We start from the raw sequence: 70888 nt of genomic DNA on the forward strand, positions 1-70888 counted from the left end.
TAAAGGAGGCATAGTCAAGTATTGTCAGGAACTTATGAGGTGTGTACAGTCTTATCATTCACAGGTTAAGGACGCCTTCCAAGAGGCCCCGACCGAGCCGTGCCTTAAACTACAACCAGGAGACTGGATTTGCGTGAAAGTTCACAAGCGAAAGACTGCCCTGGAACCCAGGTGGAAGGGTCCCTACCAAGTCCTTCTGACCACCCATTCTGCTGTAAAGTGTGAAGGATTGCCCACCTGGATTCACGCATCCCACTGCAAACCCATTCTGGCCCCTACAGAAGTTGGCCCCAACAAGGAGCACCGCAGACCTGGTTCCGGAGACCCAGGTCCAGAAGCAGACGGGGATCACCACAGACCTGGTACCAGAAACCCAGGTCCAGAAGTAGACGAGGATCAGCGCAGGCTTGGTACCGGCAATCCAGGCCCAGAAGCAGACGATCCTAAGAGGCTGAGGCCAAGGTACCAGTTGCGGCCCAGAAGAACCTGCCAGCGATAGGTGAAGCAAACTACGAAGTCCTGAAGAACAGCCAGCATGAGGCTGGACAAACAATTCATGTTGAGCTTATGATTAGTCTTGTTTTTAATACCTAGTAGTTATAACCTATATGGTTCAAATGTGTTTATGCTTTTAATGAACCAAGTTTCCCAAGAATTTAATTCCACAGGTTGCTGGATATGTGCTCACAGTCCTGTACATTCAGAAGGAAGCATCCCAATGATTCCAGTCCCACTAAACAACACTCAAATGAATGGCACACTGTTTAGTGAACTAAGCCAAATGATACTTGGCAAGATAAAGGGTTTACTAACCCAGGGTATATCCGCCTAGCCTTGACCCCAGTTGAAAAGTACTGCTGGACATGTAATGGTTCAGGATCCAGGGTGAGAAAAAGCCAAAACTGAATGGCCTTAGACTATGTCCTAGCTAGCAAGGGCGGGGTTTGTGCCTTAGTAAGAAGAGAATGCTGTGGGTATATTTCTGACACCAGCAAGGAAGTAGAGGAAGATGTCTCAGAGATTGAAAAAAACTGTGGAACGCCTAAGGCAGGGGGAAGACTGGACTCTCTGGGATTGGTTGGGAGGCTGGTTTGGACATGTGGGAACTTGGATTTTGCAAGGTATAGTTTTAGTATTAGCTATATTCTTTTGTGCCTATTTTTGTTTCTTGCTAATCAATTGCTTTATTTCTTGTATTCTGGAAAACACAAGACAGACCCTTACCAAAGGGAATGTGGAACTCGTGATGTTAAAATAGGATGAGCAGAGAAAGGAACAAGAAATGTACATAAATACTTTAATGGAAAATGGAGGTATAAAATGGTTTCAAGGTTAGCCTTTAAAAGGCTAAAAGGGGGGAGTTGTAGAAGCTATTTTATGTTTAGCTAGAAGCCATCTTGTATATCAGAAACCATTTCAGCTTTTCTCTCAAGCATGTAGACCAGAGTGAATTTTCTGTCACCCCGTGAGAAGAGGCTTACAGGATGGGCTATTGGTATGTGTTAATTGGGCTGGTTGGGACAGGAGATGTACTCCCTCGTACCTGTCCGCCATCTTGTTGATAAGGCTTTGTTTTTCCAAATTTAATTGAGGATTTCTGTAATTGGATGCCCTGACATCAGACTGTTTGGCTAAGGGTATAAAGATACTAGGATTGATTGTATTAGCAGCTTTACTGGGCCCGACTTTGCTGGGACCACGTTTGGCTCACTTTGCTTTACTGATCAATAAAGCAATCAGTTGTTAGCCGCCTAAACAGAGAGGAGCGTGTTTTTGCTTCGACAACTCTCTTCCAGCTCTATGCTTCTATGACTCCTCACTGTGTTCTTGGGTCAGATCTGGCCCATGGAGGGTATTTTGCCCAGGGCCTGGCCTAAGGGCTGAGTGACATTGTGGAACCCTCCCCACTGCACAAGGGGACAATGGAGTAGAGGGAGCCCTGGTTCCTGCCCCACAGCGGAGCAGCGGGGGTGAGATGAAGGCACCTGAGCAACACTCACATGCAGAATTCTCTGAACCCTCCTAGCCCCCTCTCCCTCTGCCAGAGTTTTCTTTCTCTGCCCCCCTTGCTGCCACATGTCTGCCTTAGCCTCTGGTCTCCACGCTGGACTCAGGGGTGTTAGATGGGGGGAAGATGAGGCTCAGACAGCGACAAGGTCACACTCTGGTGAACGAGTCTCATCTGTTGAGCAGCAAATCATTGACCCAGCCTCATGCTGGGCAGCCGAGGGGCCTGTAGGACTCAGCTTGCTCCCCAATAACACATGGCCCAGGCCAGGGTGCAACAGACAGACCAACTCCTCCCCCACCCAGAGAGCTCAGCTGGCCTGGGCTAATGGGGCTGTGGCAATGCTGAGTGGAGGCTACCTAGCGCAGCCCTCACCATGTGCCCGGAGAGAGGCACAGCCACGCCCTTGGGACCCATCTATGCAGGCCCCAGCACATGGGCCCAGGCCAGTCCTCAAACCACCTGCTCAGTGGCCCCCACTGATCCAACCAGGTAGGGTCAGGATGTCGGGGTGATGGGGGCCGGATCAGATACCTGGGCAAGAGCCAGCAGGTGGGTGTGACTAGCAAGCAAACTCACCAGCACTGAGTGCATCAGCCTCCAGCTACTGCACAGCTCCCAGCTGGGTCCACATGTGTCCTGGGACACCCCAGTATCAAACAACTCAATGTCCCAGGGGCTCCACTCACCTGCGAACTTGTTCAGAGCTTCCCTCAGATCCAGACACATTCTATACCCATTCCGCAGGTTGGCGCAAATGGCTTTGGGTCCCTGGAGTTTCTTTTTTTCCCTCCTATGAAGCAAACATCCCAGCATCATCTGCAGCTCTGCACCAGGATCACTGCAGGGCCCCCACCAAGAATATGAGGGCAGCAAAAATGGGACACACACCTGCTCAATGTGCTTTTCAGGAGAGAGAGAATCGATGCTCTGTGTTAAACTGGGGGCATAAACTGAAGCGATTGCCCATCCGGGCAGCATCCTTTCATCTAGAGAATAGATTCACATACCCCGGGCTTCACTGCTCTGTGGCAAAACCTCCTGCACCATTTTGCATTTGTACTTGATTCATTGTTTGTAGGTTGGATTGGAATTTAGTTAAATGGTTCTTCCTCCTAGGGACCCAGCCCCCGTATCTGTGTTTAGCAACTGTGTTGAGTCCAATGCTCAACGCAGTTGAGTCACAGCAGGGATGGGATTAGCCCAGTATGATTTTTGCACTAAACAATTAATCTCCCAGGGACTCCTTGAATCTCCGTGATTTCCCTCCCACCTGAACTGCACCATTTGGAACTGGTTGAGCCCTTGGCTGGATATTGTCTGTGAGCACCACACATAGCACGTTATTCTCATCCTTGGGATCCAGGCCCATGGATCTGAGCTGTAATTCTGGCTGGGTGCAGAGTTTCTATGCTGTCTCACCTTTAGCAACTCGACAACCGGCTGCTGACACTTCCCCTCGATCTCTGTGATGAGCTGCTGCAGGGAGGCACTTTGCTAGGAGAGTCTGGAGACATTTTCCTGTAACCTCTGCAGAGTCTCCCTCTCCTCCTCCGCCAACCTCTGAAGAAGCAGCTGCTCCTCCTCCTTCAGCAGAGTGTACCGCTTGTTAAATTCACCGGCAATTGTCTCCCGCTTTGCCTGCACTTTCCTCTGGAGAAAGGAAAAGAGAGAGGAAACCACAGGCCAGATGCTGAGTTATAGACAGTGCAGGGCCTCTGCCCAAGAAGCAGGGAGAATTTGAACTGTAAGTTCTGAACTGTAAGTTACTTCTTTGGGAAACACGCCAGAAAGTTTCAGCGAGGTAGCTGTGTCAGTCTGTTTCAGCAAACACATGTTTGTACCATAAAGGGTTGGTTTTAGTTCAGAGGAAACAGCCAGTCCCGTAGCAAGGTTATACAGGGTGCTAGGTAAAGCAGCAGACTGTTATTGCAGGCAGCATAGGATGGGCTTGGGGAAGAGGGAAGAAACGGAGAGAACAGGAGAGATGTACAGGGGCAGCACAGGGCATCTTTGGGGAAGGAGATTTGGGTGCCCAGTGCTGGGCACTCACCCACCCCACCTCCTCTGGAGAACCATCACAGCAGGGTATGGGCGATGCTCATTCTTGACAACCTGTTCCCAGGACTGCCATAGAATCATAGACTCATAGAGCTGGAAAAGACCTCAGAAGGTCATCAAGTCCAGCCCCCTGCTCTAGGCAGGACCAATCCCATGTTCAGCATCGAGGGCTGATGCCAATGCTCTTTGTTCACGTTGTTGTTGGGCCCTCAGGGCATTGCCAGGGCTGGCTTTGGCCTCACCCAGGTTGGCCATGTGCCCAGTGACTGGCCAGTATCCTCATCACACCCCTACACCTTCAGTGGGGATCTCGCTGTAAAAGGCAGGGGAACCAGAATGGACGTTCATGCCTTGGCTATAGACAAGACCAGGGAAGATCACAGGAGCAGCAGCAAGTGACTGGGATTAGGGGGCCACAAGATGGCAACAGAAACTGAGACTCGCCCTGGCTCTGGTCACTCAGAGTATGTCACTACAGCACTAATTCGAACTAAGGGTATGTCTACACTACCCCGCTAGTTCGTACTAGCGGGGTAGTGTAGACGTACCCTAATTTATTTCGAATTAGTTAATTCGAAATAAGCTAATTCGAAATAACACATCTAGACCCCAAAACCAATTTGAATTAGCGTTTTGCTAATTCGAAATAGTGCGTCCACACTGATTGGACGCTGGGTCACATTTAAGGGCAGCTGAAACTGGTTCCGGCAGGGCATCAGGTCAGTAGTTGCTTTGTGTGGCTGCTGTCTGAGGCTATCTGACGCTTGTGCTTAAAGGCACCTCCCTGGACAGCCGGTTCTCAGCTTTTCCACTTGCTTGCCTACCTCGCCGAGGAACAGCAAAACATTTTCCTCTCCGCCTGCCTGTGTTGCTGGTTCCCATTGGGGACGCCGCCGCAGTTGGCACCATGGAGCCAGAGCTCGCCCTGGGCATGCTGCTCCAGTTTTTGGATTTGCTGCTGCAAGCCTGCGAGCAATGGCTGGAGGCTGCCTGGCACTATCTGGTGCACATCAGCCCCCTGCCTCTCCTCCTGGTCTCTCTGGGGGCCGTGGAGGAGCCGCAGCAGCACCTGGATGCCAGCGTGCCGTCGGGAACCAGTTCGGCATGGGGAAATCCACAGTTGGAGCAGTGCTCATGCAGGTACAGCACTCACCAGCCACTGGGCCGGGGGGGAGGGAGGCTGCAAGGAAGGGATGGGCCGCCCCAGGGAAAACAGGGGGGGAGGAGGCGAAAGTGCCCCGCACAGGAGGGTTCGGTCTGTCCCAGCCATACTACACGCCGCCTGTAGCGGCTAAGATCACAGCGGGGGTTGCTTCTGGGAGTGGGGCACGGAGCAGTGTCAGGGAATGAACACTCCCAGTCACCTGGGTGCCCCAGGGATTCGCAGTTTGCTGTGTCTCTCTGCAGGTGGTCAAGGCCATCAACCAGGTGCTGCTCCACAGGGTGGTCTGCCTCGCTGATCCGGATGCAGTCATCCAGGGGTTCAGCGCCCTCAGCTTCCCCAACTGCAGGGAGGCCATTGACGGGACACATATCCCCATCCGTGCCCCGGAACACCAGGCCTCCCAGTACATCAACCTCAAGGGGTACTTCTCCGTCCTCCTGCAGGCCGTGTCTGACCACCGGAGCCAGTTCACGGACATTAATGTGGGCTGGTCCAGCAAGGCACACGACGCTAGAGTGTTCCGCAACTCCTCCGTGTGCCGGAGGCTTCACTCCGAGACCTTCTTCCCCGACCGCCACATCAGGGTCAGGGATGTGGACATGCCCATCTGCCTGGTGGGGGATGCGACCTACCCCCTACAGCCCTGACTGATGACGCCATACACGGGGCACCTCAACGCTTCCCGGCAGGCCTTCAATGCCAGGCTCACCAGGGCCCGAAAGCCCAATTTAGATGCCTCCTCACCCGCCTCGACCTTGCTGAGCACAATATCCCTCCCGTGGTGGCAGCATGTTGTGTGCTGCACAATTTATGTGAGCGCAAGGGGGAGGCTTTCCTGTCAGCCTGAATGGCTGAGGCTGAACGCATGGCTGGCAATTACGTGAAGCCCCACACTGCCACCGTCCCAGAGGCCCAGCAGGGGGGCTGTCCAGATTCAGGAAGCCCTGCAGGAGAGCTTCCAGGTGGAGGAGGACTGAACTCTCCCTGCATGCCCCACTGGGGCCTTCTCCCACCCTCCCCTCCTTCCCCTTTCCCCTCCCTAACCCCACTTCCTAATGTAAAATAAAAAACCTGTTTTGCTAAAAAAAGTCTCTTTATTGTACATAACTGGGGTGGGGGAGGGAGGAATGAGGGTGGGAGAGGGGAGAGGGAAGCCTGGGAGGAGGGAACTGGAAGGGGAGGAAGGGAAGGGAAAGCTCAGGGTTGGGGGTCCTTCTGGCTCTCCTGTCTCCCAGCACTGTGGGTGCGAGGGCGTCGGGAGGGAGTGGGTGTGGCAGGTGGGGCAGGAGGGATAGAGGGTGCGGAGGAAGCGAGAGGGGGAACAGGGGTGGGAGGAGGAGCGAGAGCTGGGGCGGCCGCAGGGCTGGAGAAGGAGGAGGCAGGAACCTGTCCACCAAGGTCTGGAGGTGGCCTATGAGGGCACAGCCCTGCTCCTTCAGTGCCTCTAAGCTCTGCTGCTGCAGCTGCAGCTGCAGGTCCTCCCGGACCCAGTGGTCCTGGGTGTGGAGCTCGTGCTCCAGTAGCCACAGGTGCTGCTGCTGGTAGTCCTCCAGGTTGCAGGTGCACCTGCTGGCCCGGGTGCGGGTGGCTGTTGCAGGCGGGATGGTGCTGCGACTGTGGTAAAACAAGAGCGATGGTCAGTTCTCCCTGGGGATACAGTGGGTGAAACCCAGCCCCCCTCTGCAAGGCGAGGTCGGTGTGTGGGAACGGGCCAGGACCCCTGCATGACACCCAGCTGCTGCTCCATGCTGGGCAAGGCCCAGGTGCACAGTCCCTGGACTCCCTCTCCTCCCACCCCACCCATACACATAAGGGGAGCATGATGGCACTCACATGTGGAGCCCTCTCCGGCCTCGGACAACACAGCCGATGTGCTCTGTGGGATGCCTCGGGGGTCCTGGGTCTTGGGCAGGATCCCTGCAGGCTCCTGGCTCTCAGCATCCTCCTCCTCCTCCTCCGTGTCAGGGACGGGGCCCTCTGCCCTAGGGTCGATCACCACCCGGGGGGGGCATGGACTGCGTGGGCCCCCAGGATGTGGTCCAGGGCCTCATAATGAGGACGTACCTCCGGGCTGTCCCCTGGCTGGGAGGCCCTGGAGTAGGCCTGCCGCAGGTCCTTGATTTTGCAGCGGACCTGCTCCCGGGTCCGCATGTGGCCTCTGGTGGCCAGGCTGGCAGCCATGCAGCTGTAGACGGCCGCGTTCCTCTGGCTAGTGCGGAGATCGTGGATGTTGGAGGCCTCCCCCCAAACCTCGATGAGGTCCACAATCTCTGCACTAGACCAGGCGGGCGCCCACCTCTTGCAGCCCCAAGCAGGCTCCTGGGAGCCACCAGCCTGGTCCTGGGAAGAGGCGGAGGCCTGGGTGGCAGCGGGTGGCTGGCTCATGCTGTGCTAGGTGCAGGGTCTGCTGTCTGGGTGCTGGCAGGCTTGCAACTGGCACAAGTACTGTAGCCAGACCGTGCCCCTTTAAGGGTTCCAGGGCCAGGAGGGGGGCAGAAGAGTTTCCCTGGTTTGGCCCTGAGTGGCCACCAGGGCAACCTGGGAAGGGCTAGCCTCCAACTAGTTTGAATTAAGTGGCTACACAGCTCTTGATTTGAACTATTTAATTCGAACTAGGCGTTACTAGAATGAGGTTTACCTAGTTCAAATTAAGTGCTCTGCTAGTTCGATTTAAATTCAAACTAGCGGTTTGCATGTGTAACCCCTATTAAAGTTAATTCGAACTAACGTCTGTTAGTTCGAATTAACTTTATAGTGTAGACATACCCTCAAGGTGGGAGGTCCCGCTGCAGTGGGGTGCTGATGGCACCATATGCAGACCTCATTGCAGGAGGAGTAACAGTTAATCCGAACTTAGTTTGGATTAACTTCTGACTGTCGCATGTAGCCGCGGGCAATCAGTTCAAACTAAGGGGATTTAAAAATGGTGCCCGCCCGGGATAGTTAAATCCCGGGCTTCATTTGCAAGTTCGAATGTCTACATTAGCCATCCTAGTTCGAACTAGGGGGCTAGTGTAGACATACCCTAACTCTGCTACTTCTGAAGCATCTTATTTTGAGTTACAGTGATGTGGAAACAGGGAAGGCGCGTGCCTATAGGCAAACTAGGGCATCAAGTTGCATGGGGCACCAAATTCCAAATCCTGCCCCTTCCATTTCCCATTCCCTTTCTGGTGCCTTACCTGGAGCACGGCTTCCCTGCGGCCAGGAGGGGGGTAAGTCCTGGGAGAGGCAGCGCGTGGAGGGGGGGTTCCCCTGTGCCATGGGAGGGGGGGTCGGCCCCGGGGGAGGAGGAATGTGGGGGGTCCCCTGTGCCACAGGAGGGAGGGGTCAGCCCCGGGAGAGGAGGAAACACACCTTGACAGGGCCCAGAACCCCCCCTTCTCAAGCACCTCTGAACCCTGAGCATTCCCTGGCCCAGGAGAAGCACTGAGGGCAGGTATGGGAAGAGCAGAGAGTGGCATGGTAAAGGAATGTGTCATTACAGCACACAAGGACAGGAGGCAGAGACTCTGACCAATGTGCTCTGGGGCCGTGTTTTGCTCAGAGTTTTATCTCTGGGATTCCTGCTTGTGGCATTTTCCTGCATGAATGCTGGTGACTCCCTCCCTTCACTGAACATTCCTGTCCTTTCAGAGGCACCAGCTCCAGAGCAACCCTTGAAAAATAGTGAGTGCTCAGCTCCCACCAGCAGCATCGGGATCAGCTCCTTCCACTTCCTACCAGTGCCTGCCGCAGATCAGGAGGGGAGGGGATTCTGCACTTGTCCTTGTTGAACCTCATCTGATTTCTTGTGCCCCAATCCTCCAATTTGTCTAAGTTACTCTGGACCCTATCTCTGCCCTCAAGCATATCTGCCTCTCCCCCTAACTTAGTGTCATCTGCAAACTTGCTGATGGTGCAATCCATCCCCTCATCCAGATCATTAATAAAGATATTGAACAAAACTGGTCCTAAAACCAAACCTTGGGGCACTCCGCTAGAAACCGACCACCATCCTGACATCGAGCCGTTGATCATTATCCGCTGGGTGCGGCATTCTAGCCAGCTTTCTATCAATCTTACCATCCATTTATCCAATCCACAACCCCTTAACTTGCTGACAAGAATATTCTGGGAGACTGTATCAAAAGCCTTGCTAAAGTCAAGGTATATAACATCCACTGATTTTCTCATGTCCACAGAGCCAGTTACCTCATCATAGAAGCTAATCAGATTGGTCAGGCACGACGTTCCCTTTGTGAATCCATGCTGACTATTCCTAATCACTTTCCTCTCTTCCAAGTGCCTCAAAAAGGATTCTTTAAGGATCCCTTCCATGATTTTTCCAGGGACCGAGGTAAGACTGACTGGCCTATAGTTCCCTGGATAGTCCTTCTTCCCTTTTTTGAAGATGGGCACTACATTTGCCTTTTTCCAATCATCCGGGATCTCTCCCGATCTCCACGACTTTTCAAAGATAATGGCCAAAGGCTCCTCAATGACATTTGCCAACTCCCTCAGTACCCTCGGATGCATTAAGTCCGGACCCATGGATTTGTGTACGTTTAGCTTTTCTAAATAGTTCCTCACCTATTCTTTACCCACCAAGGGCTATCCATCTTCATCCCATCTTGCGTCACTTAGTGCGTTAGTCTGAGAGCCGACCTTGTCCGTGAATAGAGAGGCAAAGAAAGCATTGAGTACTTCAGCTTTCCCCACATCATCTGTCACTAGGTTACCTCCTTCATCCAGTAGGGGCCCCACACTCTCTGGGGGTATGTCTACACTACAAAGTTAGTTCGAACTAATGGACGTTAGTTCGAACTAACTTTCCTAGGCGCTACACTAGCGCTCCGTTAGTTCGAACTTAATTCGAACTAACGGAGCGCTTAGTTCGAACTAGGTAAACCTCATTTTACAAGGACTAACGCCTAGTTCGAACTAGCTAGTTCGAACTAAGGGCTGTGTAGCCCTTTAGTTCGAACTAGTGGGAGGCTAAGGCTTCCCAGGTTTCCCTGGTGGCCACTCTGGCCAACACCAGGGAAACTCTATTGCCCCCCTCCCGGCCCCGGAGCCCTTAAAGGGCCACGGGCTGGCTACTCACTTTGTGCCAGTTGCAAGGCTGCAAGCACCCGTGCCTGCACAGCCTGCACCTGCCAAACAATGAGCCAGCCATCTGAGGGCTCCCAGCCCTCCACTGTTCCCCAGGACCAGCCTGGCGGCTCCCGGGAGCCTGCCCGGGGGCGCAAAAGGCGGGCGCCCGCCTGGTCAAGTGCGGAGATCGTGGACCTCATCGAGGTTTGGGGGGAAGCCTCCAATGTCCACGATCTCCGCACTAGCCACCGGAACGCGGCCGTCTACGGACGCATGGCTGCCAGTCTGGCCACCAGGGGCCACCAGCGCAGCCGGGAGCAGGTGCACTGCAAAATAAAGGACTTGCGGCAGTCCTACTCCCGGGCCTGCCTGCCAGGGGCTGACCCGGAGGCCTGTCCCCACTTCCATGCCCTGGACCGCATCCTGGGGCCTCATGCCGTCCCTGCCCCCCGGGACGTGATTGACCCCGGGGCAGAGGAACCGCTCCTGGAGACAGAGGAGGAGGAAGAGGGCTCTGAGAGCCAGGAGCCTGCCGCCAGCCTGCCCAGGACCCGGGACCCCCGAGGCATGCCACAGAGCCGCTCGCCTGCATCGTCAGAGGCCGGGGAGGCGTCCACCTGTGAGTACCCTCGTGTTCCCCTTATGTGTACGGGGGGCTGGGGCGAGAGGGAGCCCCGGGACCGTGCGCCTGGGCCTTGCCCACCAAGGAGCAGCAGCTGGGGATCCTGCAGGGGCCCTGGCCTTGCAGAGGGGAGCTGGGTTTCACACACCTGGGCCCCTGGGGAAATTGACCGCTGGTCTTCTTGCACCACAGCTGCAGCACCTGGGCCTGCAGGGCGCACCACACCGCCTGCAGCAGCCGCCCGCGCCCGGGCAAGCAGGACAGCCAGGAACCAGGAGGACTACCAGAGGCGGCATCTCCGGTTCCTGGACCGACAGCTCCAGGACCACTGGGTCCAGGAGGACCTCAGGCTGCGCCGGAGGAGTCTGGAGGCCCTGGAGGAGCAGGGCCGTGCCCTGCGAGGCCACCTCCAGAGCCTGCTGGACCGCTTTCCATTTCCTCCTCCCCCTGCTCCCCCTCTTGCTCCCCCTCTTGCTCCCCCTGCTCCTCCTGCTTCCGCTCCTGCTTCCGCTCCTGCTTCCTCCACACCCCCTGTCCCCTCTGCCCCCCCCCTCCACAACCATTCCCCATCGACGCCCCTGGACCCGCAGTGTTGCGAGACGGGAGAGGCAGCCGGACTCCCACCCCTGAGCTTTCCTTTCCCTTCCTCCCTTCCCTCCCCTCCCCTTCCAGCTCCCTCGTCCCAGGTTTCCCCCTCCCTTCTCCCACCTTCATTCCTCCCTCCCCCCACCCCAGTTCTGTGAAATAAACAGATGTTTTTGTTTGAAAAACAGGTGTCTTTATTTGACAGTAGGTAGGGAGGGGAAAGGGGAAGGGGGGCGTAGGGTGGAAGAAGGCCCCAGTGGGGCATGCAGGGAGAGGTCATTCCTCCTCCTCCTCCACCTGGAAGCTCTCCCGCAGGGCTTCCCGGATCCGGATGGCCCCCCGCTGGGCTTCCCGAACGGCGGCGGTGCGGGGCTGACCGTAGTGTCCAGCCATGCGGTCAGCCTCAGCCATCCAGGCCGGCAGGAAAGCCTCCCCCTTCCGCTCACACAAATTGTGGAGCACACAACATGCCGCCACCACGGGAGGGATGTTGTGCTCAGCCAGGTCCAGACGGGTGAGGAGGCATCGAAAGCGGGCTTTCAGTCGCCCGAAGGCCCCCTCCACCACGATGCGGGCCCTGGTCAGCCTGGCATTGAAGGCCTGGCGGGAGGGATTGAGGTGCCCCGTGTAGGGCTTCATGAGCCAGGGCTGCAGTGGGTAGGCGGCATCCCCCACCAGGCACACGGGCATGTCCACGTCCCCGACCCTGATGTGGCGGTTGGGGAAGAAGGTCCCGTCCTGCAGCCGCTGGCACACGGAGGAGTTCCGGTACACCCGTGCATCGTGTGCTTTGCCAGACCAGCCCACATTTATGTCCGTGAACTGTCCCCGGTGGTCACACACGGCCTGCAGGATGATGGAGAAGTACCCCTTGCGGTTCACGTAACGGGACGCCTGGTGTTCCGGGGCACGGATGGGGATGTGCGTCCCGTCGATGGCCCCCCCGCAGTTGGGGAAGCCGAGGGCGCTGAATCCCCGGATGACGGCATCCGGGTCGGCGAGGCGGACCACCCTGCGGAGCAGCACCCGGTTGATGGCCTTGACCACCTGCGGAGAGAGACACAGCAAAGCGCCAATCAGTGGGGCGCCCGGGTGGCTGGGAGCGTGCGTGTCCTGGCAGTGCCCCGCGCCCCAATCCCGGAAGCAACCCCCCTGGCGGCGTGTAGTACGGCCGGGACAGCCCGACCCCTTCGGTGCGGGGCGCTTTCGCCTCCTCCCGCCCCCTCTTTGTCCCTGGGGCAGCCCATCCCCTCCTCGCAGTCCCCCTCCCCCCGGCTCGGTGGCCGACAAGCGCCGTACCTGCATGAGCACCGCTCCGACGGTGGATCTCCCTACGCCGAACTGGTTCCCGACGGATCGGTAGCTGTCCGGCGTGGAGAGCTTCCAGAGGGCGATGGCCACCTGCTTCTGGAGGGGGATGGTGGGTCTCATGCGAGTGTGCCTTCTTTGCAGGGCAGGGGCGAGCCACTCGCAGAGCTCCAGGAAGGTGTCCCTTCTCATCCTAAAGTTCTGGGTCCACTGTCGGTCGTCCCAGCGCTCCAGGACGATGCGGTCCCACCAGTCGCTGCTGGTGTCCAGACGCCAGATGCAGCAGGGCACGCCAGTGCCTGGGCGCCGCCGCGGCTCCTCCACGGCCCCCAGGGCGGCCAGGCGGAGAAGCAGGGGGCTGACGTTCCCCAGGTGGTGCCAGGCAGCCTCGAGCCATTGCTGGCAGGCTTGCAGCAGCATTTCCAGAACGTGCACCAGAAGGTGCAGGGCGAGCCGTGGCTCCATGTTGCCACCTGCGGCGGTCCCCCCAGAAGGGAAGTACCGACACAGACGGGCACAGAGACCAACTCTTTGCTGTCCCTCGGCGAGGTTGGCAAGCAAGCAGGAAAAGCTGAGAACCGGCTGTCCAGGGGGGTCCCTCTAAGCACGAGCCTCAGATAGACTCAGACAGCAGCCACACAAAGCAACTGCTGACCTGATGCCCTGCCAGAACCGGTTTCAGCTGCCCTTAAATGCCCCCTGCGTCCAATCAGTGTGGACGAGCTAGTTCGAACTAGCAAAACGCTAGTTCGAACTAGTTTTTAGTTCTAGATGCATTAGTCCGAACTAGCTTAGTTCGAATTAACTAATTCGAACTAAGTTACTTCGAACTAGCGCTGTAGTGTAGACGTACCCTGGGTATGTCTACACTACAAAGTTAGTTCAAACTAACAGATGTTAGTTCGAACTAACTTCAATAGGCGCTACACTAGCGCTCCGCTAGTTCGAATTTGAATCGAACTAGCGGAGCGCTTAGTTCGAACTAGGTAAACCTCATTTTACGAGGATTAAGCCTAGTTCGAACTAGCTAGTTCGAATTAAGGGGTGTGTAGCCCCTTAATTCGAACTAGTGGGAGGCTAGCCCTCCCCAGGTTTCCCTGGTGGCCACTCTGGCCAACACCAGGGAAACTCTATGCCCCCTTCCCGGCCCCGGTCTCCTTAAAGGGGCACGGGCTGTCTACGGTGCCCGTGCCAGGTGCAAGCCTGCCAGCACCCAGCCAGCAGACCCTGCACCTGGCACGGCTCGAGCCACCCACCCGATGTCCCCCAGCCCACCCCCTCTTCCCGGCACCTGCCTGGGCTAGTGCGGACATCGTGGACCTCATCCACGATCTCCGCACTAGCCACAGGAAAGTGGCCGTCTAGGGCAGGAGAGCTGCCAGCCTGGCCACCCAGGAGCAGGTGTGCATGAAAATCAAGGGGGTCCACTGAGACCCCCGACCCTGAGCCCTGAGCTTACAATGGCCATCCTGGGTCAGACCAAAGGTCCATCTAGCCCAGCAGCCTGTCTGCCGACAGCGGCCAACCCTAGAAACCCTGGAGTGGATGGACCGAAGACAGTGACCAAGCCATTTGTCTCCTGCCATCCCTCTCCAGCCTTCCACAAACCTTGGGCAGGGACACCACTCCTACCCCCTGGCTAATAGCACTCCATGGACCCAACCTCCGTGACTTGATCTCACTTCCCTTTAAACTCTGTTCTAGTTGTAGCCTTCACAGCCCCCTGCAGCAAGGAGTTCCGCAGGTTAACTATTTGCCTTGTGAAGAACAACTTTCTCTTACTAGTTTGAAGCCTGCTACCCATTCCTTTCCTTTGGTGTCCTCTAGTCCTTCTTCATGTGAACTAAAAAAGAACTTTTCTGAATGCACCCTTTCCACCCAACCCCTGCTTTTAGAGACCTCTATTCTGTCCCTGCTCCATCTCCTCTTTTCTAAGCTGAACAGTCCCAGTCTCTGTGGCCTCTCTTCATCTGGGACCTGTTCCCAACCCCTGATCATGTTAGTTGCCCTCCCCTCTCCCAGCCTTTCTCTTCCCCTCTCCCACCTCCTTTTCCCAGTCTCCCCCAGTTTTGTTCAATAAAGACAGAGTCAATGTTGGAAGAAACGTTATCTTTATTTTGTACATCAATAAGAAGGGGGGCTAGGGAAGGGTAAGTGGAAGGAGGTGAGGGAGGAATGGGGTACGAGCCCCCGATGGGGAGGACTGGGCTGGCTTCTGGGGGTGGAAGCTCTCCTGCAGCCCCCCAATTGCCCCCTCTCCTCAGATGGCAGCCTGCGGCAAGTGCAGCCGGGCTGATGGCCGAGTGGTGTGATGTGCCCAGTGTGGGTACTCCGGGCACTCCAAGCCAGAACTTCTTTGCAAGCGGTGCACCCCTTAGAACTGTGTGTCCAGGGTGGGGGTCGGGACCCTTTAAGCGCAGCCCTCGGCTAGCCTGAGACAGCATCTCCATGCTCTAAGTCCTCCTCTTATGCCCTGCCGGCACTGCTTCCGGCCATCCTTAAGCCCTGTTCAGAGTCCACTCAATGTGGACTTGCTAGTTTGAATTAGCAAAACGCTAATTCGAACTAGTATTTAGTTCTAAACGTGTTAGTTCGAATTAGCTTAGTTCGAATTAACTAATTCGAACTAAGTTAGTTCGAACTAGCGCTGTAGTGTAGACATACCCTCTCTGATCACTTTGGGTATGTCTACACTACAAAGTTAGTTCGAACTAACAGATGTTAGTTGGAACTAACTTTCATAGGCGCTACACTAGCGCTTCGTTAGTTCGAATTTAATTCGAACTAATGGAGCGCTTAGTTCAAACTAGGTAATCCTCATTCCACGAGGATTAAGCCTAGTTCGAAATAGCTAGTTCAAATTAAGGGCTGTGTAGCCCCTTAATTCGAACTAGTGGGAGGCTAGCCCTCCCCAGGTTTCCCTGGTGGCCACTCTGGCCAACACCAGGGAAACTCGTCTGACCCCCTCCCGGCCCCGGACCCCTTAAAGGGGCACGGGCTGGCTATGGTGCCCGTGCCAGGTGCAAGCCTGCCAGCACCCAGCCAGCAGACCCTGCACCCGGCACGGCTCGAGGCAGCCACCCGCTGCCACCCAGCCCTCCACCTCTTCCCAGGACCAGGCTGGCGGCTCCTGGGAGCCTGCCCGGGTCCGCAAGAGGCGGGTGTCCGCCTGGTCTAGTGCGGAGATCCTGGACCTCGTCCACGACCTCCGCACTAGGCACAGGAAAGTGGCTGTCTAGGGTAGGATAGCTGCCAGCCTGGCCACCCGGGAGAAGGTTTGCATGAAAATCAAGGTGGTCCACTGAGACCCACGACCCTGAACCCTGAGCTTAGAATGGCCGTCCTGGGTCAGACCAAAGGTCCATCTAGCCCAGTAGCCTGTCTGCCGACAGTGGCCAACACTAGGGACCCTGGAGGGGATGGACCAAAACAATGACCAAGCCATTTGTCTCGTGCCATCCATCTCCAGCCTTCCACAAACAGAGGCCAGGGACACCATTTCTACCCCCTGGCTAATACCACTCCATGGACCCAACCTCCATGACTTTATCTAACTTCTTTTTAAATTCTGTTCTAGTTCTAGCCTTCACAGCCTCCTGCAGCAAGGAGTTCCACAGGTTGACTATTTGCTTTGTGAAGAAGAACTTTCTGTTGTTAGTTTGAAGCCTGCTACCCATTCATTTTGTTTGGTGTCCTCTAGTCCTTCTATTATGGGAACTAATGAAGAACTTTTCTTTATGCACCCTCTCCACACCACTCATGCTTTTATAGACCTCTATCATATCCCCCCTCAGTCTCCTCTTTTCTAAGCTGAGAAGTCCCAGTCTCTTTAGCCTCTCTTCATATGGGACCTGTTCCAAACCCCTGATCATTTTAGTTGCCCTCCCCTCTCCCAGCCTCTCTCTTCCCCTCTCCCACCTCCTTTTCCCAGTTTCCGTGAGTTTTGTTCAATAAAGAGAGTTTCTATTTTTGAACACACATGTCCTTTATTTTGTACATCAGGAACGGGGGCTAGGGAGGGGTAAGTGGAAGGAGGTGAGGGAGGAATGGGGTACGAGCCCCCGATGGGGAGGACTGGGGTGGCTCTGTGGGCTTCTCGCGGTGGAAGCTCTCCTGAAGCCCCTTGATTGACCCACCCTCCGGATGGCAGCCTGCGGCAAGTGCAGCCGGGCTGATGGCCGAGTGCTGTGATGTGCCGAGTGTGGGCACTCAGGGCACTCCAAGCCAGGAGTCCTTTGCAAGCGGGGAACCCCTGAGAACTGTCTGTCCGGGGTGGGGGTTGGGTCCCTTTAAGCACAGCCCTCGGTTAACCTGAAACAGCAACTCCATGCTCTAAGTCCTAATCTGATGCCCTGCCGGCACTGCTTCCGGCCATCCTTAACCTTGGTTCAGGGTCCACTCAATGTGGACATGCTAGTTCGAATTAGCAAAATGCTAATTCGAACTAGTTTTTAAATCTAGATGCACTAATTCGAATTAGCTTTGTTTGAATTAACTAATTCAAACTAAGTTAGTTCAAATTAGTGCTGTAGTGTAGACATACCCTGAGGGAGTCAAAATCTTCTTCACTGAAGTCCAAGATGTGTATTTTACTAATCTCTTTTCTTCTTTTGGTCAGGATCCTGAAATCTACCATCTCATGATCACTGCTTCCCAGGTTGTCACCTACCTCTACTTCCCCTATTAGTTCCTCCCTGTTAGTGAGCAAAAGGTCAAGCTGCGCACGGTCCCTGGTGGGATCCTTCAGCACTTGTGTGACGGGGCGAGGCAGCCCCTCACTGAAACTGCAGGGCCCAGCTAGGGTTACCTGGCTGCAGAGGCCCCTCCCCCACAACCCTACCGAGCATGCCTGGGCTGTAGCTGTGCTATAAATGCCTGGGGAAGGACTCAGTCAGGGGAGACAGCTAGAGAAGGACTGGTGCCGGGAGCTCCCACTCAGCAGTTGCTGGGGACTCCAGGAGAGGCTGGAAGGTACACGGTGGTGAGTTGGTGTAACCCAGGGACTGCCTGCCGAGGGGACGCCAGCACGGAGCTTGCAGCAAGCTGGGCAAGTACAGGGGAAGGAACCCCAGGGGACCAGGTAGGAAGTGGCCCAGGGCAGGAGCGGAAGCCGCCTCTCCCACCCAGAGAACCTCGGCGCGCTTTGGCCAGATTGCCCCGCTGAGGGAGTGACCTGTTACCCGGTCGCTTACAGGGTCCTGGGCTGGGACCCGGTAGAGTAGGGTGGGCCAGGGTTCCCCTACCTGGGGTGCGTCCCTGCTACAACCCGGAACTACATTGTGGACTCAGGCCAGAGGGCCTTGTCCTTGCTTAAAGGGCCAGCTATAAACTGCATTGTGACTGCGTTGGGGACTCAAGCCGGAGGGCCGTGGCCTTGCTTAAAGGGCCACCTATAAAACTGCATTGTAACTGTGTTGGGGACTCAGGGTGGAGGGCTGTGGCCTTGCTTAAAAGGCCAGCTATAAAACTGCATTATGGACTCGGGCCAGGGGGCCTTGGACTCAAGAGGGCAGGCGGGAGGGGCCCGCCACACGTGGTGGAGAATGTGGGTAGTTTCTTCCCCTGCAACGAGGGGAAGGTAGGGAAACCCACTTAAGGAAAAAAAAAGAGAAAAACGGGAGAATAAGAGATGGGGCAGCTTAGAAAGAGGAAGTGCCCCCAGAGCTGTAACTATGGGCAGGTGTTGATGGTCGGCCAGAGGGCCTGGAGTTGGGACGAGGCCAAAATTATAGTACTCGTGCAGGTGAATGGAACCCCCACCACTGCCCTGGTGGACTCTGGCTGTAGCCAAACCATTGTCCGGATGGGGGTGGCTGTAGGAATGGACCAGCTGGGATCCCCCGTACAAATGATGTGTGTTCATGGAGATGTACGGTCCAACCTCACCCACGCTGTGTCGTAGGAAGACGGGCAGCGGGGGGCACGCAGGCTAGTGGTGGTGGCCCCGAAGTCGCCCTACCTGGTGATCCTGGGGCAGGACTGGCCCGGGTTTAATGAACTACTACAAGAAGGGAGTGGTCTAAGGGCAAATATTGTCCGGGCATGGCAAGCTTGCCGGGCCCCGCTAAGCCCACCCCTCGAGGTAGCGACAGGGGAAGGGGCCTCACAGCACGCTACGCCCGGAGCCCCGGCAGCGAGCACAGGTGGCGCCCCTACAGGTTCCCCACCCATCGACCTAGAGCTAGATGAGGACTTCCTGGAAGAGCAACGGAATGACCCCATGCTCAGCCGGGCCTGGGAGCAAGTAGTTACGTGCCCGAAAGGGGAGGAGCCGGCTTCAGGTCAGCCCCAACGGCCCCGCTTTGAGGTACGGCAGGACCTTCTCTACCGCCTAGTGGCGGAGCTGTGTCAGTTGCTGAACATCCATGCGCTCCGGACCTCGGTCTAACACCCACAGACGGACAGGTTGGTGGAGCGCTTCAACCGCACCTTGAAGTCAATGCTGCGCAAGTTTGTGGAGGACAACACCCGTCATTGGGATAAGATGCTCCCAGCGCTGATGTTTGCAGTGCGAGAGGTGCCTCAAGCCTGTACAGGGTTCTCGCCCTTCGAGCTCCTGTATGGACGACAACTCAGAGGGGTCCTAGACCTCATCCGAGAGGCCTGGGAAGAACAAGAGACCCCTGCTTGAGGCGCCGTACACTACATCCTGCACTTGCGGGATCGGCTCTGGGAGTTAGGGCATGTGGCCCAAGAGAATCTATACCGAGCCCAGGAGATCCAGACCTCTCATTACAACCAGGGATCCAGCCAGGAGACCGGGTACTACTGTTGCTCCCTTCCTCAGAATCCAAGCTGCTAGCAAAATGGCAAGGCCCATTTGAGGTGGTGAGACGGGTGGGTCCGGTGGACTATGCAGTACGGCTGCCAGGGCGGAGGAAAGAAGTGCGGATATATCACGTAAACCTGCTTAATGGGTGGAAAGAGTGAGATGATCACCCCATTCCCTATGGAACTGGAGTTGGGGCCATCCGCAGAGGAGGACCGCACATCCGCACGCCTGGACATCAGTCCTGACCTCAAGACCGGACAGCAGGAACAGCTCCGCCGGCTTTCCCCAGGTCCTGTCGTCGAAACCTGGCCAGATGAACCTGGCGAGCCACCAAATAGCCACCCTCCCCCCCCCCCGGGGCAGAGGGTGCACGACCATCCTCGCCTGCTGCCCCGGAAGTTGTGGGACACAGTGCAAAGGGAATTGGACCAGATGCTAGCTCTGGGCGTGGTAGAAGAGTCCCAAAGTGACTGGAGGAGCCCCATAGTACTGATGCCAAAAGCAGATGGGTCGGTCTGGTTTTGTGTGGACTTCAGGAAGGTAAATTCCATCTCCTGCTTTGATGCCTACCTGATGCCACAGGTCGACGAGCTGTTGGAGTGATTGGGGCATGCCAGAGTCATATCCACCCTTGATTTAACTAAGGGCTACTGGCAAATCCCCCTGACACCAGCATCTCGAGAGAAAACGGCCTTCCCAACCCCGTTTGGACTCTTCCAATTTACAACAATGCCTTTCGGCCTCCACGGGGCAGCAGTCACTTTCCAGAGGCTCATGAATAAAGTACTGAAGCCACATAATGACTACGCAGTGGCGTATATTGATGATATTGTGGTATACAGCCGGAGCTGGACAGAACATCTCCAACATCTGTCCCAAGTGCTGCAGGCGTTAGCGGAGGATGGCCTCACCGCCAACCTGGCCAAGTGCCACTGGGGATATCCGGAGGTGAGCTATCTCGGCTATACGGTGGGGAAGGGGCAGCTCCGACCCTTGATAGACAAAGTCCAGGCTCTACAGGAGAGCCCTACGCCTACCACGAAAAGGCAAGTACGACAGTTCCTGGGGCTGGCAGGATACTACCGCCGCTTTATACCCAACTTTGTGACCATCGCAGCACCCCTTACAGACCACACGAAGAATCCCCGAGAGCGCCGTATAGAGTGGACCCTGGAGTGCGAAGCTGCCTTCCAGACCTTGAAGAAGCAGCTAGCTCAGGGGCCGGTGCTCGTTCAGCCAGACTTCGACAAGCCGTTTCTTTTGCAGACAGATTCCGAGTAGGACTAGGAGCGGTATTATCCCAGGTTATAGAGGGGGAGGAGCAGCCTATCCTATACCTTAGCCGCAAGCTGTTCCTGCGAGAGACTAGGTACTCGACGATAGAGCAGAAGGCCCTTGCGGCAAAATGGGCCATAGAGTCCCGGAGGGTATGTCTACACTACAACGTTAATTTGAACTAACTTAGTTCGAATTAGTTAATTCGAACTAAGCTAATTCGAACTAACGGATCCAGACAAAAAAGTAGTTCAAATTAGCGTTTTGCTAATTCGAACTAGCATGTCCACATTAAGTGGACCCTGAACCGGGGTTAAGGATGGCCGGAAGCAGTGCCGGCAGGGCATCAGAGGAGGACTTAGAGCATGGAGATGCTGTCTCAGGCTAGCCAAGGGCTGTGCTTAAAGGGTCCCGACCCCCACCCCGGACAGACAGTTCTCAGGGGTGCCCCGCTTGCAAAGCAGTCCTGGCTTGGATTGTCCGGACTACCCACACTGGGCATATCACACTACTCAGCCATCAGCCCGGCTGCACTTGCCGCAGGCTGCCATCTGGGGAGAGAGGGCAATTGGGGGGGTTCAGGAGAGCTTCCACCCCGAGAAGACCGCAGAGCCAGCCCAGTCCTCCCCATCGGGGGCTCATGCCCCATTACTCCCTCACCTCCTTCCACTTACCCTTCCCTAGCCCCTCTTCTTGATGTACAAAATAAAGATAACGTGTCTTCCAAAATGGAATCTGTCTTTATTGAACAAAACTGGGGAAGACTGGGAAAAGGAGGTGGTAGAGGGGAAGAGAGAGGGTGGGAGAGGGGAGGGCAACTAAAATGATCAGGGGTTGGGAGGGAACAGGTCCCATATGAAGAGAGGCTAAAGAGTCTGGGACTTTTCAGCTTAGAAAAGAGGAGACGGAGGGGGGACAGGATAGAGGTCTCTAAAAGCAGGAGTTGGGTGGAGAGGGTGCATTCAGAAAAGTTCTTTTTTAGTTCACATAAAGAAGGACTAGAGGACACCAAAGGAAAGGAATGGGTAGCAGGCTTCAAACTAGAAACAGAAAGTTGTTCTTCACAAAGCAAAGAGTCAACCTGTGGAACTCCTTGCTGCAGGAGGCTGTGAAGGCTACAACTAGAACAGAGTTTAAAGGGAAGTGAGATCAAGTCACGGAGGTTGGGTCCATGGAGTGCTATTAGCCAGGGGGTAGGAGTGGTGTCCCTGCCCAAGGTTTGTGGAAGGCTGGAGAGGGATGGCAGGAGACAAATGGCTTGGTCACTGTCTTCGGTCCTTCCCCTCCAGGGTTCCTAGGGTTGGCCACTGTCGGCAGACAGGCTACTGGGCTAGATGGACCTTTGGTCTGACCCAGGACGGCCATTGTAAGCTCAGGGCTCAGGGTCGGGGGTCTCAGTGGAACCCCTTGATTCTCTTGCACACATGCTCCTGGGTGGCCAGGCTGGCAGCTCTTCTGCCCTAGCCGGCCACTTTCCTGTGCCTAGTGCGGAGATTGTGGACGAGGTCCACGATGTCTGCACTAGCCCAGGCGGGTGCCCGCCTCTTGCGGTCCCGGGCAAGCTCCCGGGAGCTGCCAGCCTGGTCCCGGGAAGAGGGGGAGGGCTGAGGGGCATCGGGTGGGTGGCTCGATCCGTGCCTGGTGCAGGGTCTGCTGGCTGGGTGCTGGCAGGCTTGTACCTGGTACGGGCACCGTAGCCAGCCCATGCCCCTTTAACGGATCCGGGGCTGAGAGGGGGGCAGACGGGTTTCCCTGGTGTTGGCCAGAGTGGCAACAAGGGAAACCTGGGGAGGGCTAGCCTCCCACTAGTTCGAATTAAGGGGCTACACACCCCTTAATTCGAACTAGCTAATTCGAACTAGGCTTAATTCTCGTAAAATGAGGTTTTCCTAGTTCGAACTAAGCGCTCCGCTAGTTTGAATTAAGTTCGAACTAGCAGAGCGCTAATGTAGCGCCTATCAAAGTTAAGTCGAACTAACATCCGTTAGTTCGAATTAACTTTGTAGTGTAGACATACCCTTAGATATTACCTGTTGGGGAGCCTGTTAACTTTAGTCACTGACCATGCCCCCCTGAGATGGCTCCACGCCATGAAAGACTCAAATGCACGGGTCATGCGGTGGTACTTATCATTACAATCGTTTGCGTTTCAGGTAGTGCATCGGCCGGGAAAAGCCCATACTAACGCAGACTTTTTTTCAAGGACTAGTGAGGAGGGGTCGGCCGAAACCCCTCACCAACCCTCTTAAGGGAGAGGGTGTGTGACGGGGCGAGGCAGCCCCACACTGGACCTGCAGGGCCCAGCCAGGGTTACCTGGCTGCAGAAGCCCCTCCCCCACAGCCCTACCGAGCATGCCCGGGCTGTAGCTGTGCAATAAAAGCCTGGGGAAGGACTCAGTCAGGGGAGACAGTTGGAGGAGGAGGACTTGTACCGGGCGCTCCCACTCAGTGGTTGCCGGGTCTCCAGGAGAGGCCGGAAGGGACGCGGAGGCGAGTTGGTGTAACCCAGGGACTACCTGCCGAGGGGATGCCGGCACGGAGCTCGCAGCAAGTTGGGCAAGTACTGGGGAAGGAACCCCAGGGGACCAGGTAGGAAGTGGCCCAGGGCAGGAGCGGGAGCCGCCTCTCCCTCCCAGAGAACCTCGGCACGCTTCGGTCAGATTGCCCCACCGAGGGAGTGACCTGTTACCCGGTCGCTCACAGGGGCCTGGGCTGGGACCTGGTGGAGCAGGGTGGGCCCAGGTCCCTCTACCTGGGGTGCATCCCCGCTACAACCCAGAACTACATTGTGGACTCAGGCCAGAGGGCCTTGTCCTTGCTTGAAGGGCCAGCTATAAACTGCATTGTGGACTCAGGCCAGGGGGCCTTGGACTCAAGAGGGCAGGCGGGAGGGGCCAACCACAACTTGTACCAAGTTATCCTCAACGTTCTCCAAAATCTTCCTGGATTGCCTGTGTACTGCTGTATTGGTTTCCCAACAGATGTTAGGGTGAGTGATTAAAGTCCCCCATGAGAACCAGGGCCCGCAATCTGGAAGCTTCTCTCAGTTGTCCGAAGAAAGCCTCGTCTACCTCATCCACCTGATTCGGTGGCCTGTAGTAGACACCAACCACAACATCACCGCATTTGTTTACACGTCTAAACTTAACCCATAGACTCTCAAAAGGTTTTTCTCCCTCTATATACTGGAGTTCAAAGCAATCATAGTACTCTCCTACATACAGTGCAACTCCTCCTCCTTTCCTCCCCTGCCTGTTCTTCCTGAACAATCTATACCCTTCCATGACAGCGCTCCAGTCATGTGAGTCATCCCACCAAGTCTCTGTTATCCCAATTAAATCATATTTCTTGGATTGGGCCAGTGCCTCCAGTTCTTCCTGTTTGTTGGCCAGGGTTCTCACATTAGTGTACAAACACCTCAGATAACCAGTTGATCACCCTATCTTCTCCATTCGAATCAGGGGTCCTCCTTTCTTGCTCGTTCCTCTCTGCATTTCTTCCATGTATCCAACTTTCCCACTCCCCTCAGGGTTTTGGTCACCGTCCCCCAACAAAACTAGTTTAAAGACCTCTTCACTAGGTTTGCAAGCCTGCCCGCGAAGATGCTCCTTCCTTTCTTGGGGTATGTCTACACTACCCTCCTAGTTCGAACTAGGAGGGTAATGTAGGCATACCACACTTGCAAATGAAGACCAGGATTTGAATTTCCTGGGCTTCATTTGCATAAGCGGGGAGCCGCCATTTTTAAAACCCCGCTGGTTCGACCCTCGTGAAATGAGGGATGTTACTGGGCATGTTACTTCAGTGGATGTTACTGGGCATGTTCTAGTCACTGGCAGATGTTCAGCAGTAGCAAAGGAGCCAATTCTCATGGGAAGCAGATTCTGAGGCACTGGCATTGCCTGAGAGTAGCAGCCCAGCTCCTCTGCTCCTCTCCCAGATCACAACCTCCAGCTTAGGGATGAGGAGCAGGGACCCCACTGCAACCGTCTAGCGTCCAGACCTGGAAATGGGGCACAGGAAACACACACACACACACACACACACACACACACACACTGGCATGAGGAGGAGCTCAGACACCAAACCATGATTTGGGGGCTAATTTCATGATTTTTTGGGGGGAGGGGAAGAGGCCAGTGGCACAGAGGGGCAACTCAGGCTGGACCTCAGGGCTTCCTCAGTCTGTGCCAAGCTCTGCCCCAGCTCCTGAGTAGGGGAGCCACAAACTCCCTCCCCTCCCTTTGCCAGCACTAGAGTGAATCTGGCCCATTGACCAAACCAGCCCCTGCCTCAGTCTCCCCATCTACACAATAATTGTTTTGTATTTCAGTCTGTGGAGGACAAGGGCCCCATTGTGCTGTGCTCTGCACAGGCACTAAGTAAATACCCCCAAGGAGCTCACGGGGCCAGGCCCTGCACCAGGTCAAAGTTCCAATCTCAGCAAAGGAACCAAATTGCATCACACACCTTTGCAGTGTGGCCTGAGCAGAGTGTCAGCAGGAGATGCTGAAATGGGAGAGTGAGAGAACAAACTGGGGATGTGGGGAGGGCAGGCAGGATGGATGTGGAAACAGGAAATCTTCCCCACAGACTATTTCTCAATATGGCTATGAGGTTTCCAGACAGTTGATTCCAGGAAACAGGAGTTTAGAATAATTTTGACAGGCCTCTTTAGAAAGTTGTGAGGGCCTGTATCCCTCTGTAAAAATCTGAACATTATTATGGCAGTTAACAGTAGTGCATGTCACAGAACAAAATTTCATTTGTCCTTTTATTCCCTCCAGATGCTCTGGTCTATAACTTGGAGAAGAACAGTGGGAGATCTCTGGCATCACAGACAAGGGGTGAAGTGTCAGGGGGTGTTTATATTTACATTAAGAGAAAATTCCCATGGAAAGTTCTTAATTAAAGAAATATGAACACAAACGAAAAGACACTAGTAACCAGAAATACTGTCTCCACCAGCACCCAAACACTTTATCTAGCTCATATGAGTCCCAGATATTTATTAGCATTCTCTGTGGGTATGTCTACACTACAAAGTTAGTTCGAACTAACTTTAATAGGCGCTACACTAGCGCTCCGCTAGTTCGAATTTAATTCGAACTAGCGGAGCGCTTAGTTCGAACTAGGAAAACCTCATTTTACGAGGATTAAGCCTACTTTGAACTAGCTAGTTCGAATTAAGGGCTGTGTAGACCCTTAATTCGAACTAGTGGGAGGCTAGCCCTCCCCAGGTTTCCCTGGTGGCCACTCTGGCCAACACCAGGGAAACTCTATGCCCCCCTCCCGGCCCCGGTCTCCTTAAAGGGGCACGGGCTGGCTATGGTGCCCGTGCCAGGTGCAAGCCTGCCAGCACCCAGCCAGCAGACCCTGCAACTGGCAAGGATCGAGCCATCCACCCGATGCCCCCCAGCCCTCCCCCTCTTCCCGGGACCAGACTGGCGGCTCCCGGGAGCTTGCCCAGGACTGCAAGAGGCGGGCACCCGCCTGGGCTAGTGCGGACATCGTGGACCTTGTCCACGATCTCCGCACTAGGCACAGGAAAGTGGCTGGCTTGGGCAGGATAGCTGCCAGCCTGGCCACCCACGAGCAGGTGTGCAAGAGAATCAAGGGGGTCCACTGAGACCCCCGACCCTGAGCCCTGAGCTTACAATGGCCGTCCTGGGTCAGACCAAAGGTCCATCTAGCCCAGTAGCCTGTCTGCCAACAGTGGCCAACCCTAGGGACCCTGGAGGGGATGGACCGAAGACAGTGACCAAGCAATTTGTCTCGTGCCATCCCTCTCCAGCCTTCCACAAACCTTGGGCAGGGACACCACTCCTACCCCCTGGCTAATAGCACTCCATGGACCCAACCTCCGTGACTTGATCTCACTTCCCTTTAAACTCTGTTCCAGTTGTAGCCTTCACAGCCTCCTGCAGCAAGGAGTTCCACAGGTTGACTCTTTGCTTTGTGAAGAACAACTTTCTGTTTCTAGTTTGAAGCCTGCTACCCATTCCTTTCCTTTGGTGTCCTCTAGTCCTTCTTTATGTGAACTAAAAAAGAACTTTTCTGAATGCACCCTCTCCACCCAACTCCTGCTTTTAGAGACCTCTATCCTGTCCCCCCTCCGTCTCCTCTTTTCTAAGCTGAAAAGTCCCAGACTCTTTAGCCTCTCTTCATATGGGACCTGTTCCCTCCCAACCCCTGATCATTTTAGTTGCCCTCCCCTCTCCCAGCCTCTCTCTTCCCCTCTCCCACCTCCTTTTCCCAGTCTCCCCCAGTTTTGTTCAATAAAGACAGATTCCATTTTTGAACACAATTGTCCTTTATTTTGTACATCAAGAAGAGGGGCTAGGGAAGGGTAAGTGGAAGGAGGTGAGGGAGGAACGGGGTACGAGCCCCCGATGGGGAGGACTGGGCTGGCTCTGCGGGCTTCTGGGGGTGGAAGCTCTCCTGTAGCCCCCCAATTGCCCCCTCTCCCCAGATGGCAGCCTGCGGCAAGTGCAGCCGGGCTGATGGCCGAGTGCTGTGAAGTGCCCAGTGTGGGCACTAAGGGCACTCCAAGCCAGGACTGCTTTGCAAGCGGGGCACCCCTGAGAACTGTCTGTCCGGGGTGGGGGTCGGGACCCTTTAAGCACAGCCCTTGGCTAGCCTGAGACAGCATCTCCATGCTCTAAGTCCTCCTCTGATGCCCTACCGGCACTGCTTCCGGCCATCCTTAATCCCTCTTCAGGGTCCAAGTTTTTAGTTCTAGATGCGTTAGTTCGAATTAGCTTAGTTCGAATTAAGTAATTCGAACTAAGTTAGTTCGAATTAGCGCTGTAGTGTAGACATACCCTGTATGTCTGTCCCTCTGTCTTTTTCTGATTCATAAATAAAAACACCCTCATTCCACGAGGAGTAACGGTAGTTTGAACTAGGAAACCTAGTTCGAACTACCTAGTTCGTGCCCCGTGTAGCTGCGCTGCACAAGGTTTGAACCAGCAGGGTTTTAAAAATGGTGGCTCCCCGCTTATGCAAATGAAGCCCGGGAAATTCAAATCCCGGGCTTCATTTGCAAGTGCGGTATGCCTACATTACCCTGCTAGTTCAAACTAGCGGGGTAGTGTAGACATACCCTGGGAGAATTTTTATTGTGATGATCAGATGTTAAAAAATAAATATTATTATTATTATTTGTGACATTTACTGCAGTTTACAAAAGCAAACCAACAAAAGAACCCCAAGAAGAAGAGTCCCTTCTGAATCCTTACTGCATTCAGGTGATCTGGGTTACATGGAAAATTTCCTCTGCTGCTACTGACACTTCTCTTTCAGCAGAAATGTGGCTGTTTCTTTAAGAGAGGACTCATCTGCCCACATCAGAAGGGTTGAAACGATGATGACTTCACATTTCCTCTAGCACTTTCGCTTTCAAAATGGGCCATTCTCAGCAGAAGAAGTAAAGCACAATTACCCCTTTGGAACAAAACAGATTTCTTAACAAACTGTAGGAAAAGCTACAATAGCTCTCTGTAGCTATTTTACAGCTAGCCGTAGCTGTGCAAATTGATACAATGGCGTGGGCTTTGGACTATAAACTATCAATTATCGGATGAGGATTTTGGAAGACCAAGCCACACACTAAAGATCATAAAACTTCTCAAATCAGGTATGTGAATCTTGGCTGTTCAAAAGCCATTGAACTAAAAGGACTTGTAGCATTCTTAAGAGCCATTGATTTTTTTTTGCAGGGACTTGTTAATAATACAAAGATTAGGTAATCCCATGAGAATTTTTTACTTTTTATATTATATGTACATAAAAACACATTTCAGATTACTAGCACTGTAACACGACTTTTACAAGACTTTGACTTAGCCATTCTTCATAATATTATTGCGTTTTGTTCAAAAGCACTGGGCCAGATCCTACTCTCAGTGAAGGCAAAGGAAGATTTGTAATAAAATAACTGACTGTATTTAGCTTGCTGAAATAACATACAGCTGCAAATCTAGCTGCCATTACTGTAGTTAGAGTCTGCACAGATGCAAAATTTATCTGCATCTGCAAAATTGAGCCACAGATGCAGATTCTTCACAAACCAGAGCTGAACTTTCTCTGGGTTGTGACTCTCAGCCACTTCTGTACCCTTTTTTGGTGGGAAGTCAATTTCAAAGGCCAGGTGAAGACCAAGCTGTTTGCTTCTGCCATTCCTAAATAGAGTTTCCCCAGAACAGGAACCCTTTGTTGATCCCTCCCCATCCCCCATGGAAAATCCCAGGTTCAAGACAGACTCCAGCACCAGCTGGCGTGGTCACATGACTTTGTAGAAACAACCAGGCTGTGTCTACACTGGGCCACTTATTCCGGAAAAGCAGACGCTTTTCCGGAATAAGCTGCGAGCTGTCTACACTGGCCCCTTGAATTTCCGGAAAAGCAGTGACGATTTACTGTAAGAAATCAGCTGCTTTTCCGGAAAAACTATGCTGCTCCCGCTTGGGCAAAAGTCCTTTTTCCGGAAAACTGTTCCGGCAAAGGGCCAGTGTAGACAGCCCAGTAGTCTTTTCTGGAAAAAAGCCCCGATCGCGAAAATGACGATCGGGGCTTTTTTCCAGAAAAGCGCGTCTACATTGGCCACGGACGCTTTTCCAGAAAAAGGGCTTTTCCGGAAAAGCATCCTGCCAATGTGGACGCTCTTTTTCCGGAAATATTTATAATGGAAAAGTGTTCCATTTTAAGCATTTCCGGAAAAAGGTGCCAGTGTAGACACAGCCCCACAGTTTGGGCTTATAGGAAAAACAAAGTCATTTACAGGTCATTGCCACCGTAAGCAGCTTAGCACCCTTCACTAGAAGATCTATATTAATAAAACAGGTTTCCACTGAATATTTCTAACTTCACAGAGAGGCATGATACATGCACAGGAATAGAATGTACATATTCAAAACTGTAACTTTAAAAATGACATGTCACATGGTGCATTTTGACTAACATGTCTTTGAATTATTGTGACGGGGTGGAGCAACCCCATCACTTGTTACCGCCGACCGGGGTAGCCGAGAGGGAGATAACAAGCGCGGCCGGCCCGCGCGAGGGAGAGACGCGTCATCACGTGGTGCCTGGGCGCACCGTTGATGACGTCACGGGCGCGACGCCGGGGAACCCGGAAGAGAGGGGGAGCATAAAGGAGGCGGCAGCGACCGGGGAAGGGCGGTCGGAGCCAGGGGAATCAGGAGGTCAGGAGGGAGAGGAGGCGACCGAGAGGCCCGGGCAAGGGGGAAGCGGAGGAGGCAGGCAGCCCACGGGAGCCAGCGGGTGACCGGCGCGGCCAAGGGCCGGCGGAGTGGAGAAGGACCCAGGGCGGGCAGTGGAACCCGGGAGCAGGTGTGTTTGGGGTATTAGCCCCTCTGCTACCACTGAGAGGCACACTCTCGGTGTTAGGGCCCTGGGTCGGGGTCCGGAGTAAGGGTGGGCCCGGACCCCCCACTCCGCCCGGGAGATTTGGAACCGGGCAGTGCATTGAGCATAATCGAGTTACAAGCAGATGGGGTGGCGGCCCATGCCGCCACCTCGTCACAATTATGCATATTCATAATACAAGTCTCACAAAGCATGGTTGGGAGGGTGATCCAGGAGGGGAACCACTATGGAAGAGAGGTGAGCAGGGGTGGACTATGGTCCTGCCTTTAAGGAAGATTTCATGACCTCACTATAAGAGAGACAATGTTACAAACATTGAGAGAGATTTTCCCACTGCAGGAAACAAGCCTTGTTTTCAGAAGCAAGTCTGCAGGAGTGATTAAAAAATGGACATTATTTTTCATCATCGTTTGTGAACAAAACTATGATAGTTTCATTCTAAAAAAATTATGTTTTTCAGTGAATCAGCTCAAAACAACATCTTTCAGAAAACAGCCGGAATGGAATAAAAACTAGCAGAGTGTCTTTGTTTGTATTACAAACAATTGAGGATCTAGAACAGAAGCAGAGAGAACAAAAGCAGCCATGGCCACAGCAACTCCTGTACAGGAAATCCAAGAGAAATCCAAATGTCCCACCTGCCTGGAATGTCTTACAGACACAGAGACCACCCATCTGAATGAGAGACATAGCAAAGCCCTGGATCTGTTGTGTGAGGACGGGGAAGCCATGAGTGTGGTTTGTGAGAAATCATCTGAGCACAGCTCTCACCCAGTACTGCTCCTGGATGAGGCTGCCCAGACAGACAAGGTAGGACAGACTCTGGATCCAGATTAATTCCATCCTTCCCTGTTCACGCTCAGTATCACCGAGCCAGAATCTCTCATTTCTCAGATTTCCTCCCCTGATCTCTGGCGCCACCTAAATCTGTCCCCTGCAGGTTCCTTCCTTTGGGCAGGTGCAGGAAGCCCAGAACACTCCTGGCATCCAACCCCTGCTGTGTGTGCAGGTTACTGGACTAGATGACCACTCAGTGTTCCTTCCAGAGCTATGATTCTGTCACTAGGGAGAGGTGGGCAACACAGCTCTGTGAGAAGCACTTTCCATACACACATGAGTGAGGCAAGATGTGTCTGTGCTGCTGCCAGGCCAGAAAGAAGGCCACCACCACAATGTATGACCCTCAGTAAAGACAAAGGCTGGCAAGTTTTTCTGCAAAATCATCTGATTTTGTGGCAAAACTTACCAGCTGTCTACTCTGGCCCCTTGAATTTCTGGAAAAGCACTGACGATCTCCTGTAAAATCATCAGTGCTTTTCCGGAAATATTATGCTGCTCCCATTCAGGCAAAAGTCTTTTTCCGAAAGACTTTTGCGCGAAGGGTCCAGTGTAGACAGCATAGTATTGTTTTCCACAAAAAAGCCCCTCTTGCGAAAATGGCGATCAGGGCTTTTTTGCGGAAAACCGCATCTAGGAAAAGCATCCTGCCAATCTAGACATGCTTTTCTGAAAATGCTTTTAATGGAAAACTTTTCCTTTAAAAGCATTTCTGGAAATTCATGCCAGTGTAGACGTAGCCAAATGGTGCAAGACAGAAATCTCAGGCCAAGCAGGCAGTTGGTGACAAACAGAAACAATGTTCATAGGCAGCAAAGGATTAAGAGGGTGTGTAGGGAACACCAGGAGGTTCTGAAACTGTTCTGTGAAGACGATCAGAATTCGGTCTGTCTGCCTTGGCCTCTATTCCTGGGCTTATCATGTTCACATGGTGGTTCCCTTAGAGGAAGCTACCCAGGAATACAGAGTTCTAAGTTGCTGTTCAGTCTAATATATAATAACTATGGATTTTAATTACTAATTAATGGCATCATAAGTCCCCTCCTCCCTCTGCGCCCTGTGTAACTATGTCCTGTGTGTGAATCATAGAATCATAGGGTTGGAAGAGACCTTAGGAGTCATCAAATGCAGTCTCCTGCTAAAAACAGGACCAACCCCAACTAGGACTTTGTGAATTCAGGACTTAAAAAGCTCTTGGGATGGAGATTCCACCACCTCCCTAGGAAACCCATTCCAGTGCTTCACCACCCTCCAGATACGGCCTCACCAGTACCAAATAAAGGGGAATAATTACTTCCTTATAACTGCTAATAATGCTCATACTAATACATCCCACTATGCTGTTAGCTGTTTTGGTTATAAGGGCACACTGTTGACTCATATCCAGCTTCTCATCCACTCTAATCCCCAGGTCCTTTTTTGCTGAACTGTTATGTAGCCAGCTGGTTCCCAGCCTGTAGTACTTAGCTTATGTCTACATTTCTAAATTAGATCAAATTTATGCAAATTGGTTTTTTTTTAGCACCCGATTTTGTAAAGTTGAAGGTGTATGTCCCCACTATGCTTGTGAGTAGGATGTAGTTTGACATACATGTCCCCGTTGGGGTGGTTACTGTTAATTTGATAGCAATACACTGTGCATATCTATCCCACTGTTCCTGCACCCGTTTGCTTTCTGGTTTAGGCTCCCAAGGCCTGATGGTGGGGGGACGACAGTGTGACAGGTGATTCTGGGTACGTTGTCAGTGCCCCATAATGCATTCATTTCCTCCCTCCTCCCCTTCCCCCCACTTGAAAGCAATGGCAAACAACCTTTTCACACCTTTTTCCTATGGGTTATTTGGGCAGACACCATAGCAGGGCAAGCATGGACCCCATTCATCTACAAAGTGCTATGGTCATCATTGCAAACACCTCACGCATTATGCTGCAGTAATTCCAGAGCCTAGCCAGGAGCAAGGAAGAATGTGAGGAGGCCACAACCACAGACATATATGAAACACTTGAATGGAGAGGCTAGCGGCAGTTGATTCTTTTGATACAGTGAAATGCCAGCTCTGGTCCCAGGATACAAGCAGAGTATGGTGGGACACCATATTTATGCAGCTATGGGACGATGGCCAGTGGCTGCAAAACTTTCACATGTGCAAGGTAACTTTCATAGAGGTTTGCGAATTGCTTTATTCTGCCCTGAAGTGTAGCAATTCCAGAATGAAACCCTTACATCTAGACTACAGGCTTTTGTAAGTTACTGTCAACAAAGCTTCTGTTGACAAAGAGCATCTAGACTACAGCCAGTTCTGTTGACAAAGCAAGTCTCTTTGTTGACATGACAGTGTAGACGCAAAGGACAGTGTAGATGCAATAACGCCTTCTGTCGACAGAACTCTGTCGACAAAAGGTGTTATTCCTCGTAGAATGAGGTTTACTGCCATCAATAAAACTGCTGAGTTCTGTTGATGTTATGTTGACAGAAGTCAGTGGGGATATGTCTACACTACCCTCCTAGTTCGAACTAGGAGGGTAATGTAGGCATACCGCAGTTGCAAATGAAGCCCGGGATTTGAATTCAAAAAGGTATAAGATGGAACATTCTTTCCAATTGGAAAACTACCCCTGGAGACATTGAAATGCCAATAATTATCTTTAGAGACCCAGCCTACTTCTTGTTCTTGTGGCTCTTGAAGCAGTACACAGGCAGCCTGGACATCAGTGGGAAGTAATTCAACTATAGGCTGAGCAAGTGCAGAATGATGGTAGAATGTGCTTTTGGTAGAATGTAAAGGGAAGATTTTGTAGTTTATTGACTAGGTTAGACATCATCAAAAACATTCTCATTGTGGCAGCCTGTTGTGTGCTCCATAATACCTGTCAAAGTAAAGGGGAAAATTGTATGTCAGGAAGGAAGGTCCAGTCAGATCATCTCACCACTAATTATGAGCAGCAATAAGGACAGCACATTGAGAGGCACTGCAAATCAGAGAGGCTTTGAAAAATAGCTTTGTGAATGACCTGATAGTGATATAACAGTCACGTATGTTGCTCTTAATGAGGAGCTCCCTGCAGTAAGTGTGCTGGCCTGTAAATCCTGTAAAGCTTCCCTGTGTGCCATGCAAGACAAGAAATAAAGATACTGATGTTGAGAAATCATGCTTTTTTTTTTTAGGAAACACAAGGAAGCAAGCACAGAAATGGAGTTCTGAGTGGGAACTTTGGGGTAGAGGAACATATGCAAATAACACATTACAATTCTCCTGTTCAGCAATCACACATGGGGGAAGGACATCCGTTTGTTCTGGGATAAATCCCTGGAGGTTGACTAGAAGGCTTCCCTTGACTAGAAGGCTTCCCTTGACTTCTTCGCCTCATCCCTCTCCTTCCCCCGTATATTCTAGGGCATCTGGGAAGGGAGACTATAGAACTTGATAAAGAGGGCACGTGGTTCATTGTAGACTTGAGGGAGGTTCTGTGCTCCTTTTGCCCCTCCTGTGCCTTTACCAGATATGTCAGCAGTTCTGTTTGCTGTCTCACAATCTCCTCCTGGGTCTTTACTTTACATTCCCTGCAACTTTCCTCTCCTCATCCTATGCTCACATCTTCTGCACCATTGTTCTCCTCCACACATTTAATCACACCCTGTTCATGTGGGTGCAGTGCATTTGTTCATGGAATATGTCATCCAATTACATTTTTGCCTTGAGATCTGTTCTCACTAAACAGCTGGAAGAGCCAGGGGAGTGGGCAACGGACTCACTGTTGCATCCACTGTACTAAAAAAACAGAAGGGCTAGCTTTAGAGAAGATACAATGTAGAAGCTAATCTCTTAGCACAGTGGTTTCCAACCTTCTTACACCCAAGATCACTTTTTAAATGTCAGAGCAAGCCAAGATCTACCCCATCTCTTCCCCAAGACTCCACTCCTTCCTTAAGGCTCTACCCACTCCATTCCCCTCCTCTCCCCAGCCCTGACTCACTTTCACTGGGTTGAGACAGGAGGCTCTGGGGAGGGAATGAGGGATTTGCGTTGGGAAGGGGTGAGAGGTGCAAGCTCTGGGAGGGAATTTGAATGCAAGAGGAGGTGGAGAAGGAGATGCTGGCTCAGGGAGGGGGCTCCAGGCTGGAGCGTGTTGGGGTCAGGTGGAGGGTTGGGGTGCTGAGCAAGCCGCAGGCTTGTGGATGTGAGGATGCAGGAGTTTGGGTTCGGGTGTATGAGAGGCTTAGGGCAGGGGGGTTGGGAGTATGATGGGCTCAGGACACAGATTTGTAGTGTGTGGATGGTGCAGGAGTGTTGTGGTAGAAGACTGAGGATGTGGGGGTGCAGGAGTGTTATCATGCTGCAGCAAGATGGGGGGCCAACACAAATGTTTCATCATTGTTTTTATTTATGGGAGTGGCAGGGAACCTGTTTTGGGTCAGGGTTACTGACCCATAGGAAAATCAGTCAGGGTATGTCTACACTACAAAGTTAGTTCGAACTAACAGACGTTAGTTCGAACTAACTTTCCTAGGCGCTACACTAGCGCTCCGTTAGTTCGAACTTAATTCGAACTAACGGAGCGCTTAGTTCGAACTAGGTAAACCTCATTTTACGAGGATTAAGCCTAGTTCGAACTAGCTAGTTCGAATTAAGGGCTGTGTAGACCCTTAATTCGAACTAGTGGGAGGCTAAGGCTTCCCAAGTTTCCCTGGTGGCCACTCTGGCCAACACCAGGGAAACTCTATTGCCCCCCTCCCGGCCCCGGAGCCCTTAAAGGGCCACGGGCTGGCTACACAGTTTGTGCCAGTTGCAAGGCTGCAAGCACCCGTGCCAGCAGACCCTGCACCTGCCACACCATGAGCCAGCCACCCGAGGACACCCAGCCCTCCACTGCTCCCCAGGACCAGCCTGGCGGCTCCCAGGAGCCTGCCCGGGGGCGCAAAAGGCGGGCGCCCGCTTGGTCAAGTGCGGAGATCGTGGACCTCATCGAGGTTTGGGGGGAAGCCTCCAATGTCCACGATCTCCGCACTAGCCACAGGAACGCGGCCGTCTATGGCCGCATGGCTGCCAGCCTGGCTGCCAGGGGCCACCAGCACAGCCGGGAGCAGGTCCGGTGCACAATTAAGGACTTGCGGCAGTCCTACTCCCGGGCCTGCCAGCCAGGGGCCGACCCGGAGGCCTGCCCCCACTTCCACGCCCTGGACCGCCTCCTGGGGCCTCATGCCGTCCCTACCCCCCGGGACGTGATTGACCCCGGGGCAGAGGGCCCGCTCCTGGAGACGGAGGAGGAGGGCTCTGAGAGCCAGGAGCCTGCCGCCAGCCTGCCCAGGACCCGGGACCCCCGAGGCACCCCACAGAGCCACTCGCCTGTGTCGTCTGAGGCCGGGGAGGCGTTCACCTGTGAGTACCATCGTGTTCCCCTTATGTGTATGGGGGGCTGGGGCGAGAGGCAGCCCTGGGACCATGCGCCTGGGCCTTGCCCACCAAGGAGCAGCAGCTGGGGATCCTGCAGGGGCCCTGGCCTTGCAGAGGGGAGCTGGGTTTCACACACCTGGGCCCCTGGGGTAATTGACCGCTGGTCTTGTTGCACCACAGCTGCAGCACCTGGGCCTGCAGGGCGCACCACACCGCCTGCAGCAGCTGCCCGTGCCCGGGCAAGCAGGAGAGCCAGGAACGAGGAGGAGTACCAAAGGTGGCACCTCCGGTTCATGGACCACCAGATCCGCACCCAGGACCACTGGGTCCAAGAGGACCTGAGGCTGCGCCGGAGGAGTCTGGAGGCCCTGGAGGAGCAGGGCCGTGCCCTGCCAGGCCACCTCCAGAGCCTGCTCAACCGCTTCCCATTTCCTCCTCCGCCTGCTCCCCCTGCTCCTCCTGCTCCCGCTCCTGCTTCCGCTCCTGCTTCCTCCACACCCCCCGTCCCTCCTGCCCCCCCCTCCACAACCATTTCCCACCGACGCCCCCGGACCCGCAGTGTGGCGAGACGGGAGAGGCAGCCGGACTCCCACCCCTGAGCTTTCCTTTCCCTTCCTCCTTTCCCTCCCCTTCCAGCTCCCTCGTCCCAGGTTTCCCCCTCCCCTCTCCCACCCTCATTCCTTCCTTCCACCACCCAGTTATGTGAAATAAACAGACATTTTATTAATAAAAACAGACAGGTGTCTTTATTTTACAGTAGGTAGGGAGGGGAAAGGGGAAGGGGGGTAGGGTGGAAGAAGGCCCCAGTGGGGCATGCAGGGAGAGGTCAGTCCTCCTCCTCCACCAGGAAGCTCTCCCGCAGGGCTTCCCGGATCCGGATGGCCCCCCGCTGGGCTTTCCAGATGGCGGCGGTGCGGGGCTGACCGTAGTGTCCAGCCATGCGGTCAGCCTCAGCCATCCAGGCTGGCAGGAAAGCCTCCCCCTTTCGCTCACACAAATTGTGGAGCACACAACATGCTGCCACCATGGGAAGGATGTTGTGCTCGGCCAGGTCCAGACGGGTGAGGAGGCATCGAAAGCAGGCTTTCAGTCGCCCGAAGGCCCCCTCCACCACGATGCGGGCCCTGGTCAGCCTGGCATTGAAGGCTTGGCAGGAGGGATTGAGGTGCCCCGTGTAGGGCTTCATGAGCCAGGGCTGCAGTGGGTAGGCGGCATCCCCCACCAGGCACACGGGCATGTCCACGTCCCCAACCCTGATGTGGCGGTCGGGGAAGAAGGTCCCGGCCTGCAGCCACTGGCACACGGAGGAGTTGCGGTACACCCGGGCGTCGTGTGCTTTGCCGGACCAGCCCACATTAATGTCCGTGAACTGTCCCCAGTGGTCACACACGGCCTGCAGGATGACGGAGAAGTACCCCTTGCGGTTCACGTAACGGGACGCCTGGTGTTCCGGGGCACAGATTGGGATGTGCGTCCCGTCGATGGCCCCACCGCAGTTGAGGAAGCTGAGGGCGCCGAAGCCCCGGATGACGGCGTCCGGGTCGGCGAGGCGGACCACCCTGCGAAGCAGCACCCGGTTGATGGCCTTGACCACCTGCGGAGAGAGACACAGCAAAGCGCCAATCAGTGGGGCGCCCGGGTGGCTGGGAGCGTGCGTGTCCTGGCAGTGCCCCGCGCCCCAATCCCGGAAGCAACCCCCCTGGCGGCGTGTAGTACGGCCGGGACAGCCCGACCCCTCCGGTGCAGGGCACTTTTGCCTCCTCCCGCCCCCCCTTTGTCCCTGGGGCGGCCCATCCCCTCCTCGCAGCCCCCCTCCCCTCCGGCTCAGTGACTGACGAGTGCCGTACCTGCATGAGCACCGCTCCGTCGATGGATCTCCCCACGCCGAACTGGTTCCCGACGGATCGGTAGCTGTCCGGCGTGGAGAGCTTCCAGAGGGCGATGGCCACCCGCTTCTGGAGGGGGATGGCGGGTCTCATGCGAGTGTCCCTTCTTTGCAGGGCAGGGGCGAGCCACTCGCAGAGCTCCAGGAAGGTGTCCCTCCTCATCCTGAAGTTCTGGGTCCACTGTCGAACTAAGTTAGTTCGAATTAGCGCTGTAGTGTAGACGTACCCTCAGGGACCACACAAGTGAGATTAAAAAAAAATGCTCAAAAAAACCCCAAGCCTCACTGATGTAGCCCCAACTGAGATACCTCCCTCCCCTGGCACTCCAGCCCCATGAGGGGTGCGGGGAGCGGGGAGCGGGTAGGTAGAACTGAGGGTCAAGGTTTCAGACCTGGGTTAACTCTTCTGAGGTTCCAAGGGTTAGTGGATTTTGTGGTCTTGCCTAGGCTCTGAGGTGGGACCAAAAATGAGGGGTCCAGTGAGTGGGATAAGGGTGCCGAATCTGTGTGGTAGGTATGGTGCTGGAGCAAGCAGGGGCTAGGTGTCTGGCTGGGGGAAGGGGGCAGAAGCAGGGTGCTGGTGGGTCTCTAACAAGTGGGGAGGGGACAGGAGCAGCTCTGCCAGTACCTGGGGGTTTCCAGGGACAAGTATCTCTTGGGCAGGATCTTCAGGAAGTACTGGAAGAAACGCATGTGCCAGTCCTTTAAGAAATCCAGCCACTCCTCATACCCAATGTCCAGATTCTCTGCTGCCATCTTAGCCCTCTCCCCTCCTCCCCCGTCCCCTCCACCCTGGACCCTGCCTCCCTGGAGCGGGGGGAATGGAAGGGAAAATAAGAAAGTGTGCACACTGCTGTGGGGAGGGGAGGAGCAGCATGCACATTTCCTGACAAGCCAGATCTTGTGCAAAGTTTCAGGACCCCTTCCCCCGCCCCACACACACACAGAAGCCAGCGCTGGATCCAATTTTGTGAGGGGTGGCAGGCTCCTAGTTGCAGGTGGGGGAAGTGAAGGGAGGCTGGGAATACTGACTGTCATCTTCTGGTTGGTGACCACTGTCTTAGCAGAAAAAGAATGTCCAATGCAATAGGCATGTGTGAGTTACAAGGCAAAAGATATCCTGTAGGTACCCACTTATGCAGCAGATATAGCACAGAGATCTCAAGGGAGCAGCTGGACTAGGCATGGTAAGAAACAGGTTGGGGCTCACTCTTTTGCTTCTGCTTTGAAAACATGTGTGACATAGTGACAGTAGCTCCCACAGGTAGGCAGGAGCCTGTGTTTGCAAAGGGGGTGCAGACTGGTGTGGAGACAGGGCAGGGATTCTCATGGTCACTGTGTGTTCAGCATCCCCCATTTGCTGGAAGAGTGCAACTTCCTCTTTCCACAGGAGGCTGCAGGTAGGAGAGGGGGTGGTTGGGCATGGGAGCAGGTCAGGGACTCTTGTGCTCCCTGTGTGTTCAGCATGCCCCCCCCCCTCCACCCCCAATTGCTGAGACAGTGCAGAAAAGAGACATATTATTATTATTATTATTATTAATTCTTCCCAGAAGCCTCTGCAAGCTCTAGATTATTTCTATTATGTGTGTGTGGGGGGGGGGGGGGGGAGGGCAGGGGAAAGGCTGTCCAAAAGTCAGTGCGGGACAGTCTCTGTGCTGAGCTATTTACAGTCTAACTAGAAAAAAGAGGTGAGAGAGGAAACTGAGGCACAGTATGGGGAAGTGACTTTCCCAAGGACACTTAGCAGGTCAGTGGCATATCTTGGTCTAACTTCCCCAATTTTCCAAGGCCCAGGCCAGTGTCCTAACCACAAGGATATGTACTCCCTCCCCCGCCCCCCAGCAGTACTGAGCAGTGATGAAGTGGAGACATTCGAAGGGAAAAGTGCCTTGATAAAGCTTCCAGGCCCTGCAGAGAGGGGTTTCCCTCTGGGATGCTGAACTCTTGGGCTGCTCCATGAAAGGTTGAACTCAGTCACCGAGCTGAGCTATGCTAAATACTGTCTGGACCCCAAGTACCTGGAGTCTGCCTCTACAAGGGCTCCAGGCAGCACAAGTCCATGCCAGGTACCACTGGGACCAGACCAGATTGTAGCAAAACATTGATGCTGAATGGTGCTGACCTGTGCTAATGGGTATGTGGGCAAGGACCAGCCAATGTACTCTGGGGCCCGTGCCACAAAGAGCGGTAGGAACAGCACAATGGCAAACTCCAGCTGTTCTTAACACAAACCAACATGTTCAGGAGCCTTGCCCTAGGGCTTAGATCACTGCTGCCCAACCAGTCCAAGCTACAGGGATTCAAGGCTGAAAATGAGAGGAGCTGGGCTGCTTGAATAAAGTTCCATTTCCTTGGTGTCTGAGGTCCTACATCTTCTCCACAATCCCATTGCTGTGCCCAGTATTGCTGTGACTGTGTTGGTCCTGGGAGGTCACACAGACAAGGAAGGTGAAGTCATATCTGCTCATGGTCCAGCTTCTCTGGGTGAGAGACAAGTTTTGAAGCTTACAAAGAGATTCTCTTGAGGTCCAGGAAAGAGTCTGTTCCCCAGAGCTGAGCTCTCTGAAAGCCCAAAAGCTTGGCTCTCTCACCAACAGGAGCTGGACCAGCAGAAGCTATCGCCTCCCTCACTGAGTCTGTCTAGGGAGACTGACACTGTCTTGCAGTTTGGGTGGGAAAACGCCCCCTACAAACAAGTCACCACTCAGAATAAAACAGTCACCACTCAGAATAAAACCACCAACTCATTTGTGTTTGTCAGGAAAAGCTCCAGGCCCATCTGACGACTCTCAGGGAAGAGAGAGAGAAGCTGCTAGGATTAAAGGTGATTTGTGAGGAAAGAAGCCAGAAGTATCTGGTAGGTGTCTGCTGTTCTTCACCAGCGAGGACATGGAGTTGGGAGGGTTGTTTATTGTTTGCTTTCTCTGTGGCCTTGGTGAATGTGTGTTTATGTGTTTCTCCAGGATCATGGGATAGTGTGTGTATGTCACAAATATTCCCTCCCTGGAAAAAAATGAAACATCCATTTTAATTAACAAATTAATTACTATTTATTATGATGTGACTTGGGAGAAGTTTTTTGTGAACAACGATTATTTCCCAGGAGACATGGACACAGCCCTTTAGGGAATATTGGGACCCAAGCTGTAAAAAAAGTCCTCCCCCTTGTGATCAAAATGTATAGTCAAATATGAGGCTGTGAAGGATCACAAATTTTGAACCCCAGGCAGGAAGCTAACACCCTCCCCAGGGCCCTGAGCCAGGTGGGAAGGTAGATCCATGCTCCTGAAAGGGGTGAAGTCCAGTGTTCCAGTGACATTTGAAAGGGCCTGGATGCTGCCACTGCCACAGTGTAGATATAGCCTTAGTGAGATCCTGACTCTGGCTCCAGGCCTGACTCTAGCTTTAGTTTCTGATTTACAGCCACTGCTCTAGGCCTGACAACTCATGTCCTGGTCCCTACACAGACGTCTTAGAAATGGTCTCTCTTTTCAGACTATATTAAAGGTCCTCAGCCTCTGTCCATGTCCTGACCAGCCCTTTCCTTATCTCTTATAGAAACAGACACAAGCCGAGAGGCAGAAGATTGTGGCAGAGTTTCAGCAGCTGCAGCAGTTCCTGGAGGAACAAGAGCGACTCCTGCTGGCCCAGCTGATGAAACTGGACGAGGAGATTGGGAGGCTCCAGACTGACGCTGTCAAAAAACTCTCCATGCAGATTTCCTGTCTCTGCGAGCGGATCGGTGAGCTGGAGGGGACGTATCAGAAGCCAGCGAGTGAATTCCTGCAGGTGAGACTGAGGGAGAAACATCCCAGCTCCCCACACAGGGAAGGGAGGCTCCTGAATCACAAGCACTGGGGTCCAGCTGTCAGACCTGGGTGTAACTCGGCATGTGCATTGCTGCCATGTGAGTGCCTGTTGTGCTTTACAGAGTTACCAGCACAGAGCTATTAGAGATGGCAAAGTCCCATTCACTCAGGAGCTAAGGAGGAGCCTTTGTTTCTCATATTTACAATATCCCTTCTCTGGAGTCCTCTTTGTGTGTCTATTGGTGTCCACAGTGTGTTGTATGGGACTGACGTTCTTTTCTCTCTCTCTCTCTCCCCCTCCCCTAGGATATTAAAAGCACCTTGAGCAGGTATGTGGCTCTCACTCCCCTTTATACCTGCCACTGCATGACACTGGGAAAGAACTAGGAAATTATGTTAGCATCACATCTTTAAAAACTTCTCAGTGTCACCCTCAGAAGGAGAGAATGGTAGGTGATAAAGTCTGGGTCAGATCAGATGAGACACAATCAAATGAAAAAGAGTCTAACACATCAGGAAATGGCAGACAGATAAATAGTGATAAATTTTTAAGTGCTTATACACAAACACTAGAAATCTAAAAAATAAGCTGGCTGAACTAGAGTGCCTTGTATCAAAGGAGAATATTGATATATTAGGCATCATGGGAACTTGTGAGGACAATCAATGGGACACAGTCATACCAGGGTACAAAATATATCTGAAGGACAAAACAGGTTGTGCTTGGGGTGGAGAGTGGCACTAGATATGAAAGAAAATATAGAATCAAATGAAGTAAAAGTCTTAAATGAACCAAAATGTTCCACAGAATCTCTATGGATAGTAATTCCATGCTTCAATAATAAGAATATAGCAGTAGGGATATATTATCGACAACCTGACCAGGATAGTTATAGTGACAATTAAATGCTAAAACAAAAACCTCAGTAATAGTAAGGGATTTCAACTATTCCCATATGGACTGGGTACATGTCACCTCATGCAGAGATAAAATTTCTTAATAACTTAAATGACTGCTGCTTGGAGCAGCTGTTTCTGGAACCCACAAGGGAACAGTCTATTCTTGATTTAGGCTTAAGTGGAGTGAAGGATCTGGTTCAAGAGGTAAATATAATTGGACCACTTGGAAATAGTGACTATGCTGTAACACCTCAGCAGCCAACACTGTGGCATTTAATTTCAGAGACAGAATGTGAGGAATCATTAAAAAAATGAAAGAGAATAAGAAAGAAAATATCTTATTGCCTCTGTATAAAACCATAGTACTCCCACATCTTGAATACTGCGTATAGATGTGGTCACCTCATCTAAAAAAAGATATATTGGCATTGGAAAAGGTTCAGAAAAGGACAACAAAAATGATTAGAGGTTTGGAACAGGACCCATATGAAGAGAGATTAAAAAGACTTGGACTTTTCAGCTTAGAAAAGAGAACACTAAAGGGGGAAAGTATAAAATCACGACTAATGTTGAAAAAGTGACTAAGGAAAAGTTATTTATTTGTTCCCATAATCTAAGAACTAGGGGGTCACCAAATGAAATGAACAGGCAGCAGGTTTAAAACAAACAAAAGAAGTTTTTTCTTTGAGTGATGTCCCTGTAGGTACTCCACTGTGGGTGCTGGTGCTTCCTCATGCCAGCAACCGGATATTTTTCCAGCAGTGCCCCAGTATGCTGTGCATGCACCCTGGCGCCTCCTCATGCTGTTGGTGTACTTCTCTACCACCCTCAGTGGCAGATGGAGCTACTCAATCTTGCCCCTTTTTCACAAAAAACCCCCCACAAAAATAGTTAATTCTCCTCAATTTTTCTTGTTTTTTCAAGTTTTGAGTCTCTCCCAATCTCCTACCTTAAAAAAACGAAAAAACTAAAAAAACCCTGTTTTTCTCTTTATCCTTCACCCAGACTTCTGTTTTCCTCATGCCTGGCTTTAAATGGTGTGAATCCTGCCAAGATGCTATTGCCATTTCTGATGAGCACATCCTGTGTATAAAGTGTCTGAGAGAGGCCCATCTGATGCAGATGTGTGTGCATTGCTCCAATCTTACAATGAGAGCATGCTGCAACTGTGCTAATAGGCTGAAAACATATCTTTACAAAAAGTTGCTTCAGCCACCATGGGACAACTCTCTTCCCAGGCCTAAACCATCAGACAAGCTGAAAGGTTTGGACAAAATTCGTCCCTCTACCTCTTCTAGCAAGTCAAAGTCAAAAACCCGGGTTTCCCCAGTCAGATTGTTACCCCTGGTACAGTAGACTTCTGATAATCTGGAACCTTTGGGACCTAGGTAGTGCTGGATTATCATATATGACAGAGTATCAGGAGTATCCCAAACCAATCCCCCTCCAGACACTGAGTGTGTGGGTCCCGGAGCCGCCAGTACAGCCTCAAGTCTCCCTCCAGGCACTGGCTGACGCATGTGCACTGAGCGGCTGGCTTCTTAATGAGCTGGCTGGGACTCTGTGTGCAACCCAATCCCTCTCCCCTCCCTTTCCCCAGAGCCAAACACCTCCCCTCCCTGCTGTAACCTACGTGATAGCGGCTGAGCTGAGTGGTTCCAGGTTCTGCCCCGGTTCCATCAGGAGCTCTTGCCATTTTGATGCCGGACTATCAGGAATTCTGGACAATTGGATGCTGGACTATTGGAGTTTTACTGTACCCAGCTCGTTGAGGGTGAGCATCAGCCATTGGCCTGGTACCTCTGGCATGGCACCACCTAAATCATCAGCACCACAAAAAAGGGCCCACTCTGAGCCCAAACAAAAACATTCAGCACCAGCAGCACCAACTGCATCGGCCGAATCTGTGACACCTGCTAGGCACAGGTCGGCAATGAAGCCGGCACCAGAAACCACACCAGATATGGCATCAAAAAGATGCTTTCTCCCAAATCACCATCCCCAATGGCACCAGCAATACCAAACCCCACACACTCAGCCCTGGCACTGACACCTGAGCATGCACAGCACCATACAACCCCTCCCATCCAGGCCTCATCGGCACCATCATCTCGATGTTCATTGGTTTGGTCCATTCATTAATCTCCCCCAGTGAAGCTGGCACTGGGTCACACAGCCGCTTCTCATCTCAGCACTCTAGTTCAACTCACCACCCACCTTGAGAGTCTCACTCCTCCAGATACTGTCACCTGCTTCCACCACCCCCTTGGTAACTCACATCATTATCTGTGTTCACCACCACCCTATCCTGGGCAGTGGCATCTCTGGGAGTCAGCGTCTTCTTGTAAGAGCCACCACACGGCTCCACCAACAACATAAAAAAGACCATCTTAGTCTCCCCAACCTACACCGTCAGCTACAGCACCAAACTCTTCAGAGCCTATTCAATCTGACTTGGATGACTCTCTATTCGAAGGGGAAGACAGGTCCCCCCTGTGCAACTCCTACTCTTTGCCAGACAAGGCTATCATTTCTATCACCCCGCCTCCATCCAACGACTCTAAACAGTTCCAAAAACTTTTTAAAAGAGTAGCTCTGGTGCAGGAATGGGACCTGCAGGAGGTCAACAAGAAACAGTATCCCCTCTTGCACACCTTACAGCTTCCCGTATCCTCCAGGATCGCCCTCCCAATGGATGAAGCCATTATGGACCCTGCCAACATCATCTGGCAAACCCCAGCATTCTTTACTCTCACCAATAAGAGGGTGGACCACAAATATTTTATAGCTAAAGGCATGGACTTCCTCTGTACACACCCTCCCCCTAATTCCCTAGTAGTGGACTCGGTCAGATACAGGGCAAAACAGCTCAACATGAGCTCCACTCCACAGCACAAGGACCATAAATGGATGGATAGCATGGGCTGTATGGTCTTGTGTGACAGGGCGGCGGGGATAGCGCGCCCCAACTCCGCACTAGGGCGCCGCGGGGGACCGGCGCCGAGACGCCTGAGTGGCTCTGCCGCACCTGTTCTGCGGCGGCTGCCGCCGCAGGCGAAAACAGAGCGGCTGGGAGCATGAGCCCCAATCCCGCGCCCTGCACCAGGGGCGCCGCGGAAGACTGCCACCGGGACGCCCGAGCGGCTCTGCAGCACCGGTCCCGCAGTGACTGGCGGCACAGGCGCAGGAGCCTCCACGACGGGCTGCCCACGCACTCACCCGGCCCTCCCCCCAGGGGCATGCGCCGGCGTCCCTGACCAAGAGCGCCAGGTTTAAAAGCCAGGCAGCTAGGACACAGGGGGGGAGAGGAGGCTCTGGCGGGACGCCCAGCAGACACCCGCCGAGGACTGAGGGGCGGTGGCAGGACCAACAGCGGACCCCGGACGAGCAACCGAGAGCCCCGTGGTCAGAGTGGGTGAGTCACCCCTGTCACCCCGCCGAACCAGACTGAGACTGACGGGCCCTAAAGGTTCGGAGGAAGCAGCCCAGGATGGGGTCGGATACCCCTGGGACCCGTGAGTTGCGGCCGTAGCCCCCCCCCCCACCGTTGGGCAGCACGTCTCGGACGCACTCCCTTAGGGTCCTGGGCTGGGACCTGGAGAGGGGGCGGGCCTAGGTCCCCCTCCGCCCCGGTAGTTCACCGGAGGACTAGTGAAGAGCGAGATAGCGGAGCCTAGTGGCCCCCTCCCCCCCAGGAAAGGGGGCGGGAGCGTTACATCTATTCTTCAGCTACCTTGATCCTTAGAGCAGCAAATTACACTGTGATACTGGTCAATTATGATTACTCCTACTATTCTAAATTCCAGGATCTTTAAAAGTTTCTTTCAGAGCACAAGAGGCTGATTTTGCTCAAAGGTGGGACAAGGGACCCCCTGGCTATAAGGCAGTGAGTGGGTTCTGGCATGACTTAAAGGATATGGCATTCTCCTGGGGAGTGCAGGATAGTACGTTTGAGGCAAGACTGGAGGAAGGCAGCATAAGGGTCTTGCTGGAAATAGGGAGGTGGGGTGGGCTTTGTCATCACATAGGGCATTCATCTGGGGAGCACAGGAAGTGCATATCATCTCCCACATGGCATTACAATCTGCCATGGACATGGCTGACACCAACAGCAAGTCATGCCTAGCCAAATTGATTAGCATCTATGATGAGGTAACTGGCTCTGTGGACATGAGGAAGTCAGTGGATGTGATATACCTTGACTTTAGCAAAGCTTTTGATACTCTCTCCCACAATATTCTTGCCAGCAAGTTAAAAAAGTATGGACTGGATAAATGGACTGTAAGATGGATAGAAATCTGGCTAGATTTTCAGACTCAACAGGTGGTGATCAAAGGCATGATGTCTGGTTGGTGGTTGGTTTCAAGTGGAGTGCCCCAAGGATTGGTTCTAGGGCTGGTTTTGTTCAACATCTTTATTAATGACCTGGTTTGCACCCTCAGCAAGTTTTCAGATAATGCTAAGATAAACATTGAAGGGTAGGGATAGGGTCCAGAGTGACCTAAAAAAATTAGTGGATTGGGCCAAAAGAAATCTGATGAGGTTCAACAAGGACAAGTGCAGAGTCCTGCACTTGGGATGGAAGAATCCCAAGCATTACTACAGGCTGGGAACCAGCTGGCTACATAACAGTTCAGCAGAAAAGGACCTGGGAATTACAGTGGATGAGATGCTGGATATGAGACAGCAGTGTGCCCTTGTAGCCAAGAATGCTAATGGCATATTAGGTTGCATTAGGACGAGTATTGCCAGCAGATCTAGAGAAGTTATTATTCCCCTTTATTCTGCTCTGGTGAGGCCACATCTGGGCTGTGTCTAGACTGGCCAGTTTTTCTGGAAAATCAGCCACTTTTCCAGAAAAACTTGCCAGCTGTCTACACTGGCCGCTTGAATTTCCGCAAAAGCACTGACTTCCTACTGTAAGAAATCAGTGCTTCTTGCGCAAATACTATTCTTCTCCCGTTCAGGCAAAAGTCTCTTTTGCGCAAAAAAGAGCTCAGACTTGCTTTCTGCAAAAAATCCCCGATCGCAAAAATGGCGATCGGGGCTTTTTTGCGGGAAAGCGCGTCTAGAATGGCACGGATGCTTTTCCGCAAAAAGTGTATTTGTGGAAAAGCGTCCGTGCCAATCTAGACGCTCTGTTCCAAAAATGCTTTTAATGGAAAACTTTTCCGTTAAAAGCATTTCTGTAAAATCATGCCAATCTAGACGCAGCCCTGGAGTATTATGCCCACTGCAGAAAAGGTGTGGATGCATTGGAAAGGGTCCAGTGGAGTGTAACCAAAATGATTAGGGGGCTGGAGCACATGATCTATGAGGAGTGGCTGAGGGATATGGGCTTATTTAGTCTGCAGAAGAGGAGAGTGAGGGGGAATTTGATAGCAGCCTTCAACTTCCTGAAGGGAGGTTCCAAAGAGTATGGGGAGAGGCTGCTCACAGTAGTGACAATTGGTAGAACAAGAAGAAATGGTCCCAAGTTACAGTGGAGGAGGTCTAGGTTGGATCTTAGAAAAAACTATTTCATTAGGAGGGTGGTGAAGTGCTGGAATGGGTTCCTTAGGGAGATGGTGCAATATCTATCCCTAGAGGTTTTTAAGTCTCGGCTTGACAAAGCCCTGGCTGGGTTGATTTAGTTGGGATTGGTCCTGCTTTGGGCAGGGGTCTGAACTTGATGACCTCCCGAGGTCTCTTCTAGCCCTATGATTCTATGATACTGCTGCCTGGGTCACAGTCTCAGCTATGTGGAGAGCATCATGGCTCCAAGCGTCTGGGAGTACTTAGGGGCTTTCAGCAGAAAGTAGAAGACCTTCCCTTTGACAAGACCAACCTATTTGCCGTGAAAACAGATGAAGTCCTTCATTCAATGAAGACTCCCGCATGACCCTCTGGACATGTATGCACCCCCTTTCAAGAGAACAAGATATAACACCTACCAAAGGCCAGGGAACCATACTGAACACAGTCCAGATACGACTTCCACCAGAAACACAGGCCTCAACAGCACAGACCTCAGCGCCAACAATAGCAACCCTCCACTTCTTTATCAAAGCAGCAGATTTGATGGTTTGGTCGAGAGCCAGAAAGACATCCCTACTACTGTCACACCCCCAACCAAATAGTTACAAGTTCAACCATTGCCTCCAGCCCTTTTTACACCAATAGGCACAAAGAACATCAGACCAATGGGTATTGGAACTCATCAAAGTGGGTTACTCCATCCCCTTTATTTCTCGTCCTCCTAACCACCCTCCCTCCCTGTCCCTCTTCATGGACCCCTTTTACAAGACCCTCCTTCAACAAGAGGTCCTCCACCTCCTACACATAGGTGTGATAGAGCCAGTACCAACGGCTTTTCAAGGGAGAGGGTTTTACTCAACATACTTCCTAACTCAGAAGAAGAATGGTGGATGGAGACCCATTCTGGATTTAAGTAGGCTCAAGTACATCGCATACCAATGGTTCAAGCTGGTAACACTAACAACAATTATTCCAGAGCTAGATCAAGGGGTATGGCTTTCAGCTCTTGACCATTAGAACATTTATTTTCATAATGATACATCCTGCCCACAGGCATTTTCTATGATTTTCAGTGGGGAATCATTACCAATACACCATTACCAATATCGAGTACTGTCTTTTGGCCTTTCAACAGTTCCTAGAGTTTTTTCCAAGACTCTAGCCATTGTTGTGACATTCCTACGCCATCGGGGAGTCATAATATTCCTATACCTGGATGACTGTCTCATAAAAGGCACATCCTTCCTGGAAATGCAAGACATAGTCAACAATACCATGGGTCTTCTACTTCATCTCGGTTTCCATACCAGAAGTCTACACTTCACCCTACTCAAACTGTAAAATGTATAGGAGCTCACATCAACACCATCGCAGCCAAGGCAACTCTGCCCGTGCAGAGATTTGAGGCTGTTTACAACCTCATACTGGTGTCACATGCGACCTCTGCTACAACAGTCCATGAATAGGCCACCACTTATATGGTCTGATTGGCCAGGCTACACATGAAATGCCTCCAGTCCTGGCTGGCCACACTTTACACCCCTTCCAGGGACTCCCTCTCCAAGACAGTCACCATCCCACCACGTATCTTCAGTTCATTGGAATGGTGAATGCATCCACACAATGTACTACGGGGCATACTATTTCATCAGCTGGCCCTGACAGTCACCATTACTACCAATGCATCCCTTATGTGATGGGGGCTCATCTCGGACCCTATACTGTACAAAGCAAATGGTCCTTCAGCAAACAAACGCTATCACCACATACTCAACTAGGTTGTGGCCTCAAACTGCTTTCCCCAAAAATGTGCCTCTAGAGAACATTTGCAAGGATGCCACATGGTCATTCGATCACACATTTGCAAAACACTGGGGCTACATCTACACTGACATGATCTTGTGCAAAAACTCTTTAGCACAAGAGTTCTTGCGTTAAAGTAGTTGTGCAAGAGATCGTCTACACTGGCATGTGTTTTTGCACAAGAGATGTTCTTTTGCGCAAAAGCATCCATGCCAGTGTAGACTCTCCCTTGCGCAAGAAAGCTCTGATGGCCATTTTAACCATAGCGCTTTCTTGTGCAAGAAATTCATGTCGCCTGTCTACATTGACCTCTTGCGCAAGAACAGTTGTGCAAAAGGGCTTATTCCTGAGCGGGAGCATCATAGTTCTTGTGCAAGAAGCCCTGATTTCATACAGTAGAACGTCAGTTTACTTGCGCAAGAACACACGGCCAGTGTAGACAGGCAGCAAGTTTTTGCGCAAGAGTGGCCACTTTGGCACAAGATCACGCTAGTGTAGACACAGCCTACATGCTTACCTCTGCCATCATATAATCTATGGCTGATGGAAAAGCATCATTATCCTCAGCTCCAGGGACAGAGCTCCAAACCTGCCTCCACAATTTGACTACTGCTTGGTAGTCACCCAGAGTAGAGCACTCATAGGGATATCACTCGAAGAAGAAAAGAGAGTTACTCATCCTGTGCAGTAATAGGGGTGTAGTAAGTTGAGGGTCAGTAACATGGAGTCAGCAGGCCTGAATAGAGGCCTGTAACATGAAAGCAGCAACAGGCCTAGAATCTAGAAAGCAAGACTTTGGTTCAGGAACACAGGAACCAAGAAAGAGACCCTATTGATAATTGTGTGATTGTGTAAGTTAGGTAGAGCATGGAAGGACACAGGGAGGCACTGGCTACAGACTGTAAGCCAAAGGGGAGTAGTGAAACATCTTAATAAGAAATGTCTTGGTACAAAGACTCCCCCAAAACTAATGCACATACCTACCTAGGTTCAGGACCAGGTTGAGATTGACAGCATGAAGGATGGTAAGTTATTCCTCCTTCCGTAAGGTATGGGGTGGTAACTAGGCAACAGAGAGTGGTAACCTGATAGGTAAAGAAATGATGTAAGTTTGGACCTGTCTATAAAAGGACACTGCAAAGGGTGTTCTCCGGCCGACCTTGGGGAGGGGAGGGGGGCACACTAGGCACCTGAACAGCAGGTATCATTGCCTAAACTTACAGAATGCACAGTAGCTTAACTCTGACTGACTGCTGTTAATATCTGTTATATGGCAATAGGCCTGCCCGGTGTTGGTACCTTGTCAACGTGGGCCATAGTGCCCAATGGTATAACGTTGTACTGATCTCTGTTACCAACTGGTAGAGCTTGGCATTTGACAATAAACCTGCTTGATTTATTTCAAACCTTGCCTGCATCTATCATTTCCGGGGCCTCTCAGAGATCTCCTATGTTGACTCGAGCACGGGGTCTAAAACCCTAGATAAAGGGAGTACCGATTATTACACACGCAGCGGAAAGTTTATCATCCCCGTAGGAGTAGAGGTCCTGTCAGGAGTGCGCCAGGATGACCCTGACCAGACGATGCTGACATTGACTGTTCAGACCACCGAAGGTACCGAGGTACAGAACACTGAGGAACGACAGGGGGTTCTTTAAGTTGTGTGTCCCCATGGGTGCTCCACTACCCTCCCTCCTTCCCTTGCTTTGGAGCCTTCTGGGTCCAGTGACAAGGACTGAGAAGGAACAGAGGGGGCTGTGCTGCATTCATGCCTAACGGACACCAATGGCATGAGAAGGCTCCAGGGCGTGTGTGCAGCGAGGCAGGGGCACTGTTAGAAAAATCTCTGGTTGCTGGTGCAAGAACGCATAAGCACCCAGAGTGGAGCACCCATGAGGACACACATCTCAAAAAAACGTTACTGCACAGGGTGAGTAACTCTCTTTTTTTCTTCACACATCACACAGTCTGCCTATGGAACGCCTTGCCAGAGGATGTTGTGAAGACTAGGACTTTAACAGGATTTAAAAAAGAGCTAGATAGATTCATGGAACTTAGGCCCAACAATGGCTATTAGCCAAGATGGGTAGGAATGGTGTCCCTAGCTTCTGTTTGTCTGGAAATGGGTGACAGGGGAGGGATCACATGATGATTATTTGTTGAGTTCCCTCCCTCTGGGGTACCTGGCATTGGCCACTATCAACAGACAGGTCACTGGGCTGGATGCACCTTTGGTCTGACCCAGAATGGCCATTCTTATGTTCTCTCCATGGCTCTACAGCCAGATGTGAGAGGAAGGTCACAGGCTGGGCACAAATCTCTGATCAGCGTCAGCCTGAGGATCTCACCCTTGCACAGCAGACTCTGGAATTCCCCATTCAGGGGCACAGTCTGACCTCAAGTGTTTCCTAGAGCTGTCACCTCCCTGGGGACTGGCTGCCACTGGACTGTGGGGTGGAACATGGGCCTGTCACTGCTGGGCACTGGGCACCATTCACCCAGGGCAGCAGGGACCAAGAGTCTGTCCCATCCAAGGTCTGTTTGGACACTTTTGTGGAATGGGCTGGAAAGGGGGGATCTGGTGTCTCAGTCTAGTTCCTACATGACAGATTTCTACAGCACTTAACCTGGGAACCTCCTGACTGTCAGAGCCTAGAGGCCAAGGAGTAAGTTAGCCATGGAGACTCAATTCCCCTTTTGTCCCCCAGAGTTGGTCTCTCCAGGCAAGACTATTAATGGGACCTTTGAGGGGGACATTGCATGGCCAAGGGCTGCGCTGCCTCTGCTCTCAGGCTGGAAAATTGGAGAGATTCTAACTCCAGGCCCATTAGACCGGTGACTCATTAACAGGAACTTAAGAACTGGGTCACCCAGTGCAGTATCACTATGTGACATTATTTCTCTCCAGATGCGAGACGGGGCAGTTCCAGCCACCAGATGTGATTTATCCTGAACTGGAAGAGCGAGTCAGAGGTTTCTTCCAGATAAATATTGAGCTATCAGAGACTCTGAGGAAGTTCAAAGGTACCTACAAGGGATGGAGGAGGGGAAAGTGAGTTAAGTGTCTGAGACTGAGGAAAGAGAATGGTGCTGGTCAATTGGTTCATAACTAGATTATGCTTCTATTTAACTGAGGGGTGAGAATGGCACACACTTGGGTTCTAGGACACTCAGGTAGATTAATTTATTTGTTCCAAAAGCAGAGAGAAGCTGAGTAAACAGACCCAACTGCTCACAAGTAGAGCCAAGATTTTGCAAACTCTTAACCAGTGGCAGCCCGTCCATAGGCATGAACTAGGTGGTTGCCTAGGGTGCCAAATTAAATGGCCATTGAGGGGTTTGGAGGTGGGGGCGCCGATCATGTGCCAATTGCGCATTTCGCCTAGGGCGCCAGTTGCTGGCAGCTCATCTAGAGCCGCTCCTGCTCTTAACATCATGTTAGCACCAAAAAAATCAAAGGGGGTAAAGTTGCTTTTATGGCAAAGTCTATCCTTGATGCATCAGTAAATGAAAAAGAGAAACCAATTCTCTGGACTCTGAAAGGCCAGAGGGGATGATGAGGTGGAAAGTAAATCACACTTGGAGATTGTCTGTCCTGGGATGGACAAAGAGTAGGAATCAGTGGCCAGTTTTCTAAATGGAAAGAGGAAACACTTTCCCTACAGGTCCATCCTGGGACCAATCATATTCAGCATATTCTGCATAACTGGTCTAGAGAAAGGGATAAAGAGGGAAGTAGCAAAATTTGCAGATGATAGAAGACTGTTCAAGATAGTTAAGACCAAAGCTGCCTGTGAAAAGCTTCAAATGGATGTCACAAAACTTGGTGGGCAACAAAATGGCAAATTAATTTTAATGTTGATAAATGCAAAGTAATGCATATTGGAAAACATAATCCCAACTATACATGTGAAATTATGGAGACTAAATAAGCTCAAGAGAAAGATCTTGGAAAGAGAATTGGAGTTATTGTGAATTGTTTTCCAAAAATATCTACTCAGTATGCAGCAGCAGTCAAAAAAGCAAACAGAATGTTGGGAATAATTAAAAAAGGAATAGATAATAAGGAAAATATCTTATTGCCTCTATATAAATCGATAGTATTCAAGATGTGTATGCCCACATCTTGAATACTGTGTGCCAATGTGGCCACCCCATCTCAAAAAAGATATATTGGATTTGGAAAACATTCAGAAAAGAATAACAAAAATGATTAGGGGTAAGGAAAAGTTTCCATATGAGGAGAGACTAAATAACACTGGGGCTTTTCAGTTTGGGAAAGAGACAAATAAAGGGAAATTTGATAGAGATTTATAAAATCATGATTTGTGTGGAGAAAGTGAATAGAGGGTTATTTATTCCTTCCCATAAGAGAAAAACCAGTGGTCATCAAATAAAATTAATAGGTAGCAGGTTTAAAACAAACAAAAGGAAGTTTTTCGTCACACAATGCACTGTCACCCTGTGGAACTCCTTGAAATAGGATTTTGTGAGGCCCAAGACTATAACAGGGTTCAAATAATAGCTACATAAATTCATGGCCGATAGGTCCATCAATGTCTATTAACCAGGGTAGGCAACATTGGTGTCCCTATTCTCTGTCAAAAGCTGGCAATGGGTGACAGGAGAAGGATCACCTGCTCTGTTCATTCTCTCTGCAGCTCCTGGCATTGGCCACTGTTGGAAAACAAAATACTGGATTAGATAGACCTTTAGTCTGACCTATTATAGATATTCTCATCTTCTTATGTTTCCACGATGGTTCCAAAGCGGAGGGATGTTGGTTCCATTGCTGGGAAGCACCTGAATGAGAGGAAATATAAAATTTCAGACCTTTTCATATAAAATATCTGAGTGAGTCTCTGTCTGTTCCTCTGTCATAATTAAAACACCGTTCTAGTAGTGTGGAGTGGGGACACTGGGATAAACATGAAAGCCTTGAATCTCACCTCTCTGATCCTTTTCTCTGCCAGACACTCTGCCATCCTCACTGGAGAGAGCAAGAGGAAAATCCCTGGGAGCTTTCAAACCAGGTGAGTTTGCAGGTGGAGATTGTATTTATCTTCCTGAGGGTTGTAGCTAAAGTTACCAGCCAAATGGACCATGACCATGACATGCACAGCCCTAACACTAACATAGGGTATGTCTACACTACCCCGCTAGTTCGAACTAGCGGGGTAATGTATGCATACCGAACTTGCTAATGAAGCCCGGGATTTGAATTTCCCGGGCTTCATTAGCATAAAGCCGGCGCCGCCATTTTTAAAAGCCGGCTAGTGCGAACCCCGTGCCGCGCGGCTACACGCGGCACGGGCTAGATAGTTCGGACTAGCAAGCCATTCCGAACTATCTGTACACCTCGTTCCCCGAGGCGTACAGATAGTTCGGACTAGCAAGCTACTCCGAACTATCTAGCCCGTGCCGCGTGTAGCCGCGCGGCACGGGGTTCGCACTAGCCGGCTTTTAAAAATGGCGGCGCCGGCTTTATGCTAATGAAGCCCGGGAAATTCAAATCCCGGGCTTCATTAGCAAGTTCGGTATGCATACATTACCCCGCTAGTTCGAACTAGCGGGGTAGTGTAGACATACCCTTAGTTATCAGTGACAAGATCCATGGAACCAGGGGGCCCAATACTTCCTAATATTGGGATAGTTGGAGGGCTAGGAGCCATGTTGACCCCACATATTGCAAGCCCTGTGTTGGGGCAGCTGATCAGCTCCCCTCTTCCTCAGGAAGGGCAGTAGCCTCTTCCCTGTGCTGGTCTCTCCCAGTAGCCTGACTCCAGCTCCTCTTCCCTAGGCTCTGCCCCCTGGCCAGGCCAGAAGGTAGAAATGGGCTGTCCCCTATCAAGCTCGAGATGCCCAGAAGAGCCCTGGCCCCTCCACCTGCCCTAGGTGGCACACTCCAAGAAGTGGGGCCATGGACCAGGGGCTGCTCTCGGGCCCCCAGTCCTTGACCCCAGGCAGGTGGAGGGTCAGGGGATCTCCACAATGACCAAGGCTCCCAGCCTGTCCGGGGATGGGACCTCAGTTGGAAGAGGAGGAGGAGGGGGTGGTTATAAAAGGGGTGGGGCCGAAGGCTGTGGGACCTTGTGCCCCCCACTCCCACAATTCTACCAAGGTTCCAGAATTCTGGGGGGCAGTGTCCCAAGCTGATGTTACATGAACACACCTGACACCAGCTGTGGGACTGAGTTTCTGCCCAGGCTGCTGCACAGAAACCCTCTCCCTGAACAGCACCCGCATGGAGCTCCCTGCCCTGAGGCTGCCCCATCCCTCTGCTTTACCCCAGTGCAGGGCACCCTCCCCGCATTGCTCTTCTCCATCTGGCCTTTCCTCTGGCCAGGGCTGGCCTCTCCCATTGGGGCAAGTACCTGCCTTGGGGAGACGCTTGCCCTGTGATGCTGGCAGCTCCTCCCTTCTCTTTGGGCTGGGGCTGGCCTACCCAATGCCCAGGCCCTGCTCTCTGGGGTGAGGCAGCTATTCCGCCACGCTGCACCCTCCCCTCTGTGCCCTGGACGGGGATTGGAGGCTGCAGCAGGGGAGGGATTTTCCCTCTGCGGTTGAAAGCTGGTACCTGCCTCCTCTGCCCCTGCCTCACAGAACCCTCCTGCTCTGGGCCTGACCCTGGGGATGGAGCAGCCCGAGCTGGGGGGCAGGAGACTGCAGCCTCTGTTCACAAATCAGAAATTATTGAAGTGGGTCCCCATTGCCCAGGCTGAGACACTGCAGTGACAGCTCAGCTCAGTCTTAGGGCCCAGGACACAGGCAGCTCCCTGGGGTCCAGGCCTGTCCCCATGGTCATCTAGTAGCCTAGGCGGGAAAGGCACAGACTTCCCAAACCACCTGGCATGGCCCCACCCACATCTGCCCCCAGAACACCTGCTGTAGGCATACCAACGGCGGAGTGTTGCTGCCCCCAAATACCTGCTGTCCCTCTGTTCTGGGGCCAGGGAGGTTGGAGCCATGCAGCCTCCTCCCTCCCTGGTACTCCAGGCCCAGGGAGGCTGAGGTGCATGTGCACTTGCCCCCTTCCTGAGGGGGGCAGGATGTGCACTCGGCACTGCCCCACCCCCTCTCCTCCCTGTGCTGGGGCCTCAGCAGAATGGGTGGGGCTGTAGGTAAGGCTGGGGGACTCACTCATCCAGCCCCTAGCTACAACCACTGCCCATGCTTGCCCCTGCCAGATCAAGGCTGCTGGGGACGGTGAGAAATGGCCTCAGACGCCCATAGGGCTGGGCTCTGCCCTTCACACTCTGATTCTCTCTCCCCAGCAAATGTGACTCTGGATCCCGACACGGCTCATCCCAAACTTGTTCTCTCTGAAGATGGAAAAAGTGTGAGACGAGCAGACACACGACAGTGGCTGCCCGACAACCCAGAGAGATTTGACACTTGGGTCTGTGTGCTGGGCCGTGAAGGATTCACCTCGGGGAGACATTGCTGGGAGGTGGAGGTGGGGGATGGGGAATTATGGGCTGTGGGGGTGGCCAGAGAGTCTGTGAGCAGGAAGGGAGGGATCAACCTTAGCCCTGAGGAGGGGATCTGGGCTGTGGAGCAGGATGAGGAAGAATTCCGGGCTCTCACCTCCCCTGCGAGCCCCTTGCCCCTGAGCCAGACTCCCAGCAGGATCCAGGTTTGTCTGGACTGTGACTGGGGGCAGGTAACATTTATTGATGCTGGCAATGAGGCCCCGATCTTCACTTTCCCGCTGGGCTCCCTCCCTGGGGAGAGAATCCGACCCTGGTTCTGGGTGGGGTGGCTGGAATTCTGTTTCAAACTGTATCCCTGAGATATCTGGGGGGGGCCTCACCCCCTCACATTCTATATCATGTCTCCTTGTGGACTGTCTATGCTGCAGTCTCTATGACCCTGGAAACTGCTGGAGGTTTCAGTTCTGTGCAGCCTTTGGCCTATTCAACCACAGAGAGCATTGAGTGCAGAAATTTTGGTGGTGTTCAGAATGCTGAGAACCAAACTCTCCCCAACCCTAATTCTCCTCACTCCCTCTGTAGCCTGTCCTTGCCTGCAAATCTATAACTTTTCATTGTTTTCATTCTATTCTAGCAGTGACGCAAGGACCTATGAGATCTCATCCTGTAACAAGCTAGCTTTGGCAGTAGGGTAGATTAATTATAAGACATCGTATATTTGATATTTTTTAAATATGGCAGTATGGAATTAAATATATAGAATATAATATTAAAGAATTTAATGCTAAATATCAGAATGTGCTGGATTAACCATAAAGCCATTGCGCCGACACCAAGAAACCAACATGCTGACGTACAATACAGCATGCAGACAATTCTCTTTTCAGTATACAGAATATCGTACATGGTATCTGATGCTAGTCTCACAGGTGCAATGTCATGACATGTTATCTGAGTTTAAGATTGGTAGGCCCCTAACAATACTTTGACTTGAAGGGGCAAACATCCTACTTTCTCAGAAAAATAGGAATGTGTTAGTCAAAAACACCCCTTTGCATGAGGCCACACTGTAACAACTCATGCATATTCAAAGAGGTGTCTTAATTTAATTCTCCAATCAACATGAACACGCACAAATATCTTGGGCTGTGGAAATCTGTTTTTGGCTTTGAGGGTTGGATCTTAGCGGATGTAAGAAGGCTATAAACTGGCACAACCAATAGAGTGAGACACATTTCATGATCATCATTCTCACTCCTTCTTTACTGTCTCTCTAAACTTACATTTCAAGGACTATTTGAGGCTGCTGTTTTTTTCAGGAAAAAAATTTGCAAATTGTGCTCTGCAATTTGTGTAGCTTTTTCCGCTTGCTTTTCCAGAAGAGGCTTTCCCACCATTTGGCTGCGTCTAGACAGGGCCAACTGGTGGAAAAGCCTCCTCTTTCAGAGGAGCCCTTATTCCTTGTAGAAAGAGGCATACTGGGCACCTTGAAAGAGTACATTTGCTATTCCACTAAAAAAAGTGGACGAGCAAATGCATTCCCTGGACATGGTGGGGTTTTTCTGGGATAATCCCAGAAAACACCCACAGTGTAGACATAGCCAAAGTCTTCAGTTTCTTATGCTATCATAATCTCTCATCTCTCCCTAAAGCTATATGTACACTGGAGATTTTCTGGGATAATCTCAGAAAAACTCTGCCACATACAGGGAATGCGTCTGTTCTTCTGCTTTTTTTCACGGAAGAGCGAATCTGCTCTTAAGCCTATAGTGTAGACTTAGCCTTAGACTCCTGCTATACCTGTAGGGTGTGTCTACACTGCGCCACTGATTCAGGAAAATCAGCCGCTTTTCCGGAATAAGCTGCGAGCTGTCTACACTGGCCGCTTGAATTTCCGGAAAAGCATCGACGCTGTACTGTACAAAATCAGCTGCTTTTCCGGAAACGCTACGCTGATCCCGCTCGGGCAAAAGTCCTTTTTCCGTAAAAGCTTTTCCGGAAAAGGGCCAGTGTAGACAGCTTTTCCGGAAAAGCAGAAGAAACGGACTTCCACGTAACCCAAGGGCTTAAAGAGCGCGCACGCTACTGGCCGCACGTGGCAGGAGCCCCCCGGAGACCACCCTTCCCAGCTCTGCCACGTGGCAACTGTGCTGCCCAGCCACCTTAGCGCAGGCATGGCAGCTCCAGGTGGTCGTCAGCCACCGTCACCCGGGGCAGAGGAGGAAGCCCCCAGGGGCCGCAAATGCAGGGCCCCCTCCTGGACCCCCAGGGAGCTGGAGACCCTCCTGGACTTGTGAGAGGAGAAGGAGGGTCTCCATGACCTGCAGTCCCACCGCCGGAATGCAGAGCTGTACACCCGTCTGGCACGGAACCTGGCCCAGCAAGGCAACCCCAGCCGCAACTGCGAGCAGGTGCGCTCCAAGGTGAAGGAGCTGCGGCTGGGGTACGTGCGGGCCACGGAGGGGAGGGGAGCAGGACCCGATGCCTGCCCCTATTTCGAGAGGCTGCACTCTTTTCTGGGCGAGCCAGCCCCGCAAGCCCCAGCTGTCCCTGTAGACACCTGCCAGCACCCCCACATCAACCGTCCCACCGAGCCGGAGGAGGGAGACGACAGTGGCGGCGCGTCAGGAGAGGAGGCCAGTGTTGCCACCCAGCAGGCCCCCTCCAGCAGCTCCTCTGTGGCCAGGGAGGAACTCACTGGTGAGTCTTTGAAGGTTACACTCCCAAAGGGCGGGGGGCGGAGGGCGGAGGGCGGGGGAGGGAGAGCCAGGTGCCCAGAGGGGGGAGGGGGAGAGCATGTCACTCAGGCCACGTGAGCTGCACGCTGCATAGCATGAGGCAGTTAGCAGCACGTGCAACCACGTGCAGCCTGGTGACCGAGCGGCAGGTGGCCGTGGCAGGCAGCTGCAGGGCACGCCTGGGACCGTGCTCCTCGCACACATTCGGCAAGACCAGGGGGAAGGGTGGATGCCGGCTGGAACCAGCCAGGGCCCCAGGGACTCAGCCCAGAGCCCGCAGCTCCACCAAGGGGTGCAGCACAGGGAATGGCACACTGTCCCATGCCTGGCTGTGAGGCACAGCCAGCTGCTCCTGGGATAAGTGAAGCGTCACAGTCCTGTGACTGTGGACCCCCACTGAGCCCATCACCTGCTCCCAGTGCCTTGGCAGGTTCCCCGAGGGAAGTCCCCACTGTGGCCACACCTGTCCCTGGGCTACCAGGCTTGCGGGAGGGATAGTGGGAGGGAGAAGGGCCCCTGAGTTTAGCTGCAAGGATGGGACATCCCCCCCACCCAGTCACACTTCTGGTTCTGTCCAGGAGATATCCCACACGAGGGGATCTGAGAGCCCAGACTGCCACTGACAGGTGTGCTCCCAGGCACTGCCATGGGGATGCATCTCGCTCCCTGTCAAACACCACTGATTAGCCCTAAGCTTTTCACAGTGTCCACCGGCAGGGAGTTGCACAGATGAACGCAGCACAAGCACCCTCCCACCCTGCACGGGGCCAGGATACAGACCGGTGCTTACAATACTGGAGGGAGGACCCTACTCCAGAGGCGGTCCTCCTTGCCAACATACAACACGGGAGCAGGAGGGGAACCGAGTGGGCCCAAGCCACAACTGTGCGGTCACCTGGGCTCTGGGGTGGAGGGCATGAGGTGTGGGGACAGTGGACGACCTGCCTGACTGACCCGTCCTTTCTTCTCTTCCCTGCAGCGGGACCCAGCACCAGACCCGCGACTCCAGCAGCAGCAGCACCCCCAGCTGCCCAAGCCCAGAGGCCCAGGCTCCGACACTGGGACCAGCTGCTTCGGCGTCACGTCACCGCGGTGGAGGGGATCCAGACCTCCATTGCGGATCGTGTGCAGGGGGACCAGGAGTGGCGGCAGGAGGGATGGGCTGCGTTCCTGGAGGAATGCCGCGAGATGCATGCCACAATGGGCACCCTGACGGCACATTTAATACATGCCATCCACTACGGCATGGCCAGACCGCATGCCCCTGCTATCCCTCCTGGAGCACACCCCATGCCCCCTCCTGCTCCTGACCCTGACCCTGACCCTGACTGTGCTCCTACTCATGCTCCTACTCGTGGCCACCTCAGCATACAGGCTGCCCCAACACAGTCTGCCCAGCGTGGGCAGGTCCGCCCCCAGAGGGGCACTCGCAGGGGCCACCCGTCCCAGTAACTGCCCCCCTCCTTCTCCCAGTTAAAGGCCCCCCCCCTCCTTTGTAAATAAAAAGTTCTGTTTTCACTTGAATCTTGTGTGGTTATTGTGTTCCTCTAGTAACTGTAAAGAAATTATGTGAGATGCCAATTAGCCACTTCAATTTAACAGGGTTACAAACTGTGGACAACAAATTCATGACTCTATCACCGGGGGGCCTTTTTCAGTGGTCATTGGTTAGTGCGCATAAAGAAATACTGAGACTTTTCAGTAAAGATGTAAACCACAAACTATATTTACATAGCAACAAACAAGCACAAATGGTTAAAAGATGCAGTACAGTACAGATTCTAAAACATAGTCTAGGCGCAGGGGGGACGATTGTGGTGTTGCTGGCCACCTCAATCCTTTGGTCCTTCCGGGCCTCAGGAGAGGAAGAGCCAGGAGATCTCTCGACGGACGATGACAGCGAAGCTGGCCACGTCAATCCTTTGAGCCTTCCAGGCCTCAGGAGAGGAAGAGCCAGGAGATCCATCGAAGATGGTACTGACATGAGCCTTCCGCACAAGTCCCAAATCCTGTTGGCTGTTCTTCAGGACAGGCGATGATGGCCTAAACCCTAGCCTAACTTAAAAGAAAAACCCTAACTATGCCCGACGCACCCGACGAACAGACTCGATGACGGCCAATGTGCTGTGACCCGACGCTTTACTATTGGGGGGGGGAAGGTGGGGAAGAGTAGGAGCTGGGACGGAGTAGTCTGGGGTGACCCAAGCAACCCTGCTACGGGGCTTGGGCAAACATGTCTACCAGGGCCTCTCTAATGCCTGGCGAATGGCAGCTGTGTCGGGCTGGTCCAAGATCTGTGCCTCAGCTGCCACCCATGCAGGGAGGAAGGCCTCCCCCCTGCGCTCCACAATATTGTGGAGCACGCGGCCAGCATCTCTGTTGCATTCTGCTCACCCATGTCGAGACGGGTGACCAAACAACGGAAGCGGGCTTTTAAGCGTCCAAACGCCAGCTCCACTTTGTTTTGGGCCCGGTTGAGGCAGTCTTTGAACCGGGCCCGGTTCTGGTCCGGCTTCCCTGTGTAGGGCCGCATGAGCCAGGGCATCAGGGGGTAGGCCGCATCCCCGACGATGCAGATGGGCATTGGCACATCCCCGACAGTCAAGTCCCGCCGGGGGAAGTAGGGGAACCCTAACCTCCAACCTCTGAAACAGTCCTGAGTTCCGGGGGATGCGGGCGTCGTGTGCCCGGCCGGACCAGCCGCCGTAGATGTCCAGGAAGCAGCCCTGGTGATCCACGAGGGCCTGCAGGACGATGGAGCAGTACCCCTTTCGGTTCATAAAGTGGGCTGCTCGATGCTCCGGGACCCGGATGGCGATGTGGGTGGTGTCCAGGGCTCCCCCGCAGTTGGGGAACCCGAGGGCAGCGAAGCCGGCCGTGGTCTCATCGACGTCGCGCAGGTGGATGATTCTCGGGAGCAGGACGTCATTGATGGCGTGGACAACCTGCAGAAGGGTGCAGAGGAACACATTACATACAGCCAGGGGTGAGTGTGCGCTCCCTTGGGTCCCCCCCCTTGATTCCCTCTGTCCACACACACACACACACACACACACACACACACACACACACACACACACACACACACACCCCAGGGCCCCCCTCGCCCCACACACCCCCCACCAGCGGGCCTGTGCAAGGGAGGGACAGCTGAAACCCCTGGGCGACCCAGCCTGGAGTCTTGGGTGTCCCTGGGCCTGGAGTGAAGCACCCTCCCCCCACCCCCCTGGGACTTACCTGGATGACAATCACTCCAATGGTGGGTCTTCCCACCCCGAACTGGTGTACCACCGAGCGGTAGCTGTCCGGTGTGGCCAGCTTCCACAGCGTGATGGCAACCCTCTTGTTCACGGGGATGGGTGCCCGCAGCCGAGTGGCGGTTCTCTGCAGCGCGGGGGTGAGCCAGGTGCACAGCGTCATGAAGGTCCGCTTCCTCATCCGAAAATTCCGGATCCACTGGTGGTCGTCCCATTGTCCGAGGACCACACGGTCCCACCAGTTGGTGCTCATCTCCAAAGTCCAGATGGGTCGGTCTATGGTCGGGTGCTGATGCCACATGGTTGCCAGGACCTCCCTGGTGAGGGAGTCCAAGGCAATCTCTGCCTCCTGGTATATGAACGCCAGGGCACCAGCCTGCAGCACAAGCTCCAGGCACCTGTACAGGTCCAACAGGGGCCCGAGCAGGTACATGGCCACCCACGGCTCCATGGCAGATAGAGCAGGGCAGACAAAAGAAGACGCTGGAAAAAGCAGTTGGGGGCCAAAGGGTGGTGTCCCCAAAACTCACAGGGCAACCACTGACCCTGTGAAGGGTGCCAGTCCCTGGCAGAGGTCCCAAGGCATGGGAGCACGAGACCAACAGCTGCCCGGCGAGACCCCTTTAACCACGCGTCTGGATGGAGCTCCGGCCCCACCCCCGGAAAGGTCTGGTGGCCTTTGCCCTCTTCAAAATGGTTCCGGGCTTTTGCTTTTCCGGAAAAGCGCGCTGCCAATGTAGACGCGCTTTTTCCGGAAAAGCTGAAAACGGAATAGTATTCCATTTTAAGCATTTCCGGAAATTCATGCCAGTGTAGACGTAGCTATTGAGTAAGGTCCTCCAACTCCCCAAGGCTGTCAGGAGGACGTGAGTATGGTGTTATATTAGGTAATCATAACTGTATACTTAGGCTATGTTCATGTTGCCACCTGGAGTTATTGAAACACTTTATATAATTGTTGCCTTTCGCTTTTGAATGTGTGTACACTTTTGGTGCCTATTGTAATAAAGGTTGTTAAAAGTCTGCACCAGACACATTGTGAGTGTGAATGTTGTGGGGCCTGAAACTCTATCTCAAATGTAGAGATCAGTAACCTTTAACTTTGTGACCAGGGGTGAGGAGCAAACCTAGTAAGCTCTCTGGTCAGATTCAAACAAGCCTAAAATCCAAATTATATTTCAAAAACTGCCTGGTTTACACTGCCTAAGGCTCTGGGAGGCAGTCTGGGTGTAAGAGGTGGCAGGGGTGCTGGCTCTGACTAATCTTTCTCTCCGGGAGGCCGTAGCTCGTCACTAGCAGAATTCCATTGTCTGCCCTGGGGGTCCAGTCTATGTAGCTGTGGGCCTCAGCACACACAACGCATCTCAGCCCTAGGTTGATGTAAATATGGAGCAGGTCTTAGAGGGGTTCTCTGGAGCAGGCTGGGGACACGGGCTGGAGACAGGCTGGCAGCTTGGTGTGTGAGAGGCAAAGGCCAAGAGAAGCAGGCAGGACACAGACACACACAGCTGGCTTCAGGCCCAGGGTTCCCAGCAAACAGATGTGGGGCTGGGAGTCAGGAAGCTGCTGGCTGTTTCTACCTTGCTCAGGGCAGAGGGATGTGCTGACATTGTTTGCAAATGATAACGTTTGCACCAAAGAACCCCCTGCCTCCTACAATCTGTGTCTCCTGCCAGTGGCAGAACCAAGCAAGGCCCCAGACACTGGCTGGTAGCTGAGGCCAAAGGAGCCAAGGTATGACCTGTGTCGGGATCTAGTCCCAGGCCAGCAAATGTTTGCAGGGAGCCCACCGGCACAGAGACTGTGCAGGGAAGCAGGTCGCTGCTCCCTGGGGACTTCAGCATGTGCAGCTCTGTGTGCTGAGCCATCCCCAGTGTCCCTGCTCTCTGACCTGATGCACCTACCCCAGAGTCAGGCACACCCAGCATGGACCCTGGCTCCTATTTACCCACAGCAGCACCAGCCCCCCCCCCCCCCCATGATTGTGGGCTCAGTCTTGGCCCAAGGAGACAATATGTCAGGAAGAGACGGGGCAGGTGGAAAGGGCTGGATGGGGGTGGGGGATAGGTAGGATTGTTAGTTTCTTTTCTACGAAGTTTACAGAGTTTCAAAGTACAATCTTCTTTCTAGATCTTAGCTGGCACTCTCAGTGGGCTAGTCTGTGATCCTTAGACTGCAGAAGTCAGAAAGCTTTGATTTACTGTGTAATATTGCTTCAGCTCAAGGGTCACTCTGATTAATGAATTACTGATGGTTTTGTGCCTTGTCACCTGCACACACCAACTGTCTCTGACCTTCACCAAAGGATTCCCTGGAGCCCAGCTGGTTCCAGGTGGGAGGTGAGATGTTCAGCAAGACACAGCCAAGCTAAGGCTCTTCTGCATGCACAGTGTCACTGCAATAACTCAGTGGAGCTAGTTCCCATCTATTGTTGTTTCACTCCGTGTCTGTGGGTGGGTGAGGATGGCCTCACTGTGAGTTAAGGAAGTCCTAGTTGTGAAGATCAGGACTTTAACAGGGTTCAAAAAACAGCTACATAGATTCATGGAGCTTAGGTCCATCAGTGGCTATTAGCCAGGATGGACAGGGATGGTGTTCCTACCCTCTGTTTGTCAGAGGCTGGAAATAGGCAACAGGGGAGAGATCATGTGAAGATTCCCTCTTCAGTTCACACCGTCTGGGGCACCCGCATTGGCCGCTGTGGGCAGACAGGACACTGGGCTGAATGGACCTTTGGTCTGATCCAATCTGGCCATTCTCATCTTCTTAATTTGATTGGGGACACATCTACACAGCTGCTGGGAGGTGTGATTCCCACCTCAGGTATGGGTGTGCCTACTGCTGCTGGAGAGAGTACCCAAGCAATGGAAAGGGGCAGTGTGCACTAGATGCTAGAGTACAATCTATCCCAATCCTCACCCGAACATGCCTAGACAGAGCCTGAGTTTGAACTTTTGTGTTGTTTGTTTTCCTCCCCTCTTTGCCCTTCATTCCCTTTCTGCTCCTTACAGCTCCCTGCTCTCATCCCCTGCCCATGTACCTCTGCTTCTTTCTTGGCTTATCTTTCTGCACCTCCTTGTCCCAGCCCCTCCTTTCTCTTCACCTCACTCCACACCTGTGCAGCTGATAGAAGGTGGGACAGGCACCGCCCATTGTCAGCAAAACCATTTCTGATGCAGAGACCTAGACCATTCCCAGCAGCCACGGCCACAGCAACTCCCATTTGGGAAATCCAGGAGGAATGTCCCATTTGCCTGGAATATTTCACAGACCCAGTGACCCTACACTGTGGGCACAACTTCTGCCAAAGCTGCATCACTCAGTATTGCGAGGAAAGCTGGGCTCTGACCCCTTGTGCTGCCCCAGCTGCAGAGCCCTGATCTGGAAGGGGACTCTTCGGAATAATTACCAGCTGGCAAATATTGTGGAAAAACTCAAATAAGTGGGTTTCAAACCAGGCGATGGGGATGTGCGTGGGAGACATGGCAAAGCCCTGGATCTGTTCTACAAAGAGGAGGGGGAAACCATGTGTGTGGTTTGGCGACCCGGTGATTGCTAACGGGGCTGTGTTTAGACTGGCAAGTTTTTCCGCAAAAGCAATCGCTTTTGCGGAAAAACTTGCCAGCTGTCTACACTGGCCACTTGAATTTCCGCAAGAACATGCATCTGACAAAGTGGGTCTTTGCCCACGAAAGCTTATGCTCCTACACTTCAGTTAGTCTGCCACAGGACTCCTCACCGCTTTCGCAAAAACACTGAAGATCTCATGTAAGAAATCAGTGCTTCTTGCAGAAATACTATGCTTCTCCCATTTGGGCAAAAGTCCTTTTGCACAAAAGCTCTTGTGCAAGAGGGCCAGTATAGACAGCTCAGATTTGTTTTGCGCAAAAAAGCCCCGATGGCTAAAATGGCAATCAGGGCTTTTTTGCGCAAAAGCGCGTCTAGATTGGCATGGATGCTTTTCCACAAAAAGTGGAAAATCATGCCAGTCTAGACGCAGAGGGAGTTCTCCAGGTGAAGGAGAAGGAAATACAGGACCCTTGAGGGAAGTGGCTGTGTGAAGTGTGTGTATTGTATTTGGGGCTTTCTTGCTGTGTGTGGTGGGGGTTCTTTCCCTTCTCCTCCTCCCCTCCCCCCCATGGAGTGTGTACTGTGAATGGCAGCTGGAAGCTGTTGCTTCTAATCAATGTTAGCAATCACCAGTTCGCAGTCCCACCCCCTGCTAAAGCTCAGCCAATCAGCAGAGGCTTCTAGATTTCAAACAGGGATTTCTGAGAGGGAGTTGGGAAGGGGAGTGGGAAGAGGCGAGGTACACTTGCCATTCTTTTAAATCCTATCTCTAGGAAAGAAGGTATGGATACTGATTGGTCTGCTGTTATTACCTGCACAGCTTCTGCCATGTTTGTCTTCTTCCTGGAAGAAAGAAAGGATTTCATCTACACTAAGTGAAAGCTGGTTGCCATTTTGGAAGAAAAAATTAGAGGACTGGTGGCCCAGGTGTCAACCCTATGCTTGATCAGAGAGGATTAAGACTTTCTCGATAGAAGGCAGCATTTAATTCTGCAGACACGGCAGCCGGAAGAGCCAAAGAGGGCAGTACAGGACAAGGAAGAGAACTGGCAGCATGCAACTTCTAGTAGAAAATAAAAGGCCAACTCAGGAATCCCGCATTGCTATAGAGGTAAAGTAATCGCTTTTAGGCTCTCTCTACAGGCACTGCAGTGGAGAATGCTTTGGAAGGGACCTCTCAAGGAAGAAATTGGAAGGGAGCACCATCTACTGGAAGGCATGGGATGAGTAGTCCTATGGATGGGGGTTCCACAACCACCATCCCCAAAAGAAGATGGGTGGTAGTGGTTTGGGAGTCCCCCTTCTAAGAAGGACTGAGTCATCCATCTGCCATCCAGATCTGAAATCTCGAGTGGTGTGCTGCTTACCAGGAGTTCAAATTCAGGATATGACTGAGAGTCTTACAAAACTGATCAAACTTACAGAGTCCTACCCCTTCTTGCTTCTCCATGTGGGAATTAATGATACGGCCAAGTATGACCTCGAGTGGGTTACTGTGGATTATCTGGGAAGAAGGATCAAAGAATTTGGAGTGAAAGTGGTATTCTCGTTCATTCTCCCTGTTGAAGGGAAAGGTCTGGGTAGGGATCATCGAATTGAGGAAGTAAATGCGCAGTTACGCAGGTGGGCTATGTCTACACTGGCATGATCTGGTGCAAAAGCAGCCACTCTTGCGCAAAATCTTGCCGCCTGTCTACGCTGGCCGTGCGTATTTGCACAAGAACAGTGACTTTATACTGTACAAAATCAGTGATTCTTGCACAAGAACTCTGATGCTCCTGTTCAGGAATAAGCCCTCTTGCGCAAGAGCTCTTCCAGAAGAAGCCAGTGTAGACAGGCAACATGAATTTCTTGCACAAGAAAGCCCTATGGTTAGGGTTTGTGCAGAGCTTTCTTGCACAAGAGAGTGTCTACACTGGCATGGATGCTTTTGCGCAAAAGCACATGCCAGTGTAGACGCTCTCTTCTGGAAGAGTTTTTGCAGAAGAACTCTTCCACAAAAGAGTTTTTGCATGAGAATGCGCCAGTGTAGACGTAGCCATGGTGTTGGAGCGAGGGCTTTAATTTCTTTGATCGTGGGACTCTGTTCCGGACACAAGGATTGTTAGGAAGTGATGGGGTCCACCTAACCAGGAGAGGAAGGATCATCTTTGAAGGCAGGCTTGCAAAGCTAGTGAGGAGGGCATTAAACTAGGTTCATTGTGGGGTGGTAATCAAAGCCCTGAGGTGAGTGGGAAAGTTGGATACTGGGAAGAAATGCAAAGAGGAATGAGCAACAAAGAAGAACCCTTGATTTGAAAGAAGAAGGTAAGGCAAACAACTGTTTATCTAAGGTGTTTGTACACGAATGCAAGAAGCTTGGGTAACAAACAGGAAATATTAGAGGCTGTGGCTCAGGCCAAGAACTATGATTTGATTGGGATAACAGATACTTGGTGGGATGACTCACATGACTTGAGTGCTGTCATGGAAAGGTATAAACTGTTCAGGAAGAACAGGCCAGGGAGAAAAGGAGGAGAAGTTGCACTGTAAATAAGGGTATGTGTACACTACCGTGTTATTTCGAAATATCTAATTTCGAAATAGTTAATTCAAAATAGCTTATTTTGAAATAATGCGTCTACACACCTAATGCATTATGAAATAGTGTTTTTCTATTTCAAAATAGCGAGTCCACACTGAGTGGATGTTGAATCACATTTAAGGCTGGTTGGAACTGTGGTTAAAAGTAAAAGGTTCAGAAATGTGGCTAGTCCCAGGGAGGCGCAGAAACAGGCAAACTATTACTAAATATCTTTTAAACTTTTATTAAAGGGCTTCTACGTATAAATTATTATTTTATCAATTTCTTACATACGTAGGCACTAAATAATTATTAGAATGTCCAATAAGCAAAATGCAATACAGTGAAGAAAATTCTGTGAGGTTTCTCTAAATCCCAATAGTTGTTAACAAGGGACTAGGGATTATTAACAGTTACGTTTACATCAGTCTTACTTATTAGACTAATCATTTATCTAAAACTTTTAACACTACTACTTAACAATACCTCTAAACAATTTCAGATAACAATACTTACATTTAACAGACACACAAACTACAACAACAACATATTTGGTATTCGTTGTTTGGTATACGTTACGCTCTACAGGAACTCGTTTGGTTCGGTGAGCGGGAGGTGGCCCTCGGGTGATCAGTCCTCGGACCTGGCTCATATTCCGCCATCCAATGTTTATTTGGGATTCCTCAATTTGATACAGGAGGGGAAGCTGTTTTATAGAGAAAGCTTTTGCGCGCTTTTTGTGATAGGCTAGCAGACCCTGTCTGTTAAGTGACAGGAGTAAGGGGGTGAGATGGTTTCCTGTTTCTCCTTTTCTGCCTTATCGGGCATGGCACAGTCAGCACGAACTTTACATGAACTTTTCAGGTCTGGTTTGGATTCCTGTTCGTCGCTGACCTTTAAGTTACATACTGTAAGGGTTT

At 52.4% G+C, this 70888-nt stretch overlaps 1 protein-coding gene across 2 annotated transcripts; it reads left to right on the plus strand.

The window, feature by feature from the left end:
- The first annotated feature begins 28288 nt into the window (after positions 1–28288).
- Positions 28289–58572, plus strand: LOC142821632 (E3 ubiquitin-protein ligase TRIM15-like). Of its 2 annotated transcripts, none has more exons than XM_075913205.2 (8): positions 28289–28511; positions 30723–31072; positions 41139–41234; positions 41936–42166; positions 42493–42515; positions 53316–53431; positions 55381–55440; positions 57682–58572. In XM_075913205.2, the coding sequence occupies exons 2-8, from the start codon at positions 30848–30850 to the stop codon at positions 58197–58199; spliced, it is 1269 nt and encodes a 422-aa protein (XP_075769320.2). In that variant the 5' UTR covers positions 28289–28511; positions 30723–30847; the 3' UTR covers positions 58200–58572. The 2 variants fall into 2 exon arrangements, with proteins under 2 accessions (XP_075769320.2, XP_075769319.2); XM_075913204.2 differs by lacking the exon at positions 28289–28511 and adding an exon at positions 30004–30226.
- The last annotated feature ends 12316 nt before the right edge of the window (positions 58573–70888 follow it).

The sequence above is a fragment of the Pelodiscus sinensis genome, chromosome 19, assembly GCF_052426305.1.
Source record: "Pelodiscus sinensis isolate ZL-2025 chromosome 19, ASM5242630v1, whole genome shotgun sequence".
NCBI lineage: Eukaryota > Metazoa > Chordata > Testudines > Trionychidae > Pelodiscus > Pelodiscus sinensis.

Excerpts from the sequence above, each read along its gene's own strand:
- LOC142821632 (XM_075913205.2), top strand. The coding sequence starts at position 30,848 with ATGGCCACAGCAACTCCTGTACAGGAAATCCAAGAGAAATCCAAATGT. Across the intron at positions 42,516-53,315 it reads ATTAAAAGCACCTTGAGCAG|ATGCGAGACGGGGCAGTTCC; the intron begins GTATGTGGCTCT and ends ATTTCTCTCCAG. Across the intron at positions 55,441-57,681 it reads CCTGGGAGCTTTCAAACCAG|CAAATGTGACTCTGGATCCC; the intron begins GTGAGTTTGCAG and ends CTCTCTCCCCAG.